The sequence below is a fragment of the Nycticebus coucang genome, chromosome 23 (assembly GCF_027406575.1).
Source record: "Nycticebus coucang isolate mNycCou1 chromosome 23, mNycCou1.pri, whole genome shotgun sequence".
Lineage (NCBI taxonomy): Eukaryota > Metazoa > Chordata > Mammalia > Primates > Lorisidae > Nycticebus > Nycticebus coucang.
Window position 1 is genome coordinate 15,402,470 of NC_069802.1, and position 72,089 is coordinate 15,474,558.

At 42.4% G+C, this 72,089-nt stretch overlaps 1 protein-coding gene across 3 annotated transcripts; it reads right to left on the minus strand.

Moving 5' to 3' along the window:
* Positions 1–2,222: 2,222 nt before the first annotated feature.
* Positions 2,223–45,025, minus strand: PGM2 (phosphoglucomutase 2). 3 transcript variants are annotated; one of them, XM_053577471.1, is made up of 15 exons: positions 44,780–45,025; positions 44,593–44,742; positions 40,690–40,857; positions 35,696–35,802; positions 28,163–28,247; positions 25,576–25,659; positions 25,252–25,445; positions 21,650–21,839; positions 20,182–20,279; positions 18,440–18,620; positions 18,257–18,350; positions 16,558–16,687; positions 15,755–15,944; positions 13,335–13,468; positions 2,223–2,495 (listed from the first exon to the last, which is right to left on the minus strand). In XM_053577471.1, the coding sequence occupies exons 1-15, from the start codon at positions 44,864–44,866 to the stop codon at positions 2,396–2,398; spliced, it is 1,992 nt and encodes a 663-aa protein (XP_053433446.1). In that variant the 5' UTR covers positions 44,867–45,025; the 3' UTR covers positions 2,223–2,395. The 3 variants fall into 3 exon arrangements, with proteins under 3 accessions (XP_053433446.1, XP_053433445.1, XP_053433447.1); XM_053577470.1 differs by lacking the exon at positions 2,223–2,495 and adding an exon at positions 5,078–5,460 and having other exon boundaries at positions 44,780–45,003; XM_053577472.1 differs by lacking the exons at positions 2,223–2,495; positions 44,593–44,742 and adding an exon at positions 5,078–5,460 and having other exon boundaries at positions 44,816–44,993.
* Between the last annotated feature and the right edge of the window lie 27,064 nt (positions 45,026–72,089).

Consider the following 72,089-nt stretch of genomic DNA (forward strand, 5'->3'; position numbering starts at 1 on the left):
GGGCGGGCAACACAGATGTGACTTGTCACATCTGCCAGGAATTGAGGTTTTGCTGTAGTTGGGTGATGGCTACTTGGAGGTTCATTGTCTTATTATTTGTATGAGTTTGCAATTCCCTATAATAGAATAAATTTTCATAATAAGACAGGTGGAAGTCAAATATTAAAATCACCGAAGGTTCTGGGCAGGTGTTGTTCTGAAGTGCAGTCAGCTGGAAGGAAGGGGGGTGGGGACCTGACTGGGAAAACCTGATTTGGGGCCAGACTACTTTCAATGCAATTTGAGGATTTCTGAATGGAAAAGCCCAAGTAGGGAAGCAGCACTATCAGGTTGAAGCTTGGGAGGGACATTTGTAGTCCTCTGCTTAGGACAGCCATAGCCTGAGCACTAAGAAACTTTGAGAGGGCAGAGAAACCATTTCATCCTAGGGAATGAACCAGCTAAAGGTTATGAAGGGGAAAAAGGAAGCCTGTAAACTCAGGAAGGAGCTAATTAGCCCAAGCTTCCACCTACAGTTTACTTCTGTTTTAGTAAACCACAGAAGCACTGCTCAGATAGGGAGCTGCATTTTACTCTTGCCACCTAGAGATTTTTAAAACTTGTCTTTTTCCAGTTAAGGTGAAAAAGTTCAGGACAAAATTTTTTAAGGACATAATCAGGCTCTGTCATCTCTGTAACTTGCAACCCTAACTTCCCTTCGGAAGTTCTGCAATGCTATTTTGAAATGGTTTCAAAAGTTATTGAGACGTGGAGCTGGTCTGTGTGTCCAACTCCTTTCTGCACCAGGTTTGGGCCAAACACTAAATGGGCTTAGCTGGACTCAAGTGGGAGGTGGCTGACAACTCTGTTCCTCAAATTTTATTTTCAAAAACCTATACAAAGGAGTGAGGTGGAAAAAACCCAGATTCACCAATACTGTCGTCCATCCTGATCACCACAGTCATGAGCAGGAACGTGTCAGAGGGCCTCACCTTTCCAGTTTTCATCCAGTTAATCTGAATAGTCGTTGCGCTTTCTGTACATGGAGAAGTCTCGAGACATCATTTATTCTTATCTTTGATTCTCATCTGCCTCAGAGTGAAGCATTTGGCTTCAGTGGTTGAGTGACTCTACACAAATATGCTTGTAGCAAGAATAAACAAAGGGAGGGCACAGAAGAATGACAGGCAAACATCCTCCCAGAGCCATTGGGGTTTAAACAAAAACTTTAGGGAGTTGAACTTGATAGCCTTGAAAAGACAAGTATGAACGGGGACGTTAGGAACTGCTCACCCATAGTTCAAACACTTCACTATGGCAATGTAGCATGCTATGTTGGAATTATCTGTGCACAGGTGTATTTCCCTTTTTAAGCTATTCTAGATCAAGACTTCATGTTTATTACCAGTATCCAGAAAAGTGCATGGCTCCTGGTGGGATTCAAACATACCTCCATCAGTAGACATATGAATGAATGTACAAATAACTTGTGCAATCTTTTAGGATGTATAAACCATAAATATGATTTAAATGCCAGCCATCCTTTCAAAATTCCTTCAAAGTTGAACACACATATTTGTTCGGTCACGTAAAGCATTTGTTTCTAAAACTGCACGAGATGGCAATGGCGTCGAAGTTAACGTTCCCTCACCAGCATCACGACTGAGGTACATCAATGAGATAATTAAAAGAGAAGAATTCCTAATATTTCTTAATGGAAAGAGGAACAGCCCTTATTTCAGAGACCACAAGGATGAAAAGTAAAGACAGCTGGCCTGTATGTCCTTCTTAACTTAGGACTTGTTCTTTCTAGGCATTGAGAGAAATCAAGCTGCTCTTTCCACACTCAGATCAGTGGTCTCCCCAGGCAGGTTCTGCAACTGAAAGGCTGAGCTTCTATGACAGCTCCTAGTTCTTTGCACAGGAGTAACTCTAGTAACTCTGGTCACTAGAGTTACTCCTGTGCAAAGTCTTTCCCAGCATCTGTACACCACATGGTTCAGATTTTGCAATTTCAGTGCACACACCCCCTTCAGGCTTGCAAGGCAAGGCAGGATCTGAACACAAGGCTGCCCTCTTTGGAACAAAGTTTTTTCCCCCTATCTGAGATGTCAGGTCTCCTAAGACAGCTAGCTGCTGCTTCTGCCAAAGAGAACTGCCGATGATTCGTTGTTACTATAACTGCCCTTGATGGGTTCCCACATACTTCAAAGACCTAGAGTAAGAAATGACCTCAGAGATCACTTAGTAAAGTCTCTTTATTTTAAAAAATGACTATGATCACACCAAGCCTATCATTTGTCTTAGAGTTCACTCTCGGTATGGTAGATTCTGTGGGTTAATGGATAATGACATAGATTCACCCCCATCATATAGAGTATTTCACTGCCCCCCAAATCCTCTCTGTTCTGCCTATTCACCCCTCCTTCTCTTCCCTGAACTCCTGGCAACCACTGATGGTTTTATTGTCTCTGTGGTCTGGGTGATAATTCCACGTGTGGGTCCTCAGTTGTACTCTGTGGGGCATGTGGAGAGAGTGGAAAACGAAGCGTGTGTGCGTGAGTAGGAAGTATATGGGATTCTCTGCACTTCCCTCTCAATTTTGCTATGAAACTAAAACTGCCCTTTAAAAAAAGCCTTTAAAAAAATGACGAAATTGAGACTTTGAGAGGTTAACTGAGTTGACCAAGATCCCATAGCAGGTATACAGCAGGCCAAAATGGAAAGCCCAGGGCCTTCCTGCTGTGAGCCACCCTACACCCCATAATTTCAGGAAGAAGTTAATAAATACTTCATGAGGAGCCAGGGTGTGCTCTTTCTTACAAATTATAGGCGAGAAATAATAGAGTTGGGGGGATCCCCTCAAAGTCTAATGAAATCATCTGGTGAGGGTGGGTGCGGTGGCTCACACCTGTGATCCCAGCACTCTGGGAGGTTGAGACGGGAGGTTTAGCTCCTGAGTTCGACCAGCCTGAACCAGAGTGAGACCCCGTCTCTAAAAATAACCGGGGGTTGTGGTGGGCATCTATAGTCTCAGCTACTTGGGAGGCTGAAGCAAAAAAATTGCTTGAGCCCAAGAGTTTGAGATTGCTGTGAGCTGTGGTACCATAGCACTCCATTAAGGGCAACACAGTGAGACTCCGTCTCAAAACAAACAAAAAATCATGTAGTCACGTGAGAACCAGAGAAGCTGGATGAGGTGGGATATACACTCAAGTTGACATCCTGGGTTCTGTTGTCACCATCTCCCCTTGCTGGAACTGCTACATTTCTGTTCACACTGTGCCCTGTGCTCAGAAGACTTTCTCCTCCATCTTCAGCTGCCCCTCATCCCAAAGGTGAACCATCAGTTCATCTACGAAGCCTTCTCTGGGCAGACTGAATCCTTCCCTGACGCTTCTCAGTGCTGAGAACTGACAAATGTCTCTGCTGTTGAGTTTGTATGTATTATCGGTTACTTACTAGCCCTCCAATGAGATGTGCGTTCCATCACGCAAAATTAACTTTGTATTTCCAAGAAATGCAAATCCACTTTGCATTTCCAGAAACAAATTCCATGATGGAATATATGTAGTAGAGTATGTGCTCAAAAAATGTAGACACAACATAGACCTAACATTTCTTTTCTCCAGAGTACAGTCTGAGACTAGAAAACACAGAACAAAAATAAATATGGCTTTTACAAGGCAGTAGTCAGTAGGGTAAACCGAGGTTGTAGATTTAAGAGTTCTGATAGGAACAAACTAGATACTACCAACATAAAAATGTTTTTTCTTCTACTTTAGAAAAATGATTGTCAATAGTATTATAATTTTTCATTGTTCTGAAACTGTTGACAATAACAATAACAATGGTGATTTCATTAAAAACAGAAACATAAATATATAAAGTACATAAAGAACAGTTTGGTCCTAGCTTATGGATGCTCAAATAGAGTCATGTTGGAAGGTTGTAAAAGCATGAATTATGAGCTGGTAAAAGGCACAGATTAAATAATATCCATTTATTTAAGTAGAAATCTATCTATAGGAAATCTACTATAATGAAATCTGGCATTAGATTTCTGATCACGTAGGAACAAGAGAAAAAAATGAAAGTCAGGTAAATAGCTACTCTCGTAGAACTTGCTGAACCCAACTACTTTCAGGTTTCTTGTTTGGTTTTCAAGATTTAATGAGATAAAATGAATTTCAGCACCACTGAACAAAGACAGTTAAGCTGTTTTTTCCTAGCATATGTACAATGTAAAATGATGCATTATGAGAACTAAAAGGTCTTAGGTCAAAAAACTTATATTTTTTTAAGGCATCTTTTGCCCCACTTTATAGACCACTGCAAATTGTATTTTCCCCAGACATGAACACAGTATTTCATCTTTTCATTACTTTGTTTTATAAGGAATATAACCTAAACAGAGATTATCCTACATACGACCACCCAGAATTTAGTAATTGCATGGTTTTCTGGCTATTTTAAGTACACAAGAGAAGAATTACAGAGAAGACATACATTTATGATTGATACAAATTAAGGCATATTAATTATAATCTATTTTTATATGTTAATTATTTTTAAAATCTTAATTTTAAAAATTCAGACAATGCTCAGGCTCACTTTTTTGAGACAGAGTTTCAGTCCGTTGCCCTGGGTAGAGTGCCATGGTGTCATCATGGCTCACAGCAACCTCAAACTCTTGGGCTTAAGAGATCTTGCCTCAGCCTCCCGAGTAGCTGGGACTATAGGCACTCACCACCATGTCCAGCTATTTTTTCTACTGTTAGTAGAGATGAGGGCTCTCTCTTGCTCAGGCCTGTCTCCAATTCCTGAGCCCAAGTGATCCACCTGCCTAAGCCTCCCAGAATGCTAGGATTATAGGCTGAGGCACTGCACCCCACCTCAGATTCCCTTTTTAATAGGAATGTTAGTTTGTTGTTAGGTTTGGCAAATTTTTCTTTTTTTTTTTTTTTTTTTGTAGAGACAGAGTCTCACTGTACCGCCCTCGGTAGAGTGCCGTGGCTTCACACAGCTCACAGCAACCTCTAACTCTTGGGCTTACACAATTCTCTTGCCTCAGCCTCCCAGGCAGCTGGGAGGCAAATTTTTCTTTAAGCACTTTAAAGATCAAACATGAAACAATGAGGAACACATTTAAAAAAAAAACCATAAACAAATATTTCTATCAATAATTTGAATCATATGGTCCTCAAAAATACTTCTTTTTTTTTTGCAGTTTTTGGCCGGGGCTGGGTTTGAACCCACCACCTCCAACACATGGGGCCGGCGTCCTACTCCTCTGAGCCACAGGCACTGCAATACTTCTTAACAAATCAAACTCAGCTTAACTGTTAGTAACTGTAACGGCGCCCAGCTGGAATACTTCATTCTGCTTTGGGCTGGAGATTATACTTTTGTGGCTGGAAAAAATGTTCTTCAATAGCACTGACTAGCTCATTCAGTTCTTTCTTCAGCTGCTCAGGATCCCTGGAAAATTAGGGAGAAAGTCCAGATCAAGAGATTATTCCAAAGTACATTTTAAGTCATCTCCCTGCTGACCAAGTGACACTGAAATTTAACCTTCAGAGGAGTACTAAATCACAAAAAACAAACTCCAGGGACTTAGGCACCGGAATACATCTGTTGATTTAGACAAACTCTCCCTTGAGTTTTATGCAATATTTTCCCAAAGGTTTTTTCCAAGTTCTCAATTATAAACAAAATTATCCCTTGCTCTTATTAGAATTTTTAAGAAACACGATTTTCAGCCTAGCATCCCTGAAAGACCTATAATATTTGTACCTGATATTGTAGAGAAAACTTCCAGTTGCCATTAAATCCTGTCACACTTTTACATATGGTATTTCTGTTATGTCTTCAGTCTTCTAGAATGTGAATATTCCTGATGATGTCTGCCCTCAAACCACCAGAGCTAAGCTGCAGGCTCATCTGCACCCTGCCTAGAATGGCCAGTGATGGGGAGTTTTTAGGTGGGTCTGCGTGGCCAAATACCAGGAAATCAGACCCCTAGATGATAGGTTCATTAGCATTGTGAACCTACTTCCAGAACAAGCATCACAACTGAAGTATACACAAGAATCTAGGATCACACCTATGGTGCATCTTACAAGGGTACATGTGAAATTTACTAGGTGTAGAATATAAATGTCTTAACACAATAACTAAGAAAATGCCGTGAAGGCTATGTTAACCAGTGTGATGAAACATTTCAAATTGTATATAAAACTAGCACATTGTACCCCATGATTGCATTAATGTACACAGCTATGATTTAATTTAAAAAATAATAGGACGGTGCCTCAGTGAATAGGGCGCTGGCCCCATATACTGAGGGTGGCGGGTTCAAACCCAGCCCCGGTCAAACTGCAAGAAAAAAATAGCCGGGTGTTGTGGCGGGCGCCTGTAGACCCGGCTACTCAGGAGGCTGAGGCAAGAGAATCGCCTAAGCCCAAGAGCTGGAGGTTGCTGTGAGCTGCGATGCCACAGCACTCTACCAAGGGTGACAAAGTAAGACTCTGTCTCTTAAAAAAAAAAAAAAAAAGAATCTAGGGAGATAGAGCCTCTAAGATAATCAAGTTTTCAAGGATGTGGGAACCCCCATTTATATGTAAACAGTAGGAAGGTAAATAATAGATAAAACTGACTTGCAGTTAAACAGGTTTCCAGCAGCTTAGGTAGTCCAGTGTTAGTTACTATGAGTACTTAACACTGGAAAGCTGAGTTTAAAAAACTGAATGCTTCATATTTACCATTACTTTATACTCAACTATTTTTAATATGTGCAAAATTAATTTTAATAGAAGTGGCCATTCGTATAATCAGATCATTTTAACGTTGTAATAACTAAACAGTACAACCAAAGCAATCCCTTTTATTCCACTTATTCATTCCAGTTCTATTAGTTAGCAGCTATGTGCCGTTAGGCAAATGGTTTAGCCTCTCTAAGGCCCAGATTCCTCATTTGTAAAACTGGGATAAAGACTTCACCATCTCGACAGAGATGCTGTATGGATTGAGATAAATGACATAAAGCAATTAGCACAGAATCTGGCCCAAAGACCTCAATAAATATAGCTATCATTATAATTATTTTGTCCCTATTGGCAACATACAAGATATTCTTCATAAATACACATAAATTACACCATTATTTTTTTCCTTTTTCATAAATCTGCTCTGAAGAAAATAACAGTTCTCGGGGAGGCAGGAAAGGTAGTAATTATTTTTTAAAAATATATACTTAAAACTAAAAATCAGGCTCGGCACCTGTGGCTCAAGCGGCTAAGGCGCCAGCCACATACACCTGAGCTGGCGGGTTTGAATCCAGCCCAGCCCCGCCAAACAACTAAGATGGTTGCAACCAAAAAAAATAGCCAGGCGTTGTGGCGGGCGCCTGTAGTCCCAGCTACTCAGGAGGCTGAGACAAGAGAATTGCTTAAGCTCAGGAGTTGGAGGTTGCTGTGAGCTGTGATGTCACAGCACTCTACTGAGGGCAACAAAGTGAGACTCTGTCTCTTAAAAAAAAAGAGGGATGGAAGTGGAAGACATTATTCTTAGTAAAGCATCACCAGAATGGAGAAGCATGAATCCTATGTACTCAATTTTGATATGAGGACAATTAATGACAATTAAGATCATGGTGGGGGGAAGGAAAAGCAGAGAGAGGGAAAGAAGGAGAGGGGTGGGGCCTAGGTGTGTGCCACACCTTCTGGGGGCAAGACATGATTGCAAGAGGGACTTTACCTAACAAATGCAATCAGTGTAACCTGGCTTATTGTACCCTCAATGAATCCCCAACAATAAAAAAAAAAAAAAGAGAATCAAGGGTACAATAATTTCTAAAACCAAAGTTTTGTCTTACTAGTCTCATCCTTACTCAGGAACTGTCCCATTTCTTAAAGTTTGAGACTATTTTATAACATTTTTAAAAAACAGGCACAGCCTATGATAATTTTAACCAGGGTTAGGAATCTTTGCTCCTGAAAAGTTTAAATCTAGGTAGATATTATTATAGAAACCAACAACCCAGTATCATATATAATTAGGCACTTATTTTTCTCTAACCATCATGAAAAACCATTTTAGCTAACTATCAACTAAATGCAATGCAGTGTTTTTTTGTTTGTTTGTTTTTACAGTTTTTGGCTGGGGCTGGGTTTGAACCAGCCACCTCCAGCATATGGGGCCATTGCCCTACTCTGTTGAGCCACAGGTGCCACCCCAACAATGCAGTGTTTTTGATTTGATTCTGAACTGGGAGAAAAACAGCCATTTGGGGGACTTTGGGGCAAGTTTGAACCTCTGTGTCAATTTTGCTAGGGTTGAGTCCTCAGTTCCTCAAACACTAACCTTGGTGTAGGTGTGAAGGTATTTTATAGATGTGGTTAATGTCTATAATTAGTTGACTCTAAGTAAGTGAGATTATTCTAGACCATTCAGATGGGCTGGATTCTAGTGGAAAGGTGGAAAGGCATTAGGAGAAGAATTGAGGTTTTCCTAAAGAATTTGACCTGCAGACAACCAACCTCAACTCAAACCTGAGAATTCCAGGCTGCCCTTTTGGACAACCTGCCCTATCAGCCCTGTGGTTTTTCAACTTGCTGGGCCAGTCTCCATAATCAATTGTACGAGCCAATTCCTTGCAATAAATCTCTTAATAAATGCATCCTATTGGTTCTGTTGGCCTGTTGGAACCTTGCCTGATACAATTATCTAATAGCGTTAAGTTCTTAAGAAAGTGTCTTTGTTTTCAGGAGATAAATTCTGAAATATCAGGAGTAAAGTATCATAACGTCTTCCAAATGGTTAAAAAAAAAACCCACACAATATATCTGGTGAGAGGTAGCAAATACGGCAAAATGTTAGCAGTTTCTGAGCCTGGGTTGAGCTCAACACACTGGCTCATGTAAACAAGTTTTCCTGGAACACAGCCGGGCCCGTCTCTTTATGCACATGGCTGCCTTCTGCCTACAACAGCAGAGCTGAACAGCAGCTACAAAAACCACATGGTCTTCATACCCTGGGATATTTACTAATTGGTTCTTACAGAAAAAGTTTGCTAACCCCTGGTCTAAGTGAAGAGCATGTGGGTAATTCACTGCACTATTATTTCAACATTTCTGCAGGTTTAAAGTTTTTCAAAATAAAAAATTGGTCAAAATGAGGCCTATCTCTCTCCAACCAAAAAAAAAAAAATTTTTTTTTTAAACAACACATACTTGGAAAGGATTTTCTATTTTAAATGATTAGTAAGTCATGCAATTCCATGAAAAAAATGAAATCTATAATATAAAATATAGTAAGAACATTTAAGCTTATTAGAAAATAAGGAAATATTAGTCATAACTTTATTGCTATTAGCACATCAAGGATGCTGGTGCCTTGCTTAAGAAGCCCTGCTAGTGCCTAAGGTCCCATTTAATAAATGGAAACAACAGTTCAATGAATATAATAAAAGACAGTGTTTCAAAGGTTTTTTGGCAATCATAAAATAATATTTAAATTTAAAGGCAGTGCCCATAGCTCAGTGGGTAGGGTGCCGGCCACATACACTGAGGCTGAGGGTGCAGGGGAGGGGGCGGTTCAAATCCAGCCTGGGCCTGCTAAAACAATGACAATTGCAACAACAACAACAACAAAAATAGCCAGGCATGGTGGCACCTGTGGCTCAAAGGAGTAGGGTACCAGTCCCATATACTGGAGATGGTGGGTTCAAACCCGGCCATGGCCAAAAACTGCAAAAAAAAATAGCCAGGCATTGTGGCAGACACCTGTAGTCCCAGCTACTTGGGAGGCTGAGGCAAGAGAATCACTTAAGCCCAGGAGTTTGAGGTTGCTGTGAGCTGTGATGCCAACGCACTCTACCCAAGGTGACAGCTTGAGACTATTTCAAAAATAAATAAATAAATGAATAAATTTAAGTGCCCTTAATAAACCATGTTAAAAATTTAAATACCATAGGTTCTCAACCTTCCTAATGCTGTTGATGTATTTTCATTGTTACAAAGGGGTCGTGACCCACAGGTTGAGAACTGCTGCCATAGAGGCTTAAACATTAAATAGTATTATTATTATAAAGGAAGATTTTCTGAAATATTAAGACACATGTTTACAGACTAATAAAAGGACAAAGGTACAGATAAAACAGATCCTTACATTGGACCAGTATGCATTTGTTTTTAAAAGAATAAGACACAGAAATATGAAAACACTAAGTGAGAAAGAGAACTACAAAGATATGTCTATGGAAAATCTTATTCAATATAGTAGCAAACAGGATATACTTAATATGCATAGACATGATACTCGTATAGCATTATAATAAAATATCCTTAATCAAGAATTTTTAGAAAATGAGCTGTTTTATATGTTTGCTTAATAGTTGAGTTTTTGCTCTTTAAGCACAAAGAGATTTTGAATGGGAATGCACAGCAAAATACAGTCCTATGATTCTTTTTTTTGAAACAAGAGTCTCACTATGTCACCCTGGGTAGAGTGCCATGGCATCACAGCTCACAGCAACCTCAAACTCTTGGGCTTGAGCGATTCTCTTGCCTTAGCCTCCAAAGTAGCTGGGACTCCGGGCGCCTGCCACAACGCCTGGCTATTTTTTGTTGCAGCTGTCATTGTTTAGCTGGCCTGGCCGGGGTCGAACCCGCCAGTCTTGTTGTAAGTGGCTGGTGCTGTAACCACTGCACTACGGACACGGAGCCCCATGACTTCTTAAATACAGTAGAAGCTCCATAGTCGACCCATCCCTACACTGACCGCCTCCTTAGGTGACCTAATTTTCAACGACTGGACATGTATCACATGGATGTATGTAGGCCAGTTCCTTGTGTGGATCACCTCTGTATGCTGACCAGTTTGTCACAGTCCCTTGGGTGGTCAACTGACAGAGGTTCTACTATATATTTTCATTAAACATCTTGATGTTTGAGAGCCACAATCAAGACTTTGACTATTGGACTGGTACATTATTCAGGGCACATTATTTGGGTGTGGAATGCTGTTTCCCTTAGGATAAACTCCTGGCCTGGTGAACTTGCTGGCCGTGGCCATGTCTAGTTTTGTTTTGCTTTGCATTTCCTTCTTTGCTATCAGCTGTCATCTCTCCTTGCCTGAGGACAGTTTCACTGTTAATTCTTTCCCCCTTCCTCTAATGTGTTCTACTTCATCAGCTACTTGTTTAACAATTCCTCTACTTTTATAACCATACAATTCAAAATTCGCCTCATAAGTCTGGAAAAATTTGCTTTCATTTAAAATACCTTTTTTTAGGGAGGAGGTCTCACTCTGTCATCCAGGATGGAGTTCAGTGGTACGATCACAGCTTACTGCAACCTCAAATGCCTGGGCTCAGGCAATCCTCCCACCTTAGCCTCTCAAGTAGCTAAGACTACACTACCACACCTGGCTGATTTTTAAAATTATTATTATTTTGTTTAGACATGTAGTCTCTCTATATTGCCCCGGCTGTCTCAAAGTCCTGGGCTCAGAGATTCTCCCACCTCAGCCTTCCAAAGAGCTACGGTTACAAGTACGAGCCACTGCTCCTGACTGGAAAACATTCTCTACGAGCAAAGCTTTTGTCTTTCTATGTTGTCACAATTCCCTAGACTGGAGCTGTCTGTTGCAGCAACCATTAGCCGCTACTGAGCACTTGAAATGTGGCTAGTGGTACTGGGGAAATGAATTTTAAATTGTATTAATGTTTAGTTCATTAAAATTCAAATTTAAAAACTGACACTTGATTCAGTTATTGGGAAACTTAAGTATGTTTGGAACACCTTGGGTATCAAAACCTTTTTTCCTACTCAAAATTTTATAAACTCTAAATACAGTCAAGTATTTCTAATAAAAATTTAGCAATCAAATTGAGAAATCCCATAAAATATGAAATGGATCTGGGGGGGACTTAGAAGTCTGTTTTTTTTTTTTCCTGTGGAAAACAAAGAATTAAAGTATCTCATTAATAATCATTTACATCAGCTTGGCGCCATAGCACAGTGGTTACAGTGCCAGCCACATACAGCGAAGTTGGCGGGTTTGAACCTGGCCTGGACCAGCTAAACAACAATGACAACTGCAACAAAAAATGGCCGGGCATTGTGGCAGGTGCCTGTAATCCAGCTGCTTGGAAGACTGAAGCAAAAGAATCTCTTAAGCCCAAGAGTTTGAGGTTGCTGTGAGCTGTGATGCCACAGCACTCTACTGAGGGCGACATAGTGAGACTCTGTCTCAAAAAAAAAAAAATAATAATAATAAAATAATCTTTTACACAGATTACATATAATAATTTTAGATAAACTAGGTTAATAATATATAGTATTGAAATTAATTTCACCTGTTTCTTTTCACTCTTAAACTATGACAAGTAGAAAATTTTGTGACTTGCATTTTCTCTTGGACGGCACTGGCTTAATTCACCTTTAAAAACAATTTTTTTTCTGATTTCCACCTGTATTCTGAATAGGGAAGTGTTGGCTAACTGAGCACTAGATATTTTCAGATAGGCTTGCAATCTCATATTTACACGAGCTAAATACATGGACTGAGGCTGTGAAAGTTCAAAATGTTAAGGTTGCTGAAGAGTGACCAACTCAAACTTTTTTTTTTAGAGACAGAGTCTCATTTTGTCACCCTCGGTAGAGTACCATAGCATCACAGCTCACAGCAACCTCCAATTCCTGGGCTTAGGCGATTCTCTTGCCTCAGCCTCCTGAGTAGCTGAGACTACAGGCGCCCGCCACAACACCCGGCTATGTTTTTTGTTGCAGTTTGGCCAGGGCTGAGTTTGAACTCACCACCCTCAGTAAATGGGGCCGGCGCCCTAGTCACTGAGCCATAGGCGCCGCCCCCAACTCAAACTCTTTACCACAGTCATAGAAACATGACCTGAAGCTCCTAGCCCTTGGCTCTTTAGCAGCAAGGATTCTTTCCAATGAGATCTCTTATGCTCCCTGGGACTTCACAGACTTTTTACAATGGGGGCTCATTGTTGAATGCATGTGGAATGGATTTTAATGTACTTTATCAGAGACACAGAAAGCCCGCAGTCTGAAAAAAAGGAGAAAAACTCACTGATGCTAGCCACCAATGAAAAGTATTACTCTTACTAAACTTAGGAATTTCAAAGACAGGACAAAAGTCATTAAGAAGTAAGCCCTCTTACCAGTCTGCCCACAGCAGCTGTTAATACGACAGTATTACAGCAGGTTCTGAAACAGTATTTCTAATTAAACTATATAGTGAAAGATAAAACGCTTCACTTAGCATTTGAATAACCAGTTAGGCCATTTGAGGAATAAAAATCGTGCCAGCTGCCACCCATGTCATACCTGTTTCCAGGAGGGGCACACAGTTCTGCATAGTATTTTATTTTGGGCTCCGTCCCGCTGGTTCGCATGGTGGCCACACCTCCATTAGCAAAGGTAAAGGTGATCATCTGGCTGCTCTTACTAGTAGGAAGAACCTAGGAATTTACATGTTATAAATTTAAATACTAGCATATGTTCTTCTGGCCTAAATAATCTTTCCCCCCAGCATAAACGGGAAAATAAATGCCAAACAACTATATTGGTTAGAAAAGAAGAACATTTTTTAGGAAATCAGAAAATCACATGTACTCCATATGAATGAAATACTAAATGATAATAATCATTTATGAAAATGTGGCAAATGAGCACAATGAAACAAATTCAGCCTTAAAGAAGGTGACAATCCTGTCATTTATGACCCCACGGGTAAATGAAGAGGACATTAAGTCCAGAGAATAAGCCAAACACAGAAAAGCAAATACCACATGATTTTTATTATACACTGTGGAATGTAAAAAAGAATGGTGGTTAGCAGGGCAGGGGAGGAGGTGGTGGGGGAAGAGCCTAGGGAGATGTTGGCTAAAGGATACAAAGTTTCAGTTCGATAAATTAGGAGGAATAAGTTCAAGAGGTCTATTGTACTACACTGTAACTATAGTTAATAACAACGTATTGTACACTTAAACATTGCTAGGAGGGTAGATTCTATGCGTTTTTCTTTTCTGCCACATATTGGAAGAATAAGAGTTTTCTTGTGCAGCACATTAAATATACAAACACTAAAGAAAGCTGATGAGGATTAATGTACACAGCTATGATTTAATAAAAAAAAAAAAAAAAAGAAAAGAAAGCAAGCTGATGAGGTCCACGCATGCATTTTGCAACATTCGACACTATAGCTAAACAAAATAAGCGTCAAATCATCTATATGTGGCCTTAAGGACCACAAGTTGGACACCCCTGGGGTAAAACTAACTAAAAAGCAAACAGGTTCTCTCTCTCCTTTTCTGGGGCTGGGGGCTGGAGTGGGGGACAGAGTCTCAGTAGCCCTAGGTAGAGTGCCATGGCCTCATACAGCAACCTCCAACACTTGGGTTCAAGCCATCTTCTTGCCTCAGCCTCCCAAGTAGCTGGGACCATAGGCTCCCACCATAATGCTCCACTAGTTTTTCTATTATAAGTAGAGATTGGATCTTGCTCTAGCTCATGCTGGTCTCATCTCCTGAGCTCAAGGGATTCACCCACCTTGGCCTCCCAGAGTGCTGGGATTACAGGACTGAGCCACCCAGTAGGTTCTCAAAGTCAGGACCAGCTGCAGCAGCAACACTTGGGAACTTGTCAGAAATGCAAACGTTTGGCACCCACCCAGCCCTGCTCAATCAGAATCTCCCGGGCTGGGTGCCAGCCTTCTGCTGGAACCAGCCTTCTAGGCGACATCCTCTCTCCACGGTGAGAACTGCTGATAAGGAGAAAAAGCTGGACCCTGTGTCAAAAAACCCAGATTCTTTCTGGACCATCACCAGCACGCTGTGGGAACACAGACAGGCAAGTTCTGCACTTCTGTGTACTGATTTCCCAAGGTGTTAAATGACAGTGTTGGCTTACATAACCACTAACATCTCTTTTAATTCTAGCTCATGATTTTAACTTTCCACTCTACATACATACATACACTCACACACACACACACACACACACACACACACATATATATATATATATATTGGACATAAGGTCTCACTCAGTTGTTCTGGGTAGATTACTACGATATCATAGCCCACAGCCACCTCAAATTCTTGGGCTCAAGAGGTCCTCTTGCCTCTGCCTCCAGAGTAGCTGGAACTAACAGGCACCTGCCACCACGTCTGGCTAGCTTTTCTATTTTTAGCAGAGATAGGGGTCTCACTTTGCTTAAGCTGGTCTTGAACTGCTGAGCTCAAATAAGATCTACCCACCTTGGCCTCCCAGAGTGTGGGAATTACAGGTCTGAGCCCCCACACCTGGTCCTTGCATGGATTTCTATAGTTTATTTATCATCGTGCCTAAATGCCTAAAATCAGTTTCAAGTAATTATACAATTAAATAAGTTAACTTGGGTGGCGCCTGTGGCTCAGTGAGTAGGGCGCCAGTCCCATATACCGAGGGTGGCGGGGGGATGGGGGGTGGTTCAAACCTGGCCCCAGCAAAACTGCAACAAAAAAAATAGCCGGGTGTTGTGGCAGGCGCCTGTAGTCCCAGCTACTCAGGAGGCTGAGGCAAGAGAATCGCCTAAGCCCAAGAGTCAGAGGTTGCTGTGACGCCAGGGCACTCTACTGAGGGTGATAAAGTGAGACTCTGTCTCTACAAAAAAAATAAATAAATAAATAAGTTAACTTATTCAAATTATTTTTTAAAAGTGCAACAGAAAAAGAGCTCAGCTGATAAGAATAAACATTACTCACAGCTTTTTTATCAGGCTGGCTATCATCGTAGCCAGTGGTGAGGTCCCTAATGGCAGAAATAGCAAATTTGCCACAAGCTTTTGGATAATTGTTTTTTCCATCATAGTTTCTGAGGTTATCAAATAATTTTTTAATGATGTCTTGATCATGGCAGATAAAATAGGAAGCTTTGGTAATATGGTAGCCATACCTATAAAAAAAAGAAATACAAAGTTGTGCAGCATTAGGAAAAACTAATTCCAGAGAACGAACAAAGGACATGTGTATCAACCAGTGTATTCTAAAATAAATGAAACAAATAGCCATAACTTCGAAGGAATAAGTCAACATTAAAAAAGAGGTCCAACAATCTACCCCTGGATCACAAAATGACAGCCTAGACTTCTGCCTGCATTTGTAAATTGAAGTTTTATTGGAACACAACCCCATTACACTTACTGATTTTTGCAGTCTCTGGAGGGTTTTGTGTTACACAGGCAGAGCTGAGTGACAGCTACAAAGACTGAATAGATATATTTATTACCAATGCATGGCATTTTTTTTGACATTAAACACTTAAAATCGCATTCTTCAATTAGTCATTTCTGCAACTAATGTTCTCACTTGTTAAGAATTAATGCAATTGAGAATGGTAATTACTACTAAGTGGTGATTAGAAGGAAGAGGTGATCTCTTAGGCTTCAAAAGAAACACAACTCATCACCAAAGTAAAAGCATTAGAAAGTATATTAGTGTCTTATGCACAAGAATGTAATAGAACGTTTTAAAAAATCCCTTCAATCAAAGAGTCAGTGGCAACTTACTCCGTGTAGATGGCCTTCAGCTGCTGAGACAGAGACACCTTCTTGGATGCTAGAAAGCTGGCCAACTCTGCGCTGATGACAGCGGCGCTGACTCCGTCTTTGTCCAGAACGAAAGGGCAGCACATATACCCTGCAAACACACGTCACACGTGCACCCTCAGGAGAGGCGTCCTGTACGGTACTGTGTCTAACCCCTGCGTGGCCACTGCGTGTCAGAGGTGTACTCGTTGAGTGTGTGCAAGCTTCTCCTCTGTCACCTTACATTGAAGAATGTAGCCTAGGGCCTACCACGGACATGTAAAAGGCCTTCCAGAAGTATCTGCTGAAGAACTTGCAAAAAAGGTTTTCCCTCCAGGCCAAATGGGACTCCCTGACTAGATTTGTTTCAAGTCTCTCCAGCTCACGTGCAATTCTTTCCAGTTGTTCTATTCAATATACTGCGTATCTCATCCCTGAATTCCAACAGTTCTTATTAGCGACATTATCATCTCCACACCTGGCTTACACTCTTGTGTAGTTACTTCACGGGGTCTGCATAAGCTGCTGTGGACTAAGGTCAGTTTCACCCATTTCTTCCAGAGTCACTGAGTAATAGATATGCAATTAATATTTGATAAACAACTGTAAGAAAACCTCTTATTAAAAAACTAAAAAGTTGGGATGGCGCCTGTGGTTCAGTGGGTAGGGCGCCAACTCCACGTACCAAGGGTGACGGGTTCAAACCCGGCCCTGGCCAAACTGCAACAGAAAAATAGCCAAGTGTTGTAGCGGGTGCCTGTGGTCCCAGCTGCTCAGGAGGCTGAGGCAAGAGAACCGCCTAAGCCCAGGAGCTGGAGGTTGCTGTGAGCTATGACGCCACAGCACTCTACCGAGAGTGACAAGGTGAGACTCTGTCTCAAAAAAAAAAAAAAAAAAAAAACAACTAAAAAGTGGTGGCCATTCTCCTTTGCTTTCTTTTGAGATGCCATTCCATTCTCTTATTCCTTTTCCCCTCTCTTGCTCCCTGGCCTCTCCTCTTTTCCTCTCTCTCACTCCTCTCTTCCTTCTCTCTAATATAGAAGAAACTTATCCTTTTATGTCCTGAAAAAGAAAAAATACTAAAAAGCTATAGGAAGACAAATCTGACAACAAGAAGCATACTGAGCTGGTCCACTTTATCCAATGAGCTAAATCAGGTGTGCTGCAGGGAATATACAGATGAATATAAGTAAATTTAATGCACATTAATTTTTACTAAATTAATAGCTAAAAAAACTCAGGGCACAAACGTGCATTTCAAATTTCTGCAGCTAGCTTTCCTTTCTGCTCATTTATGTTGACAGTTTCAGACAAAGGTTTTTCAGTCACTCTGCCCGGCTTGGTGTTACTGTCATCTGGGCAAAGGATTCTGACACTAATGGCTTGATTATTTGGAAGCTATTTCTTTTTGTAATAATTTTATGATTTCTTTATTTTTATTGATTGTTTCAGGTTCACTGAATTAGGTTACCCTGTTTTCATTTGTCAGGTGAAGTCCTTCTTACAATGGTGTCCCAAGAGATTTCCTTTTGCTGAAAAAGAAATCTGAGATGCCAGTTTGTGAGCAAAGTAAATGGAGCATTCCTGTTGCATTGTGGATCTTTTAAACCCAAATCCAAACCTTTTTCTCATTTACATACATTCTGTACAATAACTGATTTTCCGATCCGCATTTTCTTACCTATAGCTTCTTCAAAGGCAAATAAGACGGTTTTCCCCTGGTCTATTAGCTGCTTGGCTCTGTTTCCCATCCACTTAAAGCCAGTTAATGTTTCCTGAGGGATAATCCAAAAGAATTAAGCAATGCCTTACACCTTCTACAGAGCAAATGAACAGAAAACGAGCAAGGCTACCAACACCTCACCTCAAAGTGAAAGCCCTCCTTTAAGGCGATGGCCCGTAGGATTTTGGAGGAGACGGTGCTGGATAACATGTATGTGTCTTTAAGGGCACTGCGGTCCTGGTTCTTTTCTTTCCAGGAAGTAAAGAGCCACCAACCCAGGAGGGCCCCCAACTCATTGCCAGAAAACACTCTCCATTCATTGCTGAAAGAAGAAAAGCACACACACAACTGTTCATTTTTGTGATCTTAAGAAAGACACTAGAAGTCACTGGGATAGGATAATGGGTAATTAAGGAAAGAAGGCTTAAAGGATATTCTGCCAGTCTGTTCTTGTTATTCATCATCTTTAAATAATTGGTCACGAATGTAACTGCCACTTCGTAAACACTGAGTGGCTACTATGTATCACCAGGTTGCCCAGACACAGACATAGCCTGTCTGAACAGTCTTTTATAAAATAAGGATGTCACGGGCAGTGCCTGTGGCTCAGTGGGTAGGGCGTCAGCCCCATAAACCCAGGGTGGCAGGTTCAAACCCGGCCTTGGCCAAACTGCAACAAAAAAATAGCCAGGCGTTGTGGCGGGCGCCTATAGTCCCAGCTACTGGGGAGGCTGAGGTAAGGAAATCGCCTAAGCCCAGGAGCTGGAGGTTGCTGTGAGCTGTGACGCCATGGCACTACCAAGGGTGATAAAGTGAGACTCTGTCTCTACAAAAAATAATAACAATAATAATAATAAGGATGATACAGGTGACCCATAATGCTTTTATTCTAATCTTTGGCTAATGTTTTGGTTTTAAACGTAACAGAAATATACTAGTATGATTCCCCCATGTATAAAATAAATTTTGATATCTCAACTTTTACACTGGTCAGTCTTGCTGATTCTGAGAGGTGCTGAGTATTCCTTAGACCAAGCTTGGTCCTAAAACAAACACCAGAGAACAAATGTGTGCTATCTGTTCCTGTCTGTGGTCCTGAGGACGAGCAGTAAATCTCACATGTCATCACGTATCCCCTTAGCCTAATTTTCTAAACACCAATATAGACTTGAACCTGTTTTAACATAATCTAAACCTCTGCCCCTTCAGCAGTATGCCATGGTCCCCAAAACGTCACATAGACTGTTTGACACCCAAAATTGCTTGGATCCTGCCTACCTTTCAACTTTCCCCCCCTTCTACTTAGCTTCCTTTGTGCAAATTCTGTGATCCGACTTGTCTTAAACACTGCTGCAATAGTACTTCTCTCTGGCCTGCCCAAACTAAATTCACCAGTTCCTTGAAGCTTTAGCTTTTTACCAAACCCATGAGCAAATACTGAACTTCAAAGCCAGCGCCAAAGTAATTTGCTCTTCTTAGGCCCTGAGATATTAGTTAAAATCAGTTATAAATTAAGGCAAGATAATAAAGAGTAACTTCGATTCCAAACACACACTGGGTTGACTTACACTCCCTTCTGTTTGCCAATTGTGTGACACCCCTACCTTGACCAACGAGGTCAGTACCTCACTCTGCATTGGAAGATTCCACAGAAGCTTCAATGAGACGATCATTTGTGTGACACCCCTACCTTGACCAATGAGGTCAGTACCTCACTCTGCATTGGATGATTCCACAGAAGAGCCTCATTTTGCAAATGAGATGATTATTTGCAAAATAAATGGGAAACGTTTCCACGAAGATCCAGGGACCCAGGAACACTTTACCGCTGACAATGTCACCCTTCATATTTTCTATACTGCAGGTAACCACAGTTAATTTACCTGTCTTGCTTTTCTGCCACAGCAAGTCTATCAGCATCTGGGTCATTCGCTAAAATAATTTTGGCCTTGGTCTTGTCCGCCAAAGCAAAAGATAAAGTCTGAAAAAGAGTATGAAAATAAAAGATTACTTAAGTCAAGAAGCAAGTATATGATAGTCTTTAAAAACACTCAGTTCTGGCTCGGCGCCTGTGGCTCAAGCGGCTAAGGCACCAGTCACATACACCTGAGCTGGCGGGTTCGAATCCAGCCCGGGCCCACCAAACAATGACAGCTGCAACCAAAAAATAGCCGGGCGTTGTGGCGGGCGCCTGTAGTCCCAGCTACTTGGGAAGTAGAGGCAGGAGACTCACTTGAGCCCAGGAGTTGGAGGTTGCTGTGAGCTGTGATGCCACGGCACTCTGCCTAGGGCGATAGCTTGAGGCTCTGTCTCAAAAAAAACAACACTCAGTTCTTTAGAACTGAGTACTTTCCCCAAAGGCAGGCTGAATTTTATTTCTGGAGCTGGTCTTGGTCAGTTGCATATGAGCTCCCTAAGTCAGAGATCAGATAATGAGAGGACCCATGTGTGACCAAACCTGCCCGTGTGATCTGTGGCACAGGGGACAGTAAATGTGCCATTGGATTACGTCCAGGCATTGCTGTGTGGTCAACCTCACAAACAAATCCAAACAAACTACCTTTCTGCATAGCACTATTACTCAACCTTTAAAAATGTGATAGGAACCAGAAGGTAAATAATACTTCTTCATATCAGAAAAATGACAATTGAGGAATTGAAATCACAGTATGATAAAATGCCATTCTATTACTGTTTCTTTTTTTTTTTTTTTTTTTGCAGTTTTTGGCCGAGGCTGGGTTTGAACCTGCACCTCTGGTATATGGGGCGGCGCCCTACTCCTTTGAGCCACAGGCGCCAGCCTCTATTACTATTTCTTTTTGGCATTAAGGAAGCTCAGTAAATTAAACCAAAATTAAATTCATTAATTTTTTTAATTTTATTTTTTTGAGACAGTCTCACTTTGTCGCCCTCGTCAGAATGCTGTGGTATCACAGCTCACAGCAACCTCAAGCTCCTGGGCTCAGATCCTCTTGCCTCAACTTCCCAAATATATGGGCCTACAGGGACCCACCATAACACTAGCTATTTTTAGAGACAAGGTCTCACTGTTGCTCAGGCTGGTCTCCAACTCCTGAGCACCAGCAACTCACAGTGCTAGGATTATAGGCAAGAGCCACTAGGCCCAGCCTAAATTAATTAAATTTAAAGTGCCATTTATATTTCAACTCTTATATCCCGATGTTAGGATGTCTACTTTGAAAGCTCCTTTAAGAAATCAACGATCAACCAATAAACTTATTTCCAACAATGAAATTAGTTTTTCTTTAGCACACAGAAATTTATTTTACTTGACATTAACAGTTTTGAATATAAAAGGTAGATTTCAGAATTTTAAAAAAATGTGGTTACCAAAACACCTTTTCCCTCTTCAGGATTCGGGTATTTCACTGTTGGAAACTCGGGATCAGGATCTTTCTGTTCGGGAACAGCCTCAGGAGGAACAAGGTCAAAAGCCTTGAAAGCCGACTGCACAAAGTTATGACCCACTCCGTGGACAGAGGTGTGCACAAACTTCACCTTGGTCTCCCTGTTCACGCTCCTAGAATCAGATACACCATAGAAAATGACAAGAGAGGCGGTGCCCACAGCTCAGTGAGTAGGGTGCCGGCCACATACATTGGGGCTGGCAGGTTCGAACCCAGCCCAGGCCTGCTAAACAACAATGACAATTGCAACCAAAAAAAAAAAAAGTAGCCGGGCATTGTGGTAGGCCCCTGTAGTCCCAGCTGGTTGGGAGGCTGAGGCAAGAGAATCACTTAAGCCCAAGAGTTTGAGGTTGCTGTGAGTTGTGACACTACAGCACTCCACCAAGGACGACAAAGTAAGACTCTATCTCAAAAACAAAACAAAAAAAAAAAGAAAAGAAAAGAAAATGATAAAAGATAGAAACACGGCCTTCCAAACTTGGAAGGTTTCCAAAATATCAAACAATCAGAACCATAAGAATGGAAGAAACTTATGTAATAAGAATGTATGATTTGGCTCGGTGCCTGTGGCTCAAGCGGCTAAGGCGCTAGCCACATACACCTGAGCTGGCGGGTTCGAATCCAGCCAGGGCCTGCCAAACAACAATGATGGCTGCAACCAAAAAATAGTCAGGTGTTGTGGTGGGCGCCTGTAGTCCCAGCTACTTGGGAGGCGGAGGCAAGAGAATCGCTTGAGCCCAGGAGGGGTTGGAGGTTGCTGTGAGCTGTGATGCCACAGCACTGTACCCAGTGTGACAGCTTCCAACATACTCAAGTTTTACATTTTACTCTGTAGTTACTCCCACCAAATCATATTTACAGATTTTGTTCTATGGGACAGCTTTCATCTCTAGAGTAGGGTACAATGAATAACCTCAAGTCCCAGCATGAGACTCACAACTGGCCCAGCAGGTGCTCACAGAGCAGAGACACAGCTGGGCTGTGCCAGCTCCAGGGCTCCATAGATTCTTTCTGAACTTCAGAAAGAATGAAAATTATTTTCATAATGTTCCTTTAAAAATATGTGACAGATTGTCCCATACATGGATAGATAAAAAATAAAACTTTTTCTTTGCCAAGTAACAATCCTCTTTAGCAAAGTGCCATGATATAGGAACTTAATAAAGAATGACAATAAACATTAAAATTAAAAGAAGTTATAGAAAAATAAAATTAAGGTTTGAAAAACTTCGAATGCTCTCTCTTGACTGACAGACTCTTAGGTTATTATCTATTTCTTTTGGAAATGAATATACAAACAAGATCTTCTCTAAGACAACAGTGGTTTAAAATAAACATACCCTTGGAAATAAAGTGCATCTAGTAAAATAAATATGGAAGATCAGCGAGGAAAAATTTGGGGGGAAAAAACCTCTCATATTAAAATACATTATGAAGCTACAATAATTAAAACAGTATGGAGCTCAGGAGTTGGAGACCAGCCTAAACAAGTGAGACCCCCGTCTCTAAAAATAGCTTGGTGCTGTGGCAGACACCTATAGTCTCAGCTACTTGGGAGGCTGAGGCAAGACGATCACTTGAGCCCCAGAGTTTGAGGTTTGCTGTGCACTCTACCCAGGGCAACAGAGTAAGGCTCTGTCTCAAAATAAATAAATAAATAAATAAAATAAAATACATTATAAAGCTATAATAATTAAAACAGTGATTCAATTTGAAGTGGGAAATGTATATGTGAAGAAATAAAGCCTAGTGGTTAATATGCTCTGGAGTCAGACCCAAATTTAAATCTTGGAACTCTGCCACTTAGAAGTTTTGTGACCAATGGCTATCTACTTAAACCTTCTTTGTTACAATGTGCTCATCTACAAAATGGTAATATACCAGAACTTACCCTCAGCATTACCATGAGCATTAAAATGAAGGGCCTCTAGCAATTATCAGATGTATAATAAGCACTTGATTAATGTTAGAAACAGCTTCATAAACGTGACATACCCAGTTAGCAAAGAAAAAAGAGATAGTTTCTTCAATTCATGGTATTGGTATTTTTAGAAAAAAACAAATCTGTTTTCCTACTTTGTACCCCATACAAAATTAAAAATCACCAATGACTCAAAAGATTGAAATATCATAAAATGTAAACATGAAAGTTTTAGAAAAAACATGGGAAATTTTTTGAAAAATTAACTTCAGTGGCTTATGCCTGTAATCCTAGCACTCTGGGAGGCCAAGGTAGGTGGATTGCTTGAGCTCAAGAGTTAGAGACTAGCCTTGAGCCAGAGCAAGACCCTGTGTCTAAAAACAAAAAAAATAGCCAGGCATGTGGTGGGCACCTGTAGTCCCAACCACTCGGGAGGCTGAGGCAAGAGAATTGCTTGAGCCTAAGACACCATGGCACTCAACCCCAGAACAATTAAGTGAGACTCTCTCAAAAATAAATAATAAATTAACTTCAGTCTAGAGAAAGTCTTCCTAGGTATAACATAAAACCCAGAAGCCATAAATTTAAAGACTAATAAATATTATCAAACTTTTAGAAACGGTTCAGCAAAAGGTTTCAATAAAAAACTCCAAAAACAAACAAACAAACAAAAAAAACTCCAAAAACAACAGCAGAAGGGATAACATTTTTAAATCAATCAATAAATTAATTTAGGGAGGCACCAGGGCTCAGTGAGTAGGGTGCTGGCCCCATATAAGGAGGGTGGTGGGCTCAAACCCAGCCCCAGGCAAACTGCAACAAAAAAATAGCCGGGCCTGGTGGCGGGCACCTGTAGTCCCAGCTACTCGGGAGGCTGAGGCAAGAGAATTGCGTAAGCCGAGGAGTTGGAGGTTGCTGTGAGCTGTGATGCTACAGCACTCTGCTGAGAGAGATGAAGTGAGACTCTGTCTTAAAAAAATAATAATAATAAATAAATAATTAATTTAATTTAGAAATAAATAAAGATGGTTTTCTGTACAAAAAAAGAAGTTCTACAAATACAAAAGATGAACTGGGTGTGGTGGCTCACACCTGTCATCCTAACATTTTGGGAGGCTGAGCTTGAACCCAGGAGTTTCAGACCTGGCTGGACAACATAGAGAGACCTTATCTGCAAAAAAATAGAAAAAATCAGCCAGGCATGCTGGTGGGCCCCTGTAGCCCTAGCTACTCAGAAGGCTGATGCGGGAAGATGGCTTGAGCCCAGGAGTTTGACATTGCAGATGACGCAACTGCACTCCAGCCACCTGCTTTTGTGTTTGCACTACTTCAACAACATACAGACATACAATCCCTGGGTGCTTTTGCACTACAACAGCAGGGTGGAATAATTGAGAAAGAATTTGTACCACCCGCAAAGCTAAAAATATTTACTGTGTCCCCCGTTAAGAAAAGTTTGCCACCCCCCAGTCTACAGACTCTAAAATCAGATGCAGCTACAAAATATGCACCAATGAAAGAGGAAAAATTCATGGAAATTGGGAGAAGTTAGTTGCCTGAATCACATTAACATAACTAACTCAGTAAAGACACAATCCGTTTACCTGTGGAAACAATATTTTTTAAGGTCTTCAAAATAATCATTATTGATAGAAGCACTTGGATTGTGGAGAAGTGGACTGCTATCAATTAAAGAATCGTCCCAAGCTTGAGGCCATGGCTCTAGATTTTCGTCAATAGCTTGAGAAATCCCTTTATCATGAGGCGAGATGATCTGAGCTCCGTTATCCCAATAGACCTAGAGAACCAAGGAACATGTTCAAAAAGTTCTGTTAATGAAAATAAAGAATCCATTACCTATGCCCCCAGCAGGAATGGTATAGGATTCCCATAGAAGGACATAAATATGGACAGAAAAATAAAAATACCTTATAACCATTATCTTGCTTTGGATTGTGAGAGGCAGTTACCATGATTCCAGCACAAAGTTTCAAATGTGATACTGTATAGGGCTGTAATACACCAGGAAATAAGAGCAAACAGTTTTTAACAAAACATTAGGTATCTTTACAACGTCTATTGTATATTGTATACATTGTACCAACTTGTTCCCTTTCAAGAAACACAATAAATCATATCACAAAGTCTCAGCCACTATTATTGCGCCACACCTGAGCACTAAACTTTTAATTACCCTTAGAACTAACTGGCTGCTCAAAATTCCAGGATGTGTCCTAAATTGAAAGGTGAGTAATTTCTTTTTCATTCTGTTTTCTGCTTGGTAGAGCTATAAAACTCTTCAAACAAACAAAAAAAAATGACACCTCTATTCCACTTTTCTTTTGGTGTATGTGTAGACAGGGCCTCACTCGGTAACCAAGGTGGAGTGCAGTGGTGTGATCATGGTCGTCTTGAACTCCTGGGCTCAAGTGATCCTCCTTGAACCTCCCAAAGTGCTGGAATTATTAAGTGTGAGCCTCCATGCCCAGCCTCCACATTCTTTTTAGGTTTTCCCTTGGAAGAGGAACTTATTAATTTCGCTTATTCCTCCCAATTGCTTTGCCTTCTTTCTCTTGCTCACTGCTTTTAAGGAAAAGGTTGAGAAGAAAATTGGAGAAACAGGGCAGGACCTATGGCTCAAAGGAGTAGGGTGCCTGCCCCATATGCTGGAGGTGGCAGGTTCAAACCCACCCCCAGCCAAAAAAACTGCAAAAAAAAGAAAAGAAAATTGGAGAAACCGAGAACACTCTTACAACTTGCTCACTTATCTCTCACTCCAGGCCTGAAGACCCCTCCCTTATATGTTGACTGAGCTCCCATCTTTACAAGACTACTGCCCTCAATTGGAGGAGGGGAAGGTAGATTATCCCTCTGTAGCTGCAAATAAGATTTATTACACATGGCAACCTGAGATTTCAACTACCGTTCATCCCTTCCAACCTCCCACCAAGAATCACTGCAGTCATTTGTCCCTTTGGAAAGTACATCACATCTCTCAGGTGTCCTGAAGCAAAGAAAAGAGGAGAACTGCTCCATAGTGTAGGGAAACGCTCACAAGACACTCATTTAATTCAATCTGTGATAAAAAATAATGGCTATTAATATCTGGTACAGAAGACAATTAGGATGCTTGAACACAGTGTGATTTTTCCATGAAACAATGAAAATGAGTCAGGCATGGTGGCTCAAGTCTGTAATCTCAGCACTTTTGGAAGTTGAAGCAGAAAGATCACTTAAAGCCAGGAGTTCAAGACTAGCCTGGGCAACACAGTAAGACCCCATAGATATAAAACAAACAACAACAAAAAATTAGCCAGGTGTAGTGGTATGCACCTGTAGTCCCAGCTACTTGGAAGGCTGAGATAGGAGAATCCTTTAAGCCCAATTCAAAGTTAGTGAGTTGTAACTGTGCCACCGCATTCCAGCCTGGGTGACAGAACAAGATCCTGTCTCTAAAAACAAACAAAAAACTCCAATGAAACATGAACTACATTTGAATGTGACTTACAGTGTCCCCTGGGATATTTACAATCCGGGAAGTGTTGCAGGTACCTGTTGGTGCACTACAAACGGCAAACACAAGTGAAACTGACTTCTGTAGTGATGCTTTCACTTGTACTTGACGGAGTAACCGCATCCTGATCATTTGTTCTCAGCATCTGGCTGGCCCAGCTCTTAAATGGTCTGACTACTTTGAAAAGCAACAGCTGTTACAGTCCTTGCTTTTCTTTAGATTCTTCTACATTAAGGATTTGATAAAAAGTCTTACTCAAAGATGCCAAGCATGCTCTCTGCACCAGCTACAAAAAGTATTTAGAATGAAACATTTGTATAAAAAGCAGGTGGATCAACTTGCCAAGAATATTCATGATAGGCCGAGGGGCAGTGGCTCATATCTGTAACCCCAGCACTCTGGGAGGCCGAGGCAGGTGGATTGCTTTAGCTCATGGGTTTGAGACCAGCCTGAGCCAAGATCGAGACCCTCCCTCTAAAAATAGCCACCTCTGGTCCCAGCTACTTGGGAGGCTGAGGCAAGTTTGAGGTTGCTGTGAGCTGTGACACCACAACACTCTACCAAGGGTGACAAAGTGAGACTCTGTCTCAAAAATAATAATAATAATATTCGTGATAAGAAAAGAGTTTGAGGTTAATTCAGATTTAGACACAAATAACCACGAAAAAGAGCTACACATCAAATTAAAAAAACAAATGGACAAAATATCATTTTGCTCATGTGCTAAAATACCCTTACAAGGCAAGCAAAAGGAAACATGCACATTTAAAAAGTTAGCTCTTATGAATCTGCGGTTGAATACGAGAGATGTGGTACTGGGATGTGGGAGAAGCATTCCCGGAGGGGAGAGAGAATGCCTATCAATGCCAAAGAGCTGTCATTCAAATAGCCCAATCCTAACAGCCCCAAAGACTGTAAAATTCAGCCAAGTCTCATCCCTGATCCTGCGATAGCAAATTATAAAAATTTATAACATTTATAAAATGATAAAAGTTACTTACCACGAAGGGGGTGGGGGTTATATCATTGAAGAGGTACACAGGAATCCCCTGACTAATAAACGTGGTTGCAGCGAGTAGGGCAAACCTGGGAGTACAGGGTGACAGGGAAGAAAGAGAATCAAGCTGTCAAGACCTCAGGTGACCAGAAGAAGGAAATGAATGCCTGGCCCTTCCCAAGGTAGAACACGATAGCCAGATCAAGGACAAGGCCTATTCCAGGGCTGTACGCTGGCACAGGACATTGAAGCCGGAGGACCCTTAGGAGCCATCTCCTTCTACCTCTTTGTTTTACAGAAATGGGACTCAAGCCGAGAAAAGCCAGGTGCCTTGCCTGCATCCAGCCACCACTAAGCAGCAGAGCCAAGATGCACCCAGGCTCCCAGCTCACCTGCCACCCAGCTCAGTATCCCAGCTATGGTAATTCTCCCCCACCCCACCCCCCAGGGCATCTGAAATGTCTGCAGACATTATTGGTTGTCATACAGGGGAAAGGGGGACAGGCTACTGGCGCTAATGGGTGGAGCTTGGGGGTGCTGCCCAACACCTCACCCTACAGCACACAGGGAAGTCCCCACAGCAAAGAATTATCTGGCCAGCTTGCACCCTGGGAGGCCAAGGTGGGCAGATGGATCCCTTGAGCTCAGGAGCTTGAGACCTGCCTAAGAGTGAGACCCCCATCTCTACTAAAAATACAAAAACTAGCTAGGCACTGGGGTGGGGACATATAGTCCCAACTACTCAGGAGGCTGAAGCAGGAGAACTGCTTGAGCCCAGGAGTTTGAGGGTGCTGTGACCTACGCTGAAGCCATGGCACTTTAGCCTGGGCAACAGAGCTAGATGCTACCTCAAAAAAAGTAAATTAATTTATTAAAAATAAATTAGGGAGGTGCAGCAAGATGGCAGCCGAGTAACAGCTTCCCTGCAACTGGGCACGGTGAGTCTGGGGAGATAAGACTCCAGGCATCTCTGGCTGGTGGGATCTGCCTATAATCGTCCCTTTGAGGATACAGGGAGTCAGCAAGGGACTTCTGGACCCAAAGAGGAGGACAAAAACAGTGGAAAACTAGCAAGTGGTTGCGTGTGTTTGATCGACCTAATCCCACCGGCAGCCATAAGTATAAGCAGCAGTGAGACTGCAAACCGGAAAGGCCTTACCTGTGATATGTTTTGGTGTTTTTGGACTTGGCACTCAGTTGAACTGCCTTGGGGAGAGCTTGAGCAGGAGTGCGGAGAACTTTGGGCATTGTCTAGGGCCCCAGACTGAGCCGCTGAGCCAGACGGAGCTAATAGTGTTTGGCTGTGGGCCACAGGGAGCCATTGTGAGAGAACTGCCCCGGCAAGCTCTGCCCGCAGGGTCACAGAGCAAGGATCGGGCAGGAACTAGTAACCTAGTAACTGAGCAGCCTAAAGGCGGGCACTGAGCTAACTTACAGCCTTAACCCTCAGGGGCAGAGTGAGACAGGTTTGGGCACACTGGAGCCTCAGGCTATTGCCCTGGGTACAGTGCCATAGCGTCATAGCTCATAGCAACCTCAAACTCCTGGCGCCGCCCAGACCACCATAAGAGCTGCGCTGGGACCTCGACCCACGACGCGCGCCCACCAGGCCTCCGCATGCTCTGACCAGAACTGCGGGAGCCGCACAACACTGCATCCTCCCTCCTGTACCCTCCCTGCCTCCATACTGGCCTGCTAGTCTGGCCAGGGACTCTGGTAGCCACGTGCCCTCCGGAGCCCTCCCTGCCTCTGCACAAAGTCTTCTCCAGGCCAGAGACTGCTGAAGCCTTGGGCCCTCTGTGCCAAAGCCAGTGGGTGCCAGGCACTCCCAGAACCGTGCACACCACCCCCCGCCCTGTTGCTGGATCCGGGTGTGTCACCCTCTGGAACTGCTTCCACAACCAGAACTCACTGGCTGGGGCAGCCCCAGAGGAACTACACAGGGTCACTCCCTACAAAGATCTAGCAACAATAGAGTGATCCCACTGGGGTCTAATCTTGGAGAGACACCTCCCCAACTCTGAGGATGGCCAGAGGCAACAGTAAAAAACAATCATGAGGCAAAATCAACAGAAAAACTCTGGCAATATGAATAATCAGAGTAGATCAACTTCCCCAAGGATCAATGGGGCAGACACAGCCCAAGATCCCATGCACAAACAAATAGCTGAGATGTCAGAAATCGAATTCAGAATCTGGATAGCAAATAAGATCAAATTAGAATTCCAAGCAGTAACCCAAAAGATATCTCAAGAATTCAATGAATTCAAAGACCAAATGACCAAAGATTTTGACACATTGAGACAAGAAGTTGCATCCCTCAAAGATCTGAGAAACACAGTAGAATCCCTCAGTAACAGAATGGAGTAAGCAGAAAAAGCTTTCGAACGCTCCCAAACTCTCAAACAGGAAGAGAAATGGAGAGCAAAAACAGATCACTCTCTCAGAGAGTTCTGGGATAATTCGAAGAAAACCAATATTCGTCTCATAGGGATCCCTGAAAGCGACAAAGTAGCTTCACAAGGCACAGAGTCTCTTCTCCATGAGATTATAAAAGAGAACTTTCCAGACATGCCAAGAGATTCCGAAATTCAGATAGCAGACAGTTTCAGAACTCCAGCATGACTCACCCCAAATAAGACATCCCCCAGACACATCATAATCAATTTCACTAAAGTTAATATGAAGGAGAAAATTCTGAAAGCAGCCAGACAAAAGAAAACCATCACCTGCAAAGGCAAGAATATTAGAATAACTGCAGATCTCTCTGCTGAAACCTTTCAAGCTAGAAGAGGATGGTCATCGACTTTTAATGTCCTAAAACAAAATAACTTTCAACTCAGGATCCTGTACCCAGCTAAACTGAGTTTCATTTATGACAGAGAAATTAAATACTTCAATGACATTCACACGTTGAAGAAATTTGCGATAACTAAACCAGTCCTCCAGGATATTCTCAGAACTATCCTCCATAAAGACCAGCATAATCCTCCACCACAAAAGTAAACCCACCCAGAAAATATTGGTCAAATTCCAACTTCTACAGTCGCAAAAGGATTAAAAATGTCCACCGGACTCTCGAAAGGCTTATCAATATTCTCAATTAATGTGAATGGTTTAAATTGTCCTCTAAAGAGGCAAAGGTTGGCTGACTAGATACAAAAACTCAAGCCAGATATCTGCTGCATACAAGAATCGCATCTTACATTAAAAGACAAATATAGACGCAAGGTGAAGGGATGGTCATCTATACTCAAGGCAAATGGAAAGCAGAAAAAAGCAGGTGTTGCAATCCTATTTGCAGACGCAATAGGCTTTAAACCAACCGAAATAAGGAAGGATAAGAATGGACACTTCATACTTGTTAAAGGTAATACTCAATATGAGATTTCAATTATTAATATTTATGCACCCAACCAGAATGCACCTCAATTTATAAGAGAACTCTACCAGACATGAGCAACTTGATTTCCTCCAGTTTCATGGTAGTTGGAGATTTTAACACCCCTTTAGCAGTGCTGGATAGATCCCCCCCTAAAGAATCTAAGCAAAGAAATTTTAGATTTAAACTTAACCATTCAACACCTGGACTTAACAGACATCTACAGAACATTTCATCCCAACAAAACTGAATACACATTCTTCTCATCAGCCCACGGAACATACTCCAAAATCGACCACATCCTAGGCCACAAATCTAACCTCAGCAAATTTTAAAACATAGAAATTATTCCTTGCATCTTCTCGAACCATCATGGAATAAAAGTTGAACTCAGTAACAATAGGAACTTGCATACCCATACAAAAATATGGAAGCTAAACAACCTTATGCTGAAGGATAGATGAGTTATAGATGAGATTAAGAAGGAAATCACCAAATTTTTCGAACAAAACAAGAATGAAGACACAAATTACCAGAACCTCTGGGATACTACAAAGGCAGTCCCAAGAGGGAAATTTATAGCACTGCAAGCCTTCTTCAAGAAAATGGAAAGAGAAAGAAGTTAACAACTTAATGGGATATCTCAAGCAACTGGAGAAGGAAGAACACACCAACCCCAAATCCAGCAGAAGAAAAGAAATAACCAAAATCAGAGCAGAATTAAATGAAAATGAAAACAAAAGAATTATACAACAGATCAATAAATCCAAAAGTTGGTTTTTTTGAAAAGATCAATAAAATAGATAAACCTTTGGCCAACCTAACCAGGAGAAAAAGAGTAAAATCTCTAATTTCATCAATCAGAAATGGTAAAGATGAAATAACAACAGACCCCTCAGAAATTCAAAAACTCCTTAACAAATATTACAAGAAACTCTACTCTCAGAAATATGAAAATCTGAAAGAAATCGACCAATACCTGGAAGTACGCCACCTACCAAGACTTAGCCAGAATGATGTGGAAACGTTGAACAGGCCTATATCAAGTTCTGAAATAGCATCAACTATACAAAATCTCCCTAAAAAACAAAGCCCAGGACCAGATGGCTTTACATCAGAATTCTACCAAACCTTTAAGAAGAACTAGTACCTATATTACTAAACTTCTTCCAAAATATAGAAAAAGAAGGAATATTACCCAACACATTCTACGAAGCAAACATCACCTTGATCCCCAAACCAGGGAAAGACCCAACAAGAAAATTATAGACCAATATCATTAATGAATATTGATGCTAAAATATTCAATAAGATCGTAACAAACAGAATCCAACAACACATCAAAAAAATTATACACCACGACCAAATGGGATTTATCCCAGGGTCTCAAGGCTGGTTCAATATACGTAAATCCATAAATGTAATTCAGCACATAAACAAACCAAAAAATAAGGACCATCGATTCTTTCAATTGATGCAGAAAAAGCTTTTGATAATATCCAGCATCTCTTCATGATCAGAACACTTAAGAAAATCGGTACACAAGGGAAATTTCTTAAACTAATGGAGGCCGTCTACAGCAAACCCACAGACAATATCGTATTGAATGGAGTTAAATTGAAATCATTTCCACTGAGATCAGGAACCAGGCAAGGTTGCCCATTGTCTCCATTGCTCTTTAACATTATAATGAAAGTTTTATCCATTGCAAATAGGGAAGAAAAGACGATCAAAGGTATCCACATAGGGTCAGAAGAGATCAAACTCTTCGCAGATGATATGATCATATATCTGGAAAACACCAGGGATTCTACTACAAAACTTTTAGAAGTGATCAAGGAATATAGCAATGTCTCAGGCTACAAAAATCAACACCCATAAATATGTAGCCTTTATATATACCAACAACAACCAAGCAGAAAAAAACAGTCAAGGACTCTATTCCTTTCACAGTAGTGCCAAAGAAGATGAAATATTTGGGAGTATACCTAACAAAGGACATGAAAGATCTCTACAAAGAGAACTATGAAACTTTAAGAAAAGAAATAGCTGAAGATGTTAACAGATGGAAAAACATACCATGCTCATGGCTGGGAAGAATCAACATTGTTAAAATGTCTATAGTACCCAAAGCAATATATAATTTTAATGCAATTCCTATTAAAGCTCCATTGTCATATTTTAAAGATCTTGAAAAAATAATACTTCGTTTTATATGGAACCAGAAAAAACCTCGAATAGCCAAAACATTACTCAGCAATAAAAACACAGCAGGAGGAATCACGCTACGAGACCTGAGACTGTACTATAAATCCATAGTGATCAAAACAGCATGGTATTGGCACAAAAACACAGAAGGAGATGTCTGGAACAGAATAGAGAACCAAGAGTTGAATCCAGCTACTTACCATTATTTGATCTTTGACAAGCCAATTAAAAACATTCAGTGGGGAAAAGATTCCCTATTTAACAAATGGTGCTGGGTAAACTGACTGGCGACCTGTAGAAGATTGAAACTGGACCCACACCTTTCACCATTAACTAAGATAGACTCTCACTGGATAAAAGATTTAAACTTAAGACATGAAACTATAAAAATACTTGAAGAAAGTGCAGGGAAAACTCTTGAAGGAATTGACCTGGGTGAATATATTATGAGGAGGACTACCCAGGCAATTGAAGCAGTATCAAAAATACACTACTGGGACCTGATCAAACTAAAAAGCTTCTGCACAGCCAAGAACATAGTAAGTAAAGCAAGCAGACAGCCCTCAGAATGGGAGAAAATCTTTGCAGGTTATACCTCTGATAAAGGTCTAATAACCAGAATCCACAAAGAACTCAATCATATTAGCAAGAAAACAACATGTGATTCCATCTCAGGGTGGGCAAGGGACTTGAAGAGAAACTTCTCTAAAGAATACAGATGCACGATCTACAAACACATGAAAAAAAGCTCATCATCCTTAATCATCAGAGAAATGCAAATCAAAACTACTCTGAGATATCACCCAACCCCAGTAAGAGTAGCCCACATAACAAAATCCCAAAACCAGAGATGTTGGCGTGGATGTGGAGAAAAGGGCACACTTCTACACTGCTGGTGGGAATGCACACTAATACGTTCCTTCTGCAAGGATGTTTGGAGAATACTTAGAGACCTAAAAATAGACCTGCCATTCGATGCTATAATTCCTTTACTAGGTTTATACCCAGAAGACCAAAAATCACAATATAACAAAGACATCTGTACTAGAATGTTTGTTGCAGCCCAATTCATAATTGCTAAGTCATGGAAGAAGCCCAAGTGCCCATCGATCCACGAATGGACTAGCAAATTGTGGTACATGTATACCATGGAATGTTATGCAGCCTTAAAGAAAGATGGAGACTTTACCTCTATCATATTTACATGGATGGAGCTGGAACATATTCTTCTTAGCAAAGTATCTCAGGAATGGAAGAAAAAATATCCAATGTACTCAGTCCCACTATGAAGCTAAATTATAGCTTTCATATGAAGGCTATAACCCAACTATAGCACAAGAATATGGGGAAAGGGTCAAGGAAGGGGAAGGGAGCGGGGAGGTTAGGGTGGAGGGAGGGTAAAGGGTGGGGCCACACCTACGGTGCATCTTAGAATGGGTATAGGCAAAACTTACTAAAGGCAGAATACAAATGTCTATATATAATAACTAAGAAAATGCCATGAAGGCTACGCTGAACAGTTTGATGAGAATATTTCAGATTATATATGAAACCAGCACATTGTATCCCTTGATTGCACTAATGTACACAGCTACAATTTAACAATAACAAAAAAATGAATAAATAAATAAAAGAAAAATTATGGGCACAGTGGCTTACGCCTGTAATCCTAGGCCTCTGGGAGGCTAAGGCTGGTGGATTGCCTGAGCGTGTGAGTTAGAGACCAGCCTGAGCAAGAGCGAGACACACCAACCCCCCTCCCTTCTCCCCTATCCCCTCCATAAAACAGAATTTTTAAAACTTGCAAACAGAATTTACCCATCATTGTTTTTGGCTAAACAATGTAGCTAACAAATGTATTTAAAGTCAGGATGTTAAAATGGTGATTAAAAATAAAAACTATAAAATAAACTACAAAAAAATCATTTCTTAAAAATGTGTAAGTACCTTCTGCTGCTGCCTCCACTGGGTGGGTGAGCTCGAGCATCAAAACTGATCACAACGCCTCTCTGCTTCAGGTCACTGAATTGTTTTTCCAGGTATCTGCAAAATCCCTAAAAGAATACCCCATGGCTTAAATGAGTATATGTTTCATACATCTTATATTTCTATGATATAGAAACATTAACCCAAAATCAAGTTTTCTCAGCTTTCTTTTTTATTTTTTTGCAGTTTTAGAACCCGCCATGTATCGGAGGTGTATGGAGGTGGTGGGTTCTTTCCCAGCTTTCATAAGAGAACATTGTAGCCAAGGGGGGGGGGGGATCTTTCAGTAATTAAACAAACTGAACAGCAAAAAAAATAACAGTTTTACTATCATCTATCTGTGTCAGGAACTGTGTTGGGCACTTAGTATCTATTATCTCTAAGCCATGATCAACTTGGCCAAGAAATGCCACTTAACAGATGGGGAAACTAAGGCTCAGAGAGGTACAGTGACTTGCTTATTTTCAGATACACAAGTGGCAAAGCCTGGTTTTGCACCCCGATCTGGTAAGAGGTGGTTTGGTGTAGAGCTTAAAAAGCATCAGAATCTCTGGATTTATACTCCACTCTTCCCCCTATAAGCAAATTACAAGTTCTTCTATTTCTTTTTTTTTTTTTTGAGACAGAGTCTCACTACGTTGCCCTTGGTAGAGTACTCCGTGGAGTCACAGTTCACAGCAACCTCAAACTCTTGGGCTCAAGTGATTCTCTTGTCTCAGCCTCCCAAGTAGCTGGAACTACAGGCCCCCACCACAAGGCCCAGCTATTTTTTTTGTTGCAGTTATCATTGTTGTTTAGCCAGCCCAGGCTGGATTCAAACCCACCAGCCTGGGTGGATGTGGCCGGCACCCTAACCACTGTGCTACAGGCACCAAGCCAGTTCTTCTATTTCTTGGTACCTTAGCTTCCTCTTCTGTAAAAAAGGAGTAACAACAGTAGCCACCTCATAGGGCTGTTATAAAGAGTTAATTAATTAAACCATGCAAAGTACTGAGAATTAGACCCTAAGTGAGTACTATGTAAGCATTTGTCATCAGGAGCATTACTTTTGTTGTTATTTCCCTTCAAAGCCTTACAGAACAAAGAGAACTCTGGCCGATTGGGCAAAAATAATGGTTTGTATTCTTTATTCCACTTTGGCTAAAGGAAGTCTCATAAAAAGTAGGTGCAACTCTAGTTTTTGGTAGCTGGATACATCACATCACCAAAGTAATGCTAATTTAGAATGACTTTAGATTTCATTGGCAAACATATTGCATAAGGCACGTTTTCTGAGGTTGAGTGACAGTGTACTGGTTTTATGGGTTCTCCAGAGATACACTCTAAAGCACTGGTTCTCAACCTTCCTAATGCTGCGGCCCTTTAGTACAGTTCCTGTGGGTTGTGACCCACAAGTTGAGAACCGCTGCTCTCAAGCTTCCACAGTGACAGCACCCCACTTCCTCCGTGGTTAACATCTATGCTGGACCTAACGCTCAAGGGGGCAAAAAGCATTCAGCTATTGGTCAAAACTCTCACATCTCCAAACTCTCTAAAAATATTCAAGGCCTGCTGAGAAAACAGTTAAGGGGAAAGGGAATGCTTATTCTAGAGAAAAGACTCAGTGGGAGAAGAGGGAGGTTTTCAGAAATTGAAATGTTATTATAAAACACAAGAATCAAGCGTATTTATATGGCTTCAAAAATTAGAACAGATATATAAAGGCTACAGAAAGGCAGATGTTGACTCAAAATAATAAAACCATCTTTTCATGACAACAGTACAAAGGTAGAAGGGGCTATTTCAGAGGACAGTAAGTTCTCCATCACTGATGTGTTATGGACAGATTAACCTAAGAACATGCAGATCACAAGCAAGCACAGAACAGAACAGAAAGTCATTGGCAAAATGAAACTGACCTCTATCAATGCAACAAACCAGAACAGAGCGTCCTGTTTCCTATGAGATGTTCTTGAATCACACCTGCCCCCTAAAGCTAACCAGACAAGTCTGGAGGCTCCTTAGGATGAGACCCCACACCTGAAGGTCAGCAGGCAAGCTACCCTGTTTCCCCAAAAATAAGACAGTGTCTTATTTTAAGGTGTGCTCCCAAAGATGCGCTAGGTCTTATTTTCAGGGAATGTCTTATTGTTCCTGTAAGTAGGTCTTATTTTCGGGGTAACGGGGTACCTACATACACCACAGTGAACATCAGAACAGCAAAAGGCGACCAACGTGTCCGCACATCAGCCTTCTGCCAGGGAACACGACTCAAGGTTGTGGTGGAAGCCTGAGTAGTTAGCTGTGGGAATCCTCTTTCCTCTAATTTTGAAGACATGCTAAGATTTTAAAGATGTGCCCGCTGCTCAGATACAACTTTCTTAACTCTTAACATCCCTGTCTCCTATTGTAAGTATCCCAGGATAGACTATGACCACCGTCAGCGTGGTGGGGTTGTGGAGAAAATTATCCCTAGGCGGCAGCTGATTGAACTAGACGATCTTCAATTTTTTGATCATCTTGGTTTTATAGGATTCTTAACTACCACAGGGTCCACTCTCAGAAGACACCAGTTCTTCTAGGGGAGGGGCTGGTGAGATAGGTCCTAAATAGAAATGCATTTCATCATTCTCTGTCAATGGGCAGAGAAGAAAAGTCTCTAAGGCAGTGGTTCTCAACCTTCCTAATGCCGCGACTCTTTCCTAATACAGCTCCTCAGGTTGTGGTGACCCCCAACCCTAAAATTATTTTGGTTGCTACTTCATCACTGTCATTTTGCTACTGTTATGACTCGTAATGTAAATATCTGATATGCAGGATGGTCTTAGGTGACCCCTGTGAAAGGGTCACAACTCGTAGGTTGAGAACCGCTGCTCTAGATTATTATAGAATCCCTTAAAGCACCCTAACAATTGGGCCCAACAGCACGTGAAACCAATTGGATTGTCCACAGATGGCCGCAGCCAAGTATCCCATTCAACATGTTACTCTTGCCACATGACATGATCCTGATGTTTCTCCAGTGAAGAGTGCGTGTCTACATGCCCTGTTCCTTCACTATAAGCCAGACTCACTGACTTACTTTCAACACAGAGAATATGGTAGAAGTGACTTTGTGTGACTTTCAAAGCTAGGTCATAAAAGTCAGTACAGTTTCCACCTGGTACCTCCCCCCTTTCTCTGGAAGCTCCCTTAGAAAACAGCCACCATGAAAACAGCCACCATGCTACAAGGAAGCAGAAGCCACTTGTGGGTGGTCCAGCCCCAGCTGACCACAACCAACAGCCAGTAATAACTGCAGCCAGGTGAATAAGAAAGTGCTGCAGAAAGGAACAGAGGTGAGCTGCCTCACTCAGCTCTCCCCCAATGACAGATTTGTGAGCAAAATAAACGTGGTTGTTGTTTTAAGTCACTATGGTTTGGGTGATTTGTTACAAAGCCCTAGTAACTGAACAGGCTTCCCTTATTCATTCTACTCTAAGCCCTTCCTCCAAAATCTCAGGGAGCCTCTAGGTCAGCGGTTCTCAACCTGTAGGTCGCGACCCACAGGAACTGTATTAAAGGGCTGCAGCCTTAGGAAGGTTGAGAACCAGCGCTGTAGAGTGTATCTCTGGAGAACCCATAAAACCAGTACACTGTCACTCAACCTCAGAAAACGTGCCTTATGCAATGTTTGCCAATGAAAAACTAAAGTCATTCTAAATTGGCATTGCTTTGGTGATGTGCTATATCCAGCTACTAAAAATTAGAGTTGCATGTACTTTTTATGAGACTTCCTTTAGCCAAAGTGGAATAAAGAATACAAACCATTATTTTTGCCCAATCAGCCAGAGTTCTCTTTGTTCTATAAGGCTTTGAAGGGAAATAACAATAAAAGCAATGCTCATGATGGCAAATGCTTACATAGTACTCACTTAGCTCTAAGACCTAGAGGCTAGGTTAATAAAGTCTATTCACCTGGAGTGTAGGTTAATAAGAGTTTGTGGTCAGGAGTTCTTTGGCAACTCTGCTCTCACTGGGTTTTGCTGGAACATGCCTCGCTCTACCTTTTATACTGGGGTGTGCGTGTAAGGCATACGTAATCATTATTAGGCAATTTTTCTAGCCTTTGCTTTCCCAGAACTAAAGTGACACTCATTGTTAATAAGTCTAAGTTGAAGAAATAGGATAATCTGTTCTTGGTGGCAGCTCTTGTTTTGTCAAAGTCCCCATCTCTACTCCTAAAAGATGGTCTAGTCTTTGACTACAAAATTCTCAACTTAAGGCAAGAAAACTCAATAACAGCTTCAACCAATACTGTAAGTTAAAACAGAATCAGGTTTTGGTAATTTTTTTTTAGAGACAAGAGTCTCATTGTCACCCTCAGTAGAGTGCTGTGGCATCACAGCTTACAGCAACCTTCAGCTCGTGGGCTTAGGCGATTCTCTTGCCTCAGCCTCCCGAGTAGCTGGGACTACAGGCGCTTGCCACAATACCTGGCTATTTTTGTTGTTGTCATTGCAGTTTGCTCAGGACTGGGTTTGAACCTGCCACTCTCAGCATATGGGGCCAGCGCCCTACTCACTGAGCCACAGGTGCCGCCCCAGCTTTTGGTAATTTGGACAGTTAAGAAAGCTTTTCAGTGCTTGCATCTACATAACCGTGGCAAAAATTAAATGACCTTAAAAGTCAGTCGACTTAGTTGGTGCAAAAGCTCCATGATAGAGTCTGTTTCAGCCATTCTCATATCCCCAATACCTGGCACATCACAGGCACTCAATCTGGTGAATGAATGAATGGCTGGCTATACAGGTCCTGAAACACAGGCTGCTTCAACCAACTGTGCAAGCCATTCACTTTATGGAGCAAGCGGTGGTGACTCCCTGCACCCAGCCACGCTGATAAGACATGTTCACAATTAAAACAAATTAAGTCTATCAAATACAACAGGACCCAGGGGGATATGTTAAGAGTAACTAGGAATTATGAAACCATACCTGTGTGGTCTGGATGATAGTCAAGTCATTCATACAAGAAATTCCTGGTCCCATAGCAGCTCGAAGGCCTGCTGTCCCAAACTCCATTCGGGCCCCAAAACATTTCTGTAGTTCTTCTTTATTACCTTCTGCTAGGAGACGTTTCACTGACTCCAAAGTTAAAGGATTCTGCAAAACAGAAATGTATAGACTAGATATAGCTAGACAAAGAAGAGAGTGAAACATCTGAAATGTAAAACCCCTGCAGTACTTCTAACCTGTAGAAAGAAAAAAGAGATATAAATGTAGGCTTTTCAATTTTCTAATGCTTTTTGAAATATGATATCTGTTTATTTGACATTAAAATATAAGTCTTATTTTCTTTCCTACTAAGGTAAGCGCTTTTTGAGAAATGGAAATAGAGCTTTTTAACATAGGAGTCTTAACACTCAGAATGGGATTCCAGCCACACTCATCAATTTGCATGCTTGGGTAGATTATCTAGCTTCTAATTCTTGGTTTCCCCCTCTGTAAAATGGGAACAATCTAGATTCCAGGACCTCCCTTACACAGTTTTTAAGGTTTAGGGGGGTCTATATCAAATTAATGTAAAATACTTTTCTCTACCTGGTCCTTTGTTATGATTAAATATTCATTTTCTTCCTTAATAGCCTCATATTTTCCCAGAGAATGATAGATTATACAGTCTATTAATAAATCAAAACTTTACTTTTTATCTGGTCCTAGTGGTACAATCCTAGGACTTTAGGAGGCTGAGGCAGGAGGATTGTTTGAGACCAACCTGGGCAACACAGTCAGACCCTGTCTCCACAAAATAGAAAAATAAGGCAGGTGTGGTGGCCTGCACCTGTAGCCCAGCTACAGGAAACTGAGGCAGAAGGATGGCTTAAAGTTTCAATGAGCTTGAGGCTTCAGTGAACTATGATGACATCACTGCACTCTAGCCTGGACATCAGGACGAGACTTTGCCACAAAAACAAACCCCCAAAAGCCCACCACCTTACTTTTTTAATGTTTTATAATTTGTACAAGCATTCACATGCCCAGTCAACTCTGAATCTTACAATGACACCAAGAAGCAGGCAAATGACACAAACTCCATTTTACAAATGGGGAAGGCTCAGAGACTGAGCAATGGGCTCAAACTTCCTGATAAGCATGACCTAGTGACTTTTCTAGTCTCTAAGTTCCCATACAAACATCCCACTTCTATACAACGCACGGCTATTACAGTAAGTCCCTGAGTTACAAACATCCAACTCACCTACACCTTGTACTTACACACAGAGACTATTACAGGTAATAGGTAGATGTATCTGTTTCAACTTATATACCAATTGGATTTAATAATAAATCTACAGAAACTATCTTGTTCATAACCTGGAGACTGCCTACAATAACTGCTCAAATGGACTCCAACAGGCATCAGTTAAGGTATATATTGCTGTATTTTCCTTGAACAACAATTGCAGAAAATGTTAAGATTGGAGAAAAAATAATGACAATCATTAATTTCCTAAGAGACTTAAATTATGAGTCAGGAGAACAATAGAGTCAGTCTATTCTTATCTTACAGTTATCATCTATTCAATGAACACTCAGGCAAGATGTGGCCACATAATTAAACTTTGAAATGCTATTGCAATAAAACCATGGCTTTTTGGAATTCAGCCCACATTTCCAGATTGTTCCAGGTTCATTAGGGATCCTGTAACCCCCACCTTTTTCTGGTTAAAAGCAATAGGTATTGATCACAGAGCACAAAGTTCTCTGGCAGATGGCCAGGCACCCCCTATGAAGAGTTCAGATCTGGTACCTAAGAGAGGTTCAGTAATACTTGTGGAACCAATAAGAAAATACAGACTCCACTGTTACCCCCAATATTCAGTAACTCCCTTGTTCAGTGTAGATTAGAAAACCCTACTTGGCCTTTGATGTCTATAAAAGACCAAGTAGCCTAGAGGAACAAAGGAACAGAAAGAAGAATAAAGAGTCAAGAGGGAAGAGAGATCAGAATCAGCCTGAAAGTGACCCAAATCAGCAGCAGAGAAAAGGACAGAGGGCACCAGGGGGTGCCCTGCCACCCACAGGGTGATCACATGAGAGCTCTGCAATGCTTTTAGCTCCTGGGAGGTTCACTGGTGGATGAAAAGGACCATGTGCTCCCCACATAGGTGCCTGTCTCACCAAAGAAGAACTGCAGAGAGGAAAGGTCATGAGCAGTGGTAAAAATTAAAAAATAAAAAGGGACAACATCCCCTCATCTTTACCCAGGGAGCTAGCCAGCTACAATCTTTCTATACACGCATGCAAATGGTGTAGATGTGTGTGTGTGCACACGCATGCTTCAAAAGGTAAAAAAAAATTGTTTTTGAGACAAGAGTCTCACTCTGTCACCCTTGAATTGAGTGCCATGGCATCATTATAGCTCACAGCAACTTCAAACTCTTGGGCCCAAGTGAGCCTCATGCCTCAGTTTGCCTCATCTCCTGGAGTAGATGGGAGGGACTACAGGTGACTGCCACAATGTTCAGCGACTTTTTCTATTTGTAGTAGAGATGGGGTCTCACTCTTGCCCAGGCTGGTCTCAAGCCCCTAAGCTCAAGCAATCCACCCACCTCTACCTCCCAGAGTGCTAGGATTACAGGCCACTGCACCCAGCCCACAGGGAAAATTTTATGGAACAAGGCGTTATTAAGGCCGACTTCAAAAGAATTCTGGCTCTACCAGTTCTAAGTTATCAGAAATGGAAACATTTTCCCTTTAATAACCACAAATTTCCAGGAATAGAAAACCCGGCCAAAGAGTTCCTGATAGCATCCTGGAAACGGAATTTCCTGTCATGTCATTTACAGGGGTCAGAAAATAGCAAAATGGCAAATGTTAAATAAAAACAAAGATCCGGCCCCTGCTGGTGGAGACTGCAATCCCTTCATTCATTCAGCAAACTTTTTAGGGACCAAGACAGTAAGCGCACACAGGGCCAGCTCCCTAATTTGCTGGGGCTCAGAGCAAAATGAAAATGGTGACCCTTTGTTCAACAATTAAAAACTTCAAGACAGGATAGGAGAGCATTAATGAAAAGTGGGCCCTGGTAGGAGCACGGTCCCGAGGAACTGCAGGGGTTCCACACTCCGGCTGTCAACCCTGGAGGACATTAAACAAATCTTCAAACAAAGGTTTAGTTTGAGGGTGTGGAGGAGTTGTTTTTACCAGTTACAATAAGAGATAAGAAGGAAAAGAACAAGTTTGGAGAGAATAGCTGGACAAGTAACTTACACTTCAGAGCGGGGGAAGGACTCTCTAAGCCACACCCAAGTTCAGACCCGAAACACGAGTAACAACCAGGAACACGGTCAGCAGAAGGGATGAGGGAGGAACCTTCCGGGAGTTAACAGGGATGAAGGAACCGGTCAGGGAGATGGAGGGGCTCGAGTTAGAGAAGAGAGGGGCAGTGACGCCCCGCGCAGGGTCTCTGAGCCCTTCTCGCTCTAGCATCGGAGTAAGGGAGTAAGGAGGGGAAAGCTACGCTGTGACCAAAGGCTACCTTCTCAGCAAAGTCAGAGACCTAGGGAAGACTGCCGAAGTGGGGCCGACCCGCCTGGGAGCACCGATGTTTGTAATAAAGCCCTCAGGAGGGGTGGACCCAAACGCCGCTCTGCAAAGATCCGAGAGGTAAAACTAGGCGGGACGGAGCGATTCTGGGTCCTTGCGGGCTGCGCAGCCAACCACAGAAGACGAGCCAGCGGTCAGAGTGACCCCACGGCGTGTGCGCCTTAACCAGACAAAGCCGGGAGCCCCGCCGCGCCGAGACCACCGGGCTCGCCCCGCTCTCCGCGCCTGCGGTCTCGGCAGGCAGGGTGCTGGTGTTGTCCCGGGACTTTTCCCGGCCTAACTCCGAACCTGACAGACGCCAGCCGGGCCAGGTGCTCCCAGGCCTCCGCCGCATCCTCGTCCTCCTCGCCCTGCCCGTGGGGCCCGCGCTGGCCGGCAGGGTGGGAGAGCAGCAAAGGAAGGAAGCCACCGCCACCGCCACCGCCACCGCCACCGCCACTGCCACGGCCATCGCAGGAAACGCGGCGCTCGCCACCCGCTCCCGCGCTCCCTGCCTCCCAGCGCCCTTCACCTTGTCCCAGCGCAGCCACCGGGCCGTCTCCTCGTCCAGCCGGGTGTCCATGCCGGAGCTGCCAGCCCGGTGCTGCCACGACCAATTTTAGGAGGAGGCTGGCTCGCCCTTCCGGCCCGCCCGGAGAGGCGGAGGCGAGGGCGGAGAGACGCGCTCGGGGCCAGCCGGATCCCGGAGGAGGGTGACGCCCGCGCGCTGGGCACGCCTCCCTGCAGTTTGCTGGCGCGCCGCTGGCGGTGGAGTGAGGACCGGGAAGGGGTGAGGGCGAGGAAGAGGAAGGGGTGGGGGGCGAGGATGGGGAAGGGGTGGGGGGTGAAGATGGGGAAGGGGTGGGGGGTGAAGACGGGGAAGGGGTGGGGGGCGAGGACCGGGAAGGGGTGGGGGGTGAGGACGGGGAAGGGGTGGGGGGAGAGGATGGGGAAGGGGTGGGGGGTGAGGACCGGGAAGGCGTGGGGGGTGAGGACGGGGAAGGGGTGGGGGGCAAGGACGGGGAAGGGGTGGGGGGTGAGGATGGGGAAGGGGTGGGGGGCGAGGACGGGGAAGGGGTGGGGGGTGAGGATGGGGAAGGGGTGGGGGGTGAGGACCGGGAAGGGGTGGGGGGTGAGGACGGGGAAGGGGTGGGGGGAGAGGATGGGGAAGGGGTGGGGGGTGAGGACCGGGAAGGGGTGGGGGGAGAGGATGGGGAAGGGGTGGGGGGTGAGGACCGGGAAGGGGTGGGGGGTGAGGATGGGGAAGGGGTGGGGGGCGAGGATGGGGAAGGGGTGGGGGTGAGGACGGGGAAGGGGTGATCGGGTAGCTGGGGCCTGAGGAAGCGTTTGCCATCTTCTCTGAGAGGTTCCGAGGTTACCCCATTCAGGAAGCCGCTGTCCCCTGAGCTCCAACTGTGCGCCAGAGACGTGTCAGGTGCTGGGGTCCGAAAACCGGTACATTGAGAGCCTGAAAGTTACGTATTAAGTAGAAACGCACAGCGTCAAGAGGAGCCAAGAAAAAAGCTGCTTGAACAAGAACAAAGTGAGAGAATGCGATGTTCAGACCTGGGAACCTAAGGGAGAATCTGGGGTCAGAACTCCTTGAGGAGGACAGTTTATCTCCGAGGTGGCACTTCCGAGCCCGGGGGAAGGACTGCTTTCCCTTAGGGTGCCAGGTCAATGGCCATCTAGGAAAAAGAAAAAAGAAACTTGGCCCCCATGCCTCACATCACACACAAACATGATTCCAGATTGAATTTGAAAAGTAAAGTGAAACTTGTAGACATTGACATAGAAGTATCATCGTGACCTTGGAAATAAAGAATAGACCCACCCGTGAGCAGGAAAAGGCATGGTCAAGAATCTAAAAAGCCCCCAACTGGAAACAACCCAAATATCCAACGGATCAGTACTGTCTATGGTGCTATAGTCACACCAGTTTGTATAAATAAATACGGTATATTAATATAGCAATGAAAACGCCCTACTGTGGCTCACAACATAATGGATGACTCACAAACATTGAATGAAAAATGTCAGACCTCACCCCCAAAACACCAGAAAAGAAAAACAAAATCAATGGTTCCTAAGCTCCGGGAGGTGGGAGGAAGGGAGGTTGGCTACACAGGGTCCAAGGGAACTTGGGAAGTGATGAAACTGTTCTATATCTCTCTTTTTTGAGACAGTGTCTCACTTGGTTGCCCTGGGTAGAGTGCCGTGGTATCACAGAGATCCTCTTGCCTCTGTTTTTTTCATTTTTAGTAGAGATGGGGGACTGGGATGCTCACTCTTGCTCAGACTGGTCTGGAGCTCCACCTGCCTCGGCCTCCCAGCGTGCTAGGATTACAGGCAAGAGCCGCCCCACCTGGCCTGTATCTTAATTGAGCTGTGGTTGCACAATTCTATGCATTAATTAGAATCCACAGGACTGTATACTATAAATGGCAAAGTTCACCATAAGTTTTATCTCAATCTTTTAAAGTCGAGATTAAAAACTAAAAAGCATGCACAACTAATCCATGGACGTCAGGAGAGCAGTTACCTTTGGGAAGGAGGGAAAATGCCTTCTGGGATTCTGGGATGTTCCATTTCTTGACCTGGGTGGAGATTGCACAGGTGTGTTCTCTTTGTGATATATCAGTCTTATGTGATGTGCATTTTTTCCCATTTCTTCAATTTTAAAAAGAAAATAGCAGGTAATCTATAATCTGTGATATCTGTTTAGGTGTAAAGAGAGAGGCATATTAATCATCTGACTGCAATAGTCAGTACTAATTACAAACTGATTATGCTGACGGGAAAGCCAGGAGATCCCATGACAGCTCAGGGTCACAGAGGCCACCCTAGTCAGGAAGTTTCCCGGAGCACCCGAAGCTTGAGAGAGATGTGAGGAAAGAAGATGTGGTTAACGCTGGAGGAGACAGCTGCAAAATCCTTTTCAGATAGTGTGGTCCATCCCCTAAACCGAAAGGCTGGAGCACAGAGGAGGATGGGCAGCCTTGGGTTCACTACCTGTCAGGTTTTCCCCAGGTCAGCCACTCTTGGGCTGTCTCCTTTCTTTGCACCAGACCAACCTTCTTTTCAGTTACTCCAGGGCAGAAATTGCAGGTCACAGAGAATCAGAGACCATCCAGCTCTCCCTCGCCCTTGTATTCCCTTCTGCCAGTGGAGGAGAAAGAATGGGTAGTGTCTGCAAATACCCAGCAGTTCTCGGCCTCGGAGTTTATATTGGTCCTTCCATGATGGTGGGGGGGAGGTGACTGCAGATGAATCTCAGCTATGGTTCTAAGGTGTGGGGAGTGGAGTGGTAAAGGGTATGTGACACTTTGTATTTTATTAGAAATTGTGGGGCGGCGCCTGTGGCTCAGTCGTTAAGGTGCCGGCCCCATATACCGAGGGTGGCGGGTTCAAACCCGGCCCTGGCTGAACTGCAACCAAAAAATAGCTGGACGTTGTGGCGGGCGCCTGTAGTCCCAGCTACTCGGGAGGCTGAGGCAAGAGAATCGCTTAGGCCCAGGAGTTGGAGGTTGCTGTGAGCTGTGTGATGCCACGGCACTCTATCGAGGGCCATAAAGTGAGACTCTGTCTTCACAAAAAAAAAAAATTGTGGGCCCAGGATGACATCCAATCAGAACCGTTTTAACACCAAGGAGCAGATTTCTGAATATTGCTTTATAGAAACAACTATGTTATGTCTGACATAGATAATGTTAGGTGATGCTTATTGAAAGCAAGTATGATTTTTTAAGCAGAAAAGAACTTTTAAGAAGGAAATTGCCAAATTGTAAATGGATTCTCCTCCCTTATGGAGGAGGATGCCAAGATCTGAGGTGTTGTGCTGAGAACAAAGCACAATAGTTACACTATATTACTCCCTTCTGCTTCCTGCGTGAAGCAGACAATTGTGTTAGGGCCTTTTCTACTCACCGGACACTTTCCCAGATGTCCTGTATCTAAAATGCTGACACTGATGCTACAGGGACCCGAAGCTGCGGATTTCCTGCATATGACCCCAGTTATCATTTCATGTCTGTGGACGCCCACATGGAATAGTAGAAGATTTCAGAGAACAACCTCGACCTTCTTGTTGTACAGGTGACAAAAAGGAGACTGAAAATGGAAGAGTTTTTTTCCGAGACACATAGCTGGTTAATGACAAAGCCAGGATTCTCCTCTGGGTCTCTGGACTTCCTAATTCAATGATCATTCCCTCTCCTGTTCCATTCAGCCCATTCTACACATGTCCATTTCAAAGAAAGTTCCATGAACTCCAGTAACCTGTCTCCACGTGATAAGAGCAGGCTCTTGATGAAAAACAAATATTAACTTGCCCGACATAGATAACATTAGGGGATGCTTAAAATAACTTCATTTCATTGTGCGGGCTCCCCTGCTGCCCAGGAACTCCCACACGTGGGCGTCCCAGTTTCCTTGGAAGGCTTCCCAGTGTCCCCAAATACCCAGTCAGCAATTTGATCAGTTTCTTTGTATCCTGCCAAAAATAGTCCTAAAACTTTTTGGGGGAAACTTTTAAATATTTACTGAAATCGATCCCCAGGTAACCGTCACGCAGCTCAGCAGTGATCCATCCATGGCCAGACTTATGTCATCCACTCACATCCATCCCTCCTGTAGCAGTTTGAAGAAGATTCTGGACACCATATCATTTCACCTATGTTTTGGCCTGCATCGCTGAAACCTAAGGACACTTTTAAAATAACCACAAAACCATTATCTCACCTAAAACTTTTTTTTTTTTTTTGAAACAGAGTTTCACTTTCTTTGTTGCCCTCAGTAGAGTGCTATAGCATCGTAGCTCACAGCAACCTCAAACTCTTGGGCTCATACGATCTTTTTGCCCTAGCCTCCCCAGGAGCTGGGATGACAAGTGCCTGCCACAACACCAGCTGTTTTTAGAGAGGGGGCCTTGCTCTAGCTCAGGCTGGTCTTGAATTCCTGAGTTCAGTCAATCCACCTGCTTCAGCCTCCCAGAGTGCCGGGATTAGAGGCCTGAGCTGCCGTGCCTAGCACTCACCTAAAACTTTAAAAAGTGAATAACTCATGAATATCACTAAATGTTCATTTAGTGCTCTAATTTCCATATATCTGTCATGTCTTTTTTTTTTTTCTTACGGTTGGCTTAAATAAGAAACCAAATAATCTTCCCATTGGTTGAAAAGTCTTTTAGGTCTGTTTTAATCTATAGGCGGAACAATTTCTTTGCAATTTATTTGTCGAAGAAGCTAGGTTGTACGTCCTGTAGAGTTTCTTAGTCTGGGTTTTGCTGATTTTGCCTTTGGTGTTCTGCTCTCTCCTCTCTTTTCTGTCAGCTCATTTCTTTCTAATTTTCTCTTTCTGATCTCTCCCTCACTGGACTCTGACTTCCTGAAGGGCAGGAATGGCGTCTTATTTATCTTTGCTTACCCAGACCCTAGCACTGTAAATGGATAAAGAAATGAATAAAATCAGGTGGCTGTTGATTCTTCCCTCCTGTGGGGTCAGGTGGCCTGGGACTGGGTCTAGACTTTGCTCTTTATTTGCTAGGTGCCCTGGGAAAGTCACTGAACCTTGGCCTTGCTTTCTTGGTTCAAAAAAAGAGGAACTAGTAGTATCCAACTCATGAAGGGATGTGGGATTTAAATGAGAAAATACCTGTAGAACGCTTAGCATGGGGCCAGACATGGAGGAAGTGCTCAATAAATGAGTAAATAAATGAATACGTAGCTAGAATTATGGAAACCCAACTGGCTTGGCATTCTGCATTAGTCAGGATAGGCCAAGCTAAAGTATTAATAATAAATTAGTCACTAAATTCCAGGACTTCATGAAACTAACTTTTTTTCTTGTTCACCTAACATGTCCAGAGTGGTCAATGGACGCTACACACCACACACTCAGGCATCAAAGGTTCCATCTGTGGCTCCCCCATCTTTGTATGTAGCTACTGCAGTCACCATGGAAGGAGAAGAGAGAAGCATGGGGGTTACACAATGGCTCTTAAATGCTTCTGCCGGGAAGTGGCACACATCACTCTGGTCACATTTCTTTCTTTCTTTTTTTTTTTTTGCAGTTTTTGGCCAGGGCTGGGTTTGAACCCACCACCTCCGGCTTATGGGGCTGGCGCCCTACTTTGTTGAGCCACAGGTGCTGCCCTCTGATCACATTTCATTAGCCAGAACTCATCACATAAGCCCACTTACCAGAAATGGTGATGGGAAATATAGAATACCCATGTGCTCAGGAAGGAGAAGAGAATTGAACAGACACGAGCCCTTGTGGCACAAGCATACATCCTACACTGCCTATTTTTAAAGGTCAGGATGGTTCCTGGTATCAATAGTTCTGGTATATTTCTAACAAGTAAGGAGTAATTCCTAGTCAATTCAATTGTTAGTTGAAATTAGAACTACCACCTGATAAAACAGTCTGTTTTATCTCCTCCAGATAATAGAGTGACCCTTTTCTTTCTTTCTTTTTTTTTTTTTTTTGAGACAGGGTCTCACATTGTTGCCCTGGGTAGAGGGCCGGGGTGTCACAGCTCACAGTAATCTCAAGCTCTTGGGTTTAAGTGATTCTCTTGCCTTAGCCTTCCAAGTCACTGGGACTACAGGTACCTACCACAACGCACAGCTATTTTTAGAGACAAGGTCTCACTCTAGCTCAGGCTGGTCTTGAACTCATGAAATCAGGCAATCCATTTGCCTTGGCCTCTCAGAGTGCTAGGATTACAGATGTGAGCCACCATGCCCAGCCAGAGTGACTTTTTCAGTAATTTTCAACAATGGCTGCATGTAACATTGGGCTCCCAAAATTCCTAAAAGTTTAATGGCAAGCTCTCGTGAACTAGCACGAATTGTTGTCAACACACCATTGACTGTCCTGTTCGCCAAATCTAAAATGAAATTTCTACTACCCTCTTCTACCTTATTTTTTTTTTCAAAGTGTTTATCTCTACTTGCCATGATATAAAGTTGATTTGGGGGGAGGAGGATGACCAAGTCTCACTCTGTCAGACTAGAGTGCAATGGTGTCATCATAGCTCATTGAGACCTCAAACTCTTAGGTTCAAGCAATCCTCCTACTTCAGCCCCCCAAACAGCTGGGACTATAGGCGTGCACCACCAGACCTGGCTAATATTTTCCATTTTTAGTAGAGACTGGTCTCGCTCTTGCTCAGGCTGATCGGGAACTCCTGGCCTTAAGGAGTTCCATTCACCTTAGCCTCCCAAAATGCTAGATTATAGACATGAGACACCATGCCTAGCCAAATTTGCTCTTTGAAAACATTGCTAATCTTTTCTGTGAAAAAAGAGCACCTAGAATAGTGCTTGGTTCATAATAGATGTTAAATAGCTATTTTATAGGGCGGTGCCTGTGGCTCAAGGAGTAGGGCACTGGCCCCATATGCCAGAGGCCTTTTCTCTAAAACAAACTAACCTATCTCAATTTAACAAGGAAAAATTGGCTGGGCTCAGTGGCTCATGCCTGTAATCCCAGCACTCTGGGAGGCCAAGGCAGGTGGATTGCTTGAGCTCACGAGTTCAAGACCAGCCTGAGCAAAAGTGAACCCCCCCCCACCCGTCTCTACTAAAAATAGAAAAAAAAAAACTGAGGCAAGAGGATCGCTTGAGCCTGAGTTGGAGGTTGCTGTGAACTATGATGCCACGGGCATTCTACCCAGGTTGATAGCTTGAGACTCCGTTTAAAAAAAAAAAAGCCCGGCACCCGTAGCACAATGGTTATGGCGCCAGCCACATGCACTGAGGGTGGTGGGTTGGAACCTGGCCTGGGCCAGCTAAACAACAATGACAACTGCAACAAAAAAATAGCCAGGCATTGTGTCAGGTGCCTGTAGTTCCAGCTACTTGGGAGGCTGAGGCAAGAGAATCACTTAAGCCCAAGAGTTAGAGGTTGCTGTGAGCTGTGACGCCACAGCACTCTACCAAGGGTGACATAGTGAAACTCTGTCTCTAAAACAAAAAAGCAAGGAAAAATTAACTGTTTATCACCACTCTTCAGTGGGGCTGATGACAGAATGAGTAAATAATGTGCAATAGATTTTAGCAATGTTCTCATCGCTGGCCATAAACTCGAAGTACACCAACAGCAAATGTTCCGCGGACCAGCTGGAGTTTAATGGTCTTTCTCAGTGAAAATATAAAATATCAATTAGTTATACCTATTTTTATTAAATTCGTCAAATTGTCTTGCTTTCTTTCATTATTCATTTTAGTAATTTTTTGCACTTAAGTTACCACTTGGCCTTCTGATCAGGAGCAATTTAATACCAGGGCTGGTTTGAGCTTCCTGCCTCCGGCTTCCTCCTTTCTCCTCTCTTTTTCCTCCTGAGTTATCTAGCACTCCCTACCCCACCCCACCCCTGCCTGTCACAGCTAGATCTCAGGGCAGGAGTCATTCATTCTCATTAGGAGATTGGTGTCCTGTTCAGCCTCTATCTCCTTTTGCCTGAGGCATTAGGGTAACTGACCAGAAGCTAAAGAGCTGGTGACCTGGGGGAAGCGCTGTCACTGAGCTGCTATGTGCCTGGGTCAGACAGATCCCCTGCCCATCGAGCCCTCTGAGATTTGTGTTTGAAAACTTCAATATCCTCTAAAGGGTTAGGACTCTGAATAGTCATTCCAGCTTGCACTAAAAAATGCATTTCTACAAAGAGTTGAACTTAAGAGACTTAGCAGGAAGGGAAAGGTGTTTGTTGTTGGTTGGTTTTTTTCTGAGCTCTACGTAATTTCTGATGTTTCTAAAACATCACTGTTTTGGCAACTGAATATTCAGCCTGGTGTTTTAAGTCAGAACTCAGAGAACTGAGTGTGTCTGTCGGGCAGCCACTGGGAAATTACTGTGTTCCAAATGAAATTGCCTGGTAAACTGTGTTGTTTTTTTTTTTAAATTGAGACAGAGCCTCACTATTTGACCTCAGTAGAGTACGGTGGTGTCACAATTCACAGCAAGCTCAAACTCAGGCTTAAGCAATGCTCTTGCCTCAGCCTCCCAAGTAGCTGGGACTATAGGCACCCACCACAATTCCCGGCTATTTTTTTTTCAATGTAATTATCATTGTGTTGTTTTTCTTTTTCTTTTTCTTTTTTTTTTTTTTTGAAACAGAATCTCACTTTACTGCCCTTTGTAGGGTGCCGTGGCATCACAGCTCGCAGCAACCTCCAACTGTTGGGCTTAAGCAATTCTCTTGCCTCAACCTCCCAAGTAGCTGGGACTATAGCCGCCCGCCACAATGCCCAGCTATTTTTTTTTCAGTGTAGTTATCAGTGTTGTTGTTGTTTTTCTTTTTTCTTTCTTTTTTTTTTTTTATTCTGAGACTCAAAATCAGATTTTAATATAGAACCAAATTTATCAAGCCCAATACTTTCTTTTTTTTTTTTGAAACAGAATCTCACTTTATTGCGCTTTGTAGAGTGCTGTGGTGTCACAGCTCACAGCAACCTCCAACTGTTGGGCTTAAGCGATTCTCTTGCCTCAGCCTCCCAAGTAGCTGGGACTACAGGTGCTGCCATAATACCTGGCATTTTTTTTGTTGTTGGTGTTGTCATTGCTGTTTTAGCTGGCTGGGGCCAGGTTCGAAACTGCCACCCTCGGTATATAGGGCTGGTGCCCTACCCACTAAGCCACAGGCGCTGCCCAGTTGTCATTGTTGTTTAGCAGGCCCAGGCCGGGTTTGAACCCTCCAGTCCCAGTGCATGTGGCTGGTGCCCTACCCACTGAGCTACAGTTGCCAAACCTGTTTTTCTTTTCCATCAGAATTACTTTGATCTTCCACCTTCTCACTCTGTCATTTCTTTTTTTTTTTTTTTATTAAATCATAACTGTATACAATGATATGATTATGGGGCATCATACACTCACTTCATAAGCCATTTGACACATTTTTATCACAGTGGTTAACATAGCCTTTCCGGCGTTATCTCAGTTACTGTGCCAAAACATTTACATTCTACATTTACCAAGTTTCGCAAATACCCCTGTAATATGCACCACAGGTGTGATCCCACCAATCCCCCTCCCTCTACCCACCCCCCCCTTTCCCACTTCCCCCTATTGTTAAGTTGTAGCTGGGTTATAGCTTTCATGTGAGAGTCCCAAATTAGTTTCATAGTAGGGCTGTGTACATTGGGTATTTTTTCTTCCATTCTTGGGATACTTTACTAAGAAGAATATGTTCCAGCTCCATGCATGTAAACATGAAAGAGGTAAAGTCTCCATCTTTCTTTAAGGCTGCATAGTATTCCATGGTGTACATATACCACAATTTATTAATCCATTCGTGGATCGATGGGCACTTGGGCTTTTTCCATGACTAGCCTATATCACAAAATCTCAAGACCAGAGATGTTGGCGTGGATGCGGAGAAAAGGGAACACTTCTGCACTGCTGGTGGGAATGCAAATTAATACATTCCTTTTGGAAAGATATATGGAGAACACTCAGAGATCTAAAAATAGATCTGCCATTCAATCCTGTAATCCCTCTGCTGGGCATATACCCAGAAGACCAAAAATCACAACATAACAAAGATATTTGTCATTTCTTCTTCTTGTTCTTCTTCTCCTTCTTATTGTTGGGGATTCACGGAGGGTACAGGTCACACTGGCTGCATTTGTTAGGTAAATCACCTCTGTCATTTCTAATTCTACCTGCTTTAATATGGAGTTTAGCCTGTACTTCCCAAAGCAAATATTAGAAAGGAGACCCAGATGTCCTATTAAAAGAAATACTAACCTCAAATAAGATTATCTATCAAGGATAATCTAACCATCTTAAATTTGTTAAAGTACCACTGTGTTTGACTCAAGAAAAAAACCATTAAAACCTGAGCTTTCACGTTCTAATTGCTTTCAACATTTCTCTAATTTCATTTTCTTTCAATGATTTGAAAGAAAAAGATTTAAGTACTCAATTCTCTCTCTTTTCCATCTGGAGAGATGATAAGATTGTTTGTTTTATTTTATTATTTATTATCTATTTATTTATTTTGAGGCAGAGTCTCACTCTGTCACCCTTGGTAGAGTGCTGTGCCGTCATAGCTCTCAGCAACTTCAAACTCTTGGGCTCAAACGATCCTCTTGCCTCAGCCTCCTGAATAGCCGAGACTACAGGAGCCCACCACAACCAAGATCTGCCTATTTTTTAGAGACTGAGTCTTGCTTTTGCTCAGGCTGGTCTGGAACTTCTGAGCTCCAGCAATCTACCCACCTCAGCCTCACTGAGTGGGAGGATAATGTGAGCATTTTAGATGACTCATGCATCCAGCTTCATCTTTTGTGAGAGATAATCAGGCTTCTTAACCTCCTCCTAATGATAAGAAAACCAATTATTAATATTTCTTTGACTCCAGTCCTATGTACCTAAAATCATTTTAAAGTTTTTCCCATCAAAATTTTCATATTTTGCTTTACAAAATGTCATCTGACTAGCCCAGAGATTAATGACTTCTACAAAAAAAAAAAATCACCAAGGAAAAAAATTCCCAGATTTTGAGCACTGGTAATTATCACACTTTAAAAAAAATACTCTGTCATAGTTTGACTTGATGAAATCTTGTTAATATGGTTTGACAACTATAATTCGCTCTACACTGGCTTCTTCTGAAATCGAAGGCTTGGATAATTACATAGTTGGACATCTAAAGAATTTAGATTTTCAGTAAATTTAACCATTTCTGTATGTCAAAATCTCATTCCTGTAGCTTTATGTCTTGATGTTCACTTACAGTTTTACCTACGAACATGTATATGTCTAGTCTGATCAGGCAGCTGTAATAGAAGACCATAGACCGGGGAGCTTAAAAATGACAGAAATGAATATCTTACTGTTTTGGAGGCTGGGACGTCCAAGATGCTGGCCAATTTGAGGTCTAGTCAGGGCCCATGTCCTCATAGACAGCACCTTCATCTGTATCCTCAAATGGTGGGAGGACTAAGGAGTCTCCCTTTGACATATATATATATATATTTTTTTTTTTTAGACAGAGTGTCACTCTGTTGCTCCAAGGCTAGAGTGCTATTGTGTCATAGCTCGCAGCAACCTCAAACTCCTTGGCTCAAGTGATCCTCCTGCCTCAGCCTCCCAAGTAGTTGGGACTACATGCACCCACCACAATGCCCAGCTAATTTTTTTTTTCTAATTTTAGTAGGGACAGCGGTCTCACTCTTGTTCAGGCTGGTCTCATACTCCTGAGCTCAAGCAATCCACCTGCCTCAGCATCCCAGGGTACCTGCACCACGCCTGGCCTCTTTGAGCTATATTATGAAGGGACTAACTCCATTCGTGAGGACTCCACTCCCGTCATCTGATCACCTCCTAAAGGGTCCCACCTCCTAATACCATCATTTTGGAGGTTAGGATTTCAACATGCCTTTGTGGAGGGGACACAAATGTTCGGTCCGGAGCATCAAGTATGCATGTGTATTCATATTGGTTTTTAGTTTTAGTAATGGAGGAAAAAAATCCATGCTCAACCATAAAATGACCTTTTAAAATATTGTTTTTCACAAGAATTTGCTAAGACATTGCATGGTTAATTTTATGTAACCTTGATGATATCGCTAGCACACAGAAGGCTATCTACAGGAGATATTACAATGAACAAGAAAAAAACATAAAATAAAAAGAACTCAGCCAGGTTAACTAAGGCCGGGTCTGGTGGTAGTGGCTCATGCCTATAATCCTAGCACTTTGGGAGGCTGTAGCAGGTGGATGACTGAGCTCATGAGTTCAAGATCAGCCTAAGCAAAGAGCAAGACCCCCCCCATCTCTAAAAAAAGCTGGGCATTGTTGGGGGGCGCCTGTAGTCCCAGCTACTTGGGAGGCTGAGGCAGGAGGATCACTTGAGCCCAGGAATTTGTGGTAGCAGGGAGCTGAGATGGCCACTTTAGTTCAGGCAACAGAGCAAGACTCTGTCTCAAAAAAAGAAAGAAAGAATTCAAGAAAAATTATCAGACATGAGATTCCAGATTTAAAGAACTTACCAAGTGCCCAATAAAATACATCTAAGAAGACCCATGTTAACCCACATGATAATGAAATTTGAGAACATTCCCCCTAAGTGAGGGAGTTACCCCAAGAAAATGACATGGGAGCAAAGAAGCAGGTGCTTCATAAGAGGAAGATAAAAGGCATCTCTAGGACGGTGTTGTGGCAAGACCAGACTGACCTCTGTGCAGCTGGCCTGAGTGTCAGTCAGTCCAGATGGAGCAGGTGAGACAGCCCTGGGACAGACGGCCTCAAAAAGTTCTACCTAATGTGTCTAAAAGTACTGAGAGGAGATTTGCTAAACCAGAGGAAAAGTTGCTAATAAATTAGCATTAAGTTCTTATTACAGAAATTTAAACACATTCTTTAAAAAGCCAATTATAAGTTTGAGAGAAATAAATTGTACAGGACAGGAAAATAAATGATATTTAGCCGTCACTGGTATTTGTGTTTACACCTTATATAACCATAAAATGGAAACACTGAATATTGGTCTACCTGAACTTACAACATAGCAGGAGGGTGGAGCTTTGCAAGGAGTGTTTGTATGCCTATATTAAAAAAAAAAAAAGTAAAATCATCATCTCTTATGAGATATCAATAAAATAATGTTTAAAAGTTAAAAAATAGATCAAGGCATGTCTATATAAGAACACTATATGGAGCTATTGAGGAAAACACCAAAAATTTGGTTTAAAAGAGTAAAATGTAGTCTGGGTGTGCTGACTCACACCTGTAATCCTAGCACTCTGGGAGGCCGAGGCAGGTGGATTGCTTGAGCTCAGGAGTTCACGACCAATCTGAGCAAGAGCAAGGCCCTGTTGCTACTAAAAAAAAAAAAAAAGAATTGCTGGGCATTTCAGCTAGCATCTGTATTACTAGCTACTTGGGAGTCTGAGGCAAGAGGATTGCTCAAGCCCAAGAGTTTGAGGTTGCTGTCAGTTATGATGACTCACAGATTTATATCAGGGGGACAGAGTGAGAATCTGTCTAAATAAATAAATAAAAATACTAGCCTGAGCCAAAGTGAGACCCCATCTCTAAAAATAGCTGGAGGTTGTGGTGGGCACCTGTAGTCCCAGCTACTCAGGAGGCTGAGGCAAGCGGATCACTTAAGCCTAAGAGTTTGAGATCGCTATGAGCTCTAATGCTATGGTACTCTATCCAGGGTAACAGAGTGAGATGCTGTCTCAAAAAAAAAAGGAGGCTTAGTCTGAATTGAGAAGTAATGTCAGTGTGAAACTCTCATCTGATAGCAAAAGTTTCATATGATACAAAGAATATACAATATTTCTGGTTTTAAGCTGCTAAACACTAGGGTAATTTGTTATCTAGCAATAGAAAACTAAAATTAAAACTAAAAATGAGATATTTCAAGATATTGGTAATGTTTACACAATAATGTGAGTGTACTCCATGTCACAGAACTGTATACTATCAACTGTACACTATAAAAAGTTTAAAATGGTAAATTTAATGTTACAGATATTTTAAAACCATAAGAAAGTTATTAATAGTTTAAAATTTCCAGAGAAAAGAATATTATTATGTTGCATAATAAACATGAATAGTCATTAATACAAAAAATTATGTGTTATAAAAAGCCAACAATCCCATATATCAATGGGCAAGAGACATGAATAGAACTTTCTCTAAAGACGACAGACGAATGGCTAACAAACACATGAAAAAATGTTCATCATCTCTATATATTAGAGAAATGCAAATCAAAACAACCCTGAGATATCATCTAACCCCAGTGAGAATGGCCCACATCACAAAATCTCAAAACTGCAGATGCTGGCATGGATGTGGAGAGAAGGGAACACTTTTACACTGCTAGTGGGACTGCAAACTAGTACAACCTTTCTGGAAGGAAGTATGGAGAAACCTCAAAGCACTCAAGCTAGACCTCCCATTTGATCCTGCAATCCCATTACTGGGCATCTACCCAAAAGGAAAGAAATCCTTTTATCATAAGGACACTTGTACTAGACTGTTTATTGCAGCTCAATTTACAATCGCCAAAATGTGGAAACAGCCTAAATGCCCACCAACCCAGGAATGGATTAACAAGCTGTAGTATATGTATACCATGGAATACTTACTACTCAGCCATTAAAAAAAATGGAGACTTTACATCCTTCGTATTAACCTGGATGGACGTGGAAGACATTAGTCTTAGTAAAGCATCACAAGAATGGAGAAGCATGAATCCTATGTACTCAATTTTGATATGAGGACAATTAATGACAATTATGGTTATGTGGGGGAAACAGAAAGAGGGAAGGAGGGAAGTGGGTGGGGCCTTGGTGTGTGTCACACTTTATGGGGGCAAGACATGATTGCAAGAGGGACTTTACCTAACAATTGCCATCAGTGTAACCTGGCTTATTGTACCCTCGATGAATCCCCAACAATAAAAAAAAGAAAAAGAAAAGAAAAATACCCGGGTATTGCGGTGAGCACCTGTAGTCCTAGCTACTTGGGAGGCTGAGGCAAGAGAATCGCTGGAGCCCAAGAGTTGGAGGTTGCTGTGAGCTGTGATGCCAAAAAAATAAAAAAATAAACAATAAAAAAAAAATTATGTGTTATTCTTACAGTGACAAAGTCTTTATGACTTAAAAGATGGCTGCAGAATTAATAACTGAATGATGATGAATCATGAACTGTTTGGTGGCTAAATTATTCTTTGTTAGGCCTAGTGGGCCAAGGCTTAAAAAAAAAAGTGTCAGGCCTAGGCTATAATGGAAAAATACAGCTAACTCCTGGCAAATTTCCGGACTGCAAGCTTTCAGAATAAGAAATGAAATAAGTCTAGTTCACTCCCAAGATAAACAAGAAAGGACTAATTGATTTCTTGCTTCTAGTTCACTCCCAGTTTCTTGCTTAGCTAACTCCCTGGGAAACAAACCGGGAGGCACAAACTGTCCCTGGACTGACCTTAAACAATACCAGGTAGGGAAAATACTGAGACTAAGATGTATGGGGAAAGTACAGAAACTAAGATGTATGGGGGAAAAAATATTAAAACAAAACCGTAGGACATATGGCTAACAAACCGCAAAACTCTGCTTCTGTATAATGCTTGCTTGCTACCCTACCCGGATACACCTAAACAGCCTGTGTGCCAACCAGGATGCAGACGAAACTTTAAAAACTTGACCCCTTAAGGGGGCTGTTCTCAGAAACCCCATGTTGGGGCACTGAGGCAGTCGCCAGCCAGCTCTTCAATAAAGGGACTCTGCTGTGAATTCGACTTGTTTGGCAGTGTGGTCTTTGTGGAACTCCTGAACACAACACTTTTACAAAAGCTTTGGAAGTTACACTTTGCCTCTCTGTCTCAAAGCTGTCTAACACTTTCATTGAAAAGAAACGGTCTTTATTACCTGAAGGACAAGCAAGTTTATGCATGAGTGTAGATACCACCTATAATAATGGGATCCTCTAGAAGAAAAACCATTTCCTACAGTGAGCAGTCTGTTCACTTTCTTTTTTTTTTTAATGTTTTATTATTATTATTATTGTTTTTTTTTTGCAGTTTTGGCCAGGGCTGGGTTTGAACCCACCACCTCCGGCATATGGGGCTGGCGCCCTATCCCTTTGAGCCACGGGCACTGCCCCTGTTCACTTTCTTTAATGCAAAATGAGTATTTTAAAATAGGATGCTCAAAAACTTATTGCATATGAGGCCAATATTAATGGAAGATTCAGGTATGTGAATTATTGGATTTGAGGATGTGCCCAATGCCCAGATCTCAGCTGTTGTTCCAGACTTTATTTAGCCAAGCCAGTGTTTCCCAAACCTTATTGAACAACAAAATCAGAACTGGAGACTTCTTGAAATGCAAATTCCTAACCTGTAGATCATAAAGCCCGAAGGTCCGACTATAGCTCAGGGGTATTTTTTGTTGTTTTTTGAGACAGAGTCTCAGTCTGTTGCCCTGGGCAGACTTAGCTCACAGCAACCTCTCAAACCATTGGCTTGGGCAATCCTTTTGCCTCAGCCTCCCAAGTAGCTGGGACTACAAGTGCCACCTGGAACATCTGGCTAGTTTTTTCTATTTTTAGTATAGATGGGGTCTCATTCTTGCTCAGTCTGGTCTCGAACTCCTGACTCAAGCAATCCGCCCACCTCAGTCTCCCAGAGTGCCAGGATTGCAGGTATGAACCACCTCACCAGGCCAATAACCTCTTTCTATCTTTACCTCTGTCTATCCATAGCTATATTTACGTCAGCATCAGTTTAATGCATTGTAATCACTAATTCTTTAATAAATGTTGAATTCTATATGGAAGTTAATGTGGAGAACTCACAGACTCATAAAATGTTCCTGACGCGTAGGCTGCAGCGAGCCCACTTAACCTATTCATTTCTGGGTTAAGTTGTAGAATTAATGACATCACTTCTGGCCTAGTTGCTTTTCTATCCCCTGTGGTATCAGATAGTCCTGCATTTAAATAACAGATTCAAAATAAACAATGTCTGTAAAGAGAAGAAACAGAGGGCGGTGCCTGTGGCTCAAGGAGTGGGGCTCTGGCCCCATATACCAAATGTGGCAGGTTCAAACTTGGCCCTGGCCAAAACTGCAAAAAAAAAAAGAAGGAACAGAATGTGAGTAACTTCTACTCCATCACTCTCTATGACCACGTACAGGTTATTTGTGCATTTAAATTTTAAAACAGGGAAATGCGGCATCCATAGCTCAATGGGTAGGGTGTCGGCCACATACACTGAGGATGCTAGGTTTGAACTCGGCCCAGGCCAGCTAAACAACAATGACAACTGCAACAAAAAAATGGTCGGGCATTGTGATGGGTGCCTGTACTCCCAGATGCTTGAGAGGCTGAGGCAAGAGAATCGCTTAAGCCCAAGAGTTTGAGGTTGCTGTGAGCTGTGACACCACAGCACTCTACTGAGTATGACATAGTAAGATTCTGTCTCAAATTAAAAACAAAACAAAATAAAAACAGGGAAATGTAATAGAAACTATGAGGTATTTTATATATATATATATATATATATTTTTTTTTTTTTTTTTTGCAGTTTTGGGCCGGCGCCCTACTCCTTGAGCCACAGGCACCACCCCAGAGGTATAATATTTTTGGTAAAATGCAAATTTGAGTTATGTGAAACATTTTAGTGTGTTTAAATAAATATCTTTACACTTGAATTGTATCCATTGTTAATGGTTTTTAAACTGTAAAATCAAGAAAATGAATATGACTAATTATTACATAATAGTTACAGAAAATCATTTTGTCATATGAAAGAGCAAAGAGTTAAAAAATAATATCTTGCAGACTTCAGATCCACTGGGTTTTCCACTGCCATGAGCTTGACTTCTTCCAAAGACTGTCCCATTTGACTCATGTGAGAATATAGAGTTAGAACAGGGGGAAATAAAATAATAGCATTTTATTTCTTAATAAAGGATGTCCATAAAGTTTGTCTGCTATTTTAGATTTTAATTTGCACATGAAGTTTATGGACACCCTGTATTAATTATGTTAAGTATAAAAAAGATTTCCTTGTCATACTAGCTGAGTTTGGGGCATTTTTTTTCTGTAATGGACACTTGGTTCTTTTTTTCTTTTTTTTGCAGTTTTTGGCCGGGACTGGGTTTGAACCCGCCATATGGGGCCAGCACCCTACTCCTTTGAGCCACAGGCACCACCAGATGCTTTTTATTTTTTCTTTTCTTTTCAGAGCCTAGACCAGAACACGTAGTAGATACTAACATATTCGCTGACATGCTTGCAGCCCGAAGACACATCAGTTATCGTGAGGGCTGCCTGGAGAATAAGATCTAAAATAATCTCCGAAGCTTATGTTAGCAAGATTGCAGGATAAACGCAGAGGCATAGGGCAGTTGTACCAATTACACTCAATCCCCTTGGTACCCTCCTGGTTTTGTAGGAGACCCATGAATGTTCTTAGCCAGATGAAATCCCCCCACCTGAAGAAACTGGACACCCCAGGGCATGGCCTTGGGCAAGATACCTGGGGATGATTTTAACTAGACAGTATCAACATTCCAGAGCTGACAGGTTAAATTAAGGAAGGTTATCCAAGGTTAGCTAAGATACCACCATAATTATTACTAATAAGTTATTGGAGCTATAGCAAAAGGGTTGCAAATTACTATCACAACTCACATATATACATAGAAAAGGGGCAGCGCCTATGGCTCAATGGAGTAGGGCACCGGCCCCATATGCCAGAGGTGGCGGGTTCAAACCCAGCCCCGGCCAAAAACAAACAAACAAACAAAAATATATACATAGAAAAGTAACAACTTTATTTCTATAGTTAATCAGTTTTTTCTGTCTGCACTGTGAGAACTTTGAGAATGTTAATACACTGGTGCTGAGGGTATATATTGGTTGAGTCACCAAGGAAAACAAGTGAAATCGGCTGGGTGCAGTGGCTCATGGCTGTAATCCTAGCACTCTGAGAGGCCTGGGCAGGAGGATCTTTTGAGCTCAGGAGTTGGAGACCTGAGCTAAAGCATGAGTCTGTCTCTACTAAAAATTAAAAAGAAAGTTAGCTGGGTATTGTGGCGGGTGCCTGTAGTTCCAGCTACTTGGGAAGTTGAGGTAGGAGGATGCATGACCCAGGAGTTTGAGGTTGCCGTGAGCTAGGCTGAGGCCCTGGTCCTCTAGCCTGGGCAACAGAGCTAGATCCCTGTCTAAAAAAAAAAAAGAGAGAGAAATTATCTTTTACTTTTATTTATAAATATTAGTTGAGATTTAAAAAAAAAATAAGAAGTTAACTTATGACTCCATACTGACTCTCAGAGTCAAAGCATTCTATAATAGACATACTCTTATTTGACAACATGAATGTTACTTTCTTTGCATTATTATTATTATTATTATTGCTTAATATTTCGATGTAGCAATTGTCTGATTCCTTTTCTGTATGTTCGTTCATTCTTTATGAGGTTTTTGTTTCTAGTCCTTATCTTAACATTGTTATTGTTATTAAAGTTCAAGCCTTTTTAATTTTGTGAAGGCAAAAAATGGAAACCTAATAAACACATGTATATGTAAAAATTAAAAAATAAATTTAAAAAAAGAGAGAGAAGAAAACAAGTGAAATTTAACATATGCATATTTTATGTTTCAGCACTTCTGTCTTAATTATGTAATCTACAGCAAGGATCTGCAAGCTTTTTCTGTAAAGGGCCAAGTAGTAAACATTTTGGACTTCCTGGGCAAGCTCCCTGTTACAACCATTCAGCTCTGGTGTGGTGTGAAAGCAGCCACAGACCACATGGAGTGAACAGGTGTGTTTGTGTTCCATGATCATTTGATTTGTGGATACCAAAGTTTAGACTACAGTTTTCACATTTCACAAAATATTATTCTCTCTTTTTTTCCTTTCTTCAACCATTTCAAATACAAAAATTAAGCAGTGGGCTTGTCCTGTGGATTACGTAATTTGCCAATCCCTAAGGAACTGTCACGCGCATACTGAGAACCTTTCATGCAGAAAGGTTCGCAGCAGTGTTACTTTAACCACAACAAAACAAACAAAAGGTCTACCATGGAAGCACAGGCAGCTGATAAGCATTTGTGATCTGTTCACATGACAGAACACTACATGGTACCACAAATGTATGAGCCACAGCTACGTGTGTCAGTGGGCCTGGATCTGAAAACACTTGGTAGGGCGGCGCCTGTGGCTCAACGGAGTAGGGCACTGGTTCCATATGCTGGAGGTGGCGGGTTCAAACCCAGCCCTGGCCAAAAACTGCAAAAAAACACAAAAAAATGAGAACACTTGGTAATTACTTAAAACAGGAGGTCACAGAAGATTCATACAGTTTGACGCAATTACATAGTTAAGGTTAGAAAAAGAGAAAATTGAACAATATGTAAGTAATAAAACTAGAAAGGCAAGGAAATTGTCAAGGTAAAATTCAGGAAAGTGGTTCCCTGAAGGCTGAGGGGAGTTGAAGGGACCCTGGAAGAAGTGTAGAGAGGCCGGGCACAGAGGCCCGCAATCCCAGCACTCTGTGCCTGGCAATCCCAGCACTCTGGGAGGCCAAGGTGGGTGGATTGCTAGAGTTCAGGAGTCTGACCTGTCTGCAAGACCCATCTCTACTATAAATAAAAAAACTAGCCTCGAGTTGTGGCAGGCACCTGCAGTTCGAGCTACTCCGGAAGCTGAGGCAGGAGGATCAGTTGAGCCCAAGGGTTTGAGGTTACTGTGACTTCCTATGACACCACTGCACTCTACCAAGGGCGGCAAAGTGAGACTCTGTCTCAAAAAAAAAAAAAGAAGTATAGAGGAAGTTCTAAGTTACTGGAATTGTTCTATTTCCTAAATTTAATGTTTGATGTGCAGAAGTCTCTTTCTTTCTCATACTTTAAGCTGTATTGTTTATATTCATATAAATGACATACACTCTTTTTACCAGGTTTAATTTAATTCACAAAACACATTGCTACTAAAAATTTGAAGTTGATACAGCATGCTCTTTCACAGATTTGTTTGCATGTTAAGGGTTTAACAAATAGATCTTGGTGTTAAAGAGAAGGGTGCCCTCTTCTGGCATTATGTATAATGTTGTTAAAGATGTTTGAATAGAAGCTGTGAACTTACCCCAGGCACTCACGGAATCACATGATGAAGAGGTATTTGTGAGATATTTTATGTCTAGCTTTAACCAGTCCAATGTATTTTATTTTTAGAAATCTCTAAGAAAGGGCGGAGCCTGTGGCTCAGTCGGTAAGGGGCCGGCCCCATATACCGAGGGTGGCGGGTTCAAACCCGGCCCTGGCCGAACTGCAACGAAAAAATAGCCGGGGGTTGTGGCGGGCGCCTGTAGTCCCAGCTACTCGGGAGGCTGAGGCAAGAGAATCGCTTAAGCCCAGGAGTTGGAGGTTGCTGTGAGTTGTGTAAGGCCACGGCACTCTACCGAGGGCCATAAAGTGAGACTCTGTCTCTACGAAAAAAAAAAAAGAAATCTCTAGGAAAGATTGCTTACCATTTCCATTTAATAATATGATTTACTGGAGGCAGAGCAAGATGGCAGCCGAGTAACAGCTTCCTTGCATCTGGGCACCGTGAGTCTGGGGAGATAGGACTCCAGGCATCTCGGGCTGGTGGGAACTGCCTAGCATCACTCCTATGAGGATACAGGGAGTCAGCGAGAGACTTCTGGACCCCGAGAGGAGGACTAAAACAGTGGAAAACCGGCAAGTGGTCGCGTGTGTTCAATCCGTCTAAACCCGCCCACAACTGGCGGGTGCTGCTAAGTTCAGTAGCAGCAAGACTGCAAACCAGAAAGGCCTTACCTGTGAACTGTTTTGATGTCCTTGGACTTGGCACTGAGTTGAACTGCCCTGGGGAAGGCCTGAGCGGGAGTGCGGAGAACTTTGGCCGTTGTCTAGGGCCCCAGTCTGAGCCGCTGAGCCAGACGGAGCTAATAGTGTTTGGCGGTGGGTCACACGGAACCATTGCCAGTGATCTGCCCTGGCAAGCTCCGCCCTCAGGGTCGCAGAGCTAGAAACGGGTGGGAGCTTATAACCCAGCAACCAAGTAGCCTAAGGGTGGGGTCTGAGCCGCCTTGCAGCCCTAACCCTCAGGGGCAGAGTGAGACCCGTTTTGGCACACTGGGTAAGTGGATAGCCACTTCAGCAGTGATTTCAGCGAGAAAGCTGGGAAAGCTTCTGCTCAGCAAGTTTACAAGTTCAAAGTGCCTTTTAAGTGGGCTGAAGAGAGATTTAGGGTGTCTACCTGCTGGGGTTTGAGAAATCAGCAGCCTCCAGTCGTATCAGAACTGTGACTAACATCTCATACCCCAGAAGACCATGTGTTGCCCAGACAATATTCAATAACATATACAAATTGCTTTGTTTTTGGTTGTGTATTTTTTCTTTTTTTTTGTTTGGTTGTTTTTTTGTTGTTGTTTGTTTATTTTGACATTGTTGATGTTCTTTTGTTTTTTAATTTCAATCTTTTCCATACAGATCCCTTTTTCTTTCTCAATTTTTCTAGTTTAATTATAATTTCCCATTGCTGCCTTTTTTAATAACTACAACTTCATTTTTGCTAGTGTTTCTACCCCTATCATTTGGTTTTTCACCCAATTGTATCCCCGTAAAGTTTTCTGTTTGCTTGTTTTGGTTTGATTTATAGCATTTTTGTCTTTCCTCTCTACTTGGTGGAGGTGGGGTACTGTGTCTGATCAGGTTAGCAAAGAGCTGCTGACCTCAAGGGAACCACCCAACTGGGCACCACCAGAAGGTGGGGTTTTTTAAGGTTGTGTCAAAGTACCCTACTGTACACCTATATTGCCCTGTCTCCCTCTTTTTGTCAATATTCCTTATCCCCACCCCCTCTCCTTTCTCTATCTTTCTTTTTTTTCTTATCACTCGGTCCTCCTTTCTTTCATCCCTTTTTTGCTCCTCAACCTTCTCACCCTTCTGGTCCTGTAACCCTTAGTCCACAGGCACGAGAACTTAAAGAGCAAGAGGAAGTGAAAGGAAAATTAGGGCAAGGAAACAGATAAAAGAAATCACCCATGAGGAATAATCAGCAGAAAACTCCAGGCAATATGAAGAACCAGTCCAGAACAACCCCGCCAAGGGACCATGAGGTAGCTACTGCAGAGGATTCCACCTATACAGAAATGTTAGGAATGACAGAAAGGGAATTTAGAATACACATGTTGAAAACAATGAAAGAAATGATGGAAACAATGAAGGAAACTGCTAATAAAGTGGAAAATAACCAAAAGGAAATCCAAAAACAGAATCAAATCAGAGATGAACGATATGAAGAATATAAAAAGGATATAGCACATCACAAAATCTCAAAACTGCAGATGCTGGCATGGATGTGGAGAGAAGGGAACACTTTTACACTGCTGGTGGGACTGCAAACTAGTACATCCTTTCTGGAAGGAAGTATGGAGAAACCTCAAAGCACTCAAGCTAGACCTCCCATTCGATCCTGCAATCCCATTACTGGGCATCTACCCAGAAGGAAAGAAATCCTTTTATCATAAGGACACTTGTACTAGACTGTTTATTGCAGCTCAATTTACAATCGCCAAAATGTGGAAACAGCTGTGGTATATGTATACCATGGAATACTATTCAGCCATTAAAAAAAAAATGGAGACTTTACATCCTTCGTATTAACCTGGATGGACGTGGAAGACATTAGTCTTAGTAAAGCATCACAAGAATGGAGAAGGATGAATCCTATGTACTCAATTTTGATATGAGGACAATTAATGACAATTATGGTTATGGGGGGGAACAGAAAGAGGGAAGGAGGGAGGTGGGGCCTTGGTGTGTGTCACACTTTATGGGGGCAAGACATGATTGCAAGAGGGTCTTTACCTAACAATTGCAATCAGTGTAACCTGGCTTATTGTACCCTCAATGAATCCCCAACAATAAAAAAAAAAAAAAAGAAAACCTCCTCTCTCTCTTACAATCTCCCCACCCTGTAAAGGAATAGACCTCACTGTCCTGCAAGACCTACAATAATACTCCCTATTCCCTGGCTTTTAAGCACCTACTTCTCAGCTGCCCTGAACTCTTCCCTGCTCTCCCCCCCAAAAAGGCTGGATGTGCCTTTCCTTATACCAACATCCTTTCAATCCCATACCTGTACCTGATATATATAACTCTTGATTTCAGCAAAAAATAACACAGCTCTGTTTAGCCCCATAACTATGGCTTTCCACCCCTAATCTCCCCCAGTTTCACATGCTTCAATCTCATTTGTACAGGAGACTCTGTAGGCTTTATAAAACCTGATTTCTGCGCCCTCAACTCAACTTTTCCCTGTCTAACTCCCCCTGTGTCCCTCCAGGAATATTTTCCTCTGTGGCTGCCCCATCTGTCAGTGCTTGCCTGCTAACCACTCTGGTCCTTGCACCTGAGTTTTCCTTACCCTTTAAGTCTCTTTTATGAACAGTGAGTTAAGTGAGTTCAGTTAACTCACTTAACAGTGAATTAAGTCTCCTCCCTAACTCAGACCCTGATGCGTCCCCCTACTTCAGACAAAAAAGAGCCCTCTTCCTTCCTGTGCTCCTCGGAACAAGCTGGACACAGTACAGGCCTTGCAGGCATTAGGACATCAACCGACTTTTACCACCAACTCTCCCTAGAACTCAACAAAGATATGAAAAAGGTAAGCAACTCTTTACCCTACAATCCCTAATTAAGTCTTTAACCACAGTAGTCCTCCAAAATCACCAAGCCTTTGATTTATTTACAGCAGAAAAAGGAGGCACATGTATTTTCCTGGGAGGACAAAGTTGTTTCTTTGTCAACCACGTAAGAGTAGTCACAGGCAAAGTAAAAGACCTCTGAGAACAAACACAGACAAACAAAACTTGAATGATCTAATCCCTGGTCCTTATTGAATTCCAGGCCTCCTTGATTACTTCCTATTTTAGGGCCACTAATTATGATCTTTCTCATCCTCCGTTTCAGACCAGCCTCATCTCCTAATTTATTGACCAGGCAGTCACCCAAAAACAACCACTCATATCCTCACCCTACGAGGATATGAAGCAGTTCAGACTGAAGCCCCCAGAGTGTTCCTGTGAACGCCACCATCTTACTCCTCCCTTTTGTTTCTTTAAAACACCCAGCGACCCTCACCTGCAGGAAGCAGTCAAAGAGACACCAAGCCCATCCCCCTGCACCCTTATAATAGACTAAAAAGACTGGGATGATAGGGCTGAGCACAAAGACCCACAAAATAGAACCGAGCACAAAAGCCCACAAAACACGTGCACAAGTCCCACCCAGAAAGGGATGAGTGCACCAAGCCAGGAACCCCTGACCTCATGTTCCCATCCAACTTTGGCCCTCATGCTGACTTCCTTTTTGAACTCAGCCCACTTGCACCCAACTTGAATAAATGGCCTCGTTGCCCACACTGAACCTGGACTCCATTTCCATTTCTCCATAAGCTTTTGTAAGTGTCTGGGCCCTGTTAGAATACTAGAGTATCAGGCTGGGTGCAGTGGCTCACGCCTGTAATCCCAGCACTCTGGGAGACCAAGACAGGTGGATCACTTGAGCTCAGGAGTTTGAGACCAGCCTGAGCAAGAGTGAGACCTCCATCTCTAAAAAACAGCCAGGCGTGGTGGTGGGCACCTATAGTCTCAGCTACCTAGGAGGCTGAGGCAAGAGGATCACTTGAGCCCAAGAGTTTGAGGTTGCTGTGAGCTATGACACCATGGCACTCTACCAAGGGTGACAATGTGAGACTCTGTCTCCAAAAAACTCCCCAAATACAAGAGTGTCAGTTTGTGATTCTACCTCACGTGCCTGTTAATACGTTTGTGTGCCTTTTTCCCCATAAATCTTCTTTTGTGAGTTGATTTGTTAGCATAACTTCAGAGGTTGAAGGGGAGGTTTTCCCTCGGCCTCTACACATAAATGTTGAAAAGATCTTATTTTTTTCTTTCTCTCTGCACAAACCCTGAATATGAGATCCTTTCCCAAATTTTCAGTGCTTATTTTTGGAAAAAAAAAAACAAAAAACATATTCTTTAGTCCAAACCAGTAGTTCTCAATAAATGTGATTTTCTCTCTGGGGGACATTTGGGAATGTCTAGAGATATTATTCATTGTCACTATGGGGCTCTTGGAGGAGGATGTAGGGGTGGAGTTGTGCTATGGGCATCTAGTGGGCAGACACTGACAGGTGTATCTGTGGCACCCAGAGAGAAGACCGCAGAGGAGATGTTCAAGCCGGGTTTATTGAAAGGGGAGGGTGACCCACCTGTGCAGTACAAAGATGGTGTCTGCACCCTGGTGCAATTAGAGACCACTTTTATATGGGGCCGTGGGTGGGCATATTCCACAGGTTGCCTGTCGGGTTGGAGTCCTTCAGCCGTCCTGAATTTCTGGGAGGTGGGGCTAGCCAGATCCCTTGTGTCTTTGTTTCAGGAGGAGAGAATGGGGAGGAGAGGGAAAGAGTTCTTGGGGGGCTGCGTTAGGCCCCACAACAGACACCAAGAACGCTGCTAAACATTCTGCAATGAACAGGACAGTCTCACACATCGAAGAATTATCCTTCCCCAAAAGCCAATAGTGCTGAGGTTGAAAAATCCTGGTCAAACTCAAAGACCAATAAAAATTAGGAAAAAGAGAGGGAGAGAATTTTGAGTCTCCTTAGACTCCTGTTTAGTTCTTAGTTGTTTTGACATATTTTTAACTTACTTACTTTGCTATTTGTTGGCAGCACCTGTAATGATTTCTGTTGTAACATCATAAAACACAGTATGTTTTTATAATCCACTGACAGAAACTGTGCATTTAGAAACACTTGCCAATGTGGATTTTCTTGCCTACCTTCTTTTGTATCATATTTTTAGTTTTTTAGACTTTACATAAAATAATCCCTTAACATCCTTTTTAAGGTAGACTGATTTATCCAGTTTTCACTGTTACGGTCAGGGCATTTTATTAGGACAGGCTACAGACATGTTAATTCATGATCGTTTAGCCTATAGTAACTGGACAGCCATCACTGCTCTGTTATAAGTAAACTCTTTCCTCCACGCTTATATACTTACCAGGTCCATGCTTGACAAAGAAATCGTGTTCTATGGGTATGCGTACTCACGCCATTTCCTACACTGATCCTTGTCATTTCAAATTCTACCAATCTCACCTATTTTTTCTTTTTAGAAACTCCTCTACTTCCAAAAAAGGAAAATATTTATTTATTAGTTTATTTATTATATTTTAGACAGGTTCTCACTTTGTTGCCCTCAGCATGGCGTCATAGCTCATAGCAACCTAAAAGT

Bases quoted from the DNA above. Each gene is read 5' to 3' on its own strand.
- PGM2 (XM_053577470.1), bottom strand. From the start codon at position 44,866: ATGGACACCCGGCTGGACGAGGAGACGGCCCGGTGGCTGCGCTGGGAC. The intron at 25,446-25,575 runs GTATTTTTATTT...TTGGTTCTCTAG, and splicing joins AGCAAGATAATGGTTATAAG to GTCTATTGGGATAACGGAGC. The intron at 21,840-25,251 runs GTAAACGGATTG...ATCTGATTCTAG, and splicing joins AAAAAATATTGTTTCCACAG to GAGCGTGAACAGGGAGACCA.